This window comes from Dromaius novaehollandiae, chromosome W (genome assembly GCF_036370855.1).
Source record: "Dromaius novaehollandiae isolate bDroNov1 chromosome W, bDroNov1.hap1, whole genome shotgun sequence".
NCBI classification, from domain to species: Eukaryota; Metazoa; Chordata; class Aves; order Casuariiformes; family Dromaiidae; genus Dromaius; species Dromaius novaehollandiae.
The window spans coordinates 58438221-58510309 of NC_088130.1; the positions used below are offsets into that span (position 1 = coordinate 58438221).

Below are 72089 nucleotides of genomic sequence, written 5' to 3' on the forward strand. Positions count from 1 at the left end.
GACGGCGCAGTGGAATCTGCCCACAGCAACATTCACCCAGATGCAAGGGAGGAGTGTTCATTTTTCACATTTTATAGCCTGGCAACTTGGCAGTGACTGCATCCAAGTTTTATTTGCCTTCATTCTGCAATCGCTGTCCACATCTCAGTGGGCAAGTGCCACAGAAAAACAATTAGCACCTCTGAGTATAGTCTCAGCAGGAGGAACCATCGCACCTCACCCTACAGAGCCCCTCGGACTGGAAATTTGCTTGACCCCCACTGCCTCTTCTATTGTGTGGATAAAGCGAACATTTCACTTCCAGCACTATCGGACTTGGCCTTTTGACAAGCATTTGTCTGCAATCCAAAAGGCAAGATCCTGTTGGTTTTAACAGTTTTTCAGCCTTGTTTGTTTTGGCATCACGAAGAAGTCCAACCAGCGGTGGTGATCTGATACCATCTCTGAAACACCTCTTGCTATCAGAGAATGCTTCAGCCAGGGAATAGCGGTCGTGCGAAGGGAGGCACTTCCTCTCCCCACCCCCATCCCAGCATTTTCATGCCAAAACTAACGAGAAAAGACAAACACTGAAACGTATCAACACTTGTCCATGCATATATTGTTCAGTAAACTATTCTCTTTGCATATAAAGAACCACCTTGCTAAACGACGATAGCAGAAATGAAACTGTGCTTGCATCAGCTGAAAATGATGATGCTTTCTTAATTCACACTGCAAAGTGTAAAACATGCATGTGAATTGAACGCTCACAAAATCTGCCTGATGGCGAGCCACAGCACAGTTCTCATCCGGAGCAGTACTGTATAAAAAGAACATCTTGCTAAGAAAGACTGTTCACAGATTGTGTTCACCGTTATTCTAGCAACAAGATGCAAGTTTTTGCTGTGATTTTACTCATGTGAGGTTTAAAAACCACACAAATGTTGAACAAGAAGTGCATTTGATATGCAGAGGTGACCCAGGAACACAAGGAGCCTATTTTCAGCCTTATTAGAGTCAGGAGGAACGTTCAGGTGCCCTGGGACAGGCCCAAGATGACAACAGTGGGATAGAGGAGATGGAACATCTCCCATAATCTGCCAAGCTTTTGTTGCCTACAAAAGTAAATGCAACAGCAAGAATCGTCTGCAGTCTTTGTCCTCATGCTGAATTGTCATGACGCTGCCAAAAAGACATGTTGTAATTCACTGACTTAGCAATTTTTTCATGCACACTAAAATGACCAGTGGCAATTTTACAAGTGTTTCCAGCAGACCTTTATGCTACATCGATATCGCTAAGTGAAACAGGGGCAGGGAGCGAGTCTGCATGGTGGACAGCTGGGTGAGACGCGCTCCCTGGCCAGCCAAGGCCAGCTCCACATGTGTATCCCACATAACAGCATGGGTAAAACTGCACCTTATTTGGCTCCCTCCCCACAACGCAGCCCTCTTGCACTCTCCTGGGGGGCTCGACACCCTCAAGCACCCTGGCTGCCCTCGCGCCATGTGTGCAACACACCCCTGTGCTTTCATGCAGTGAGAATACCACATCGATGGGCCATAACACAGTCCTCACATCAGCTCAGGCACTTTGAACTGCAACGAGGGGCAGACAAAATAATGGCCAATTTTAAGGCTGTAATGACCCTGCATGGGACCCAAAGCGATACAGCGTTAAGTGACTTGTGGATGAAGTGACTCTCAGGGCCAGAGACCAGCCCTGGCCCTGTTTTATTTAGCAGGGCAAAAGTAGTCCAAGTCATCCGTCTATAGGACCAGGAAAAATTGGAGTTGTAAAGGATGTTCAAATCCTCTGCCTTATGGTTTTTCCTATCTGCCCTGTTCTTTCATACTGCTTTGTTAACAAACTTTTATATAGCACTTGCCAAACCACCCTGCTTGCCTCGTCTGTAGTGTTTGCTACTACTCTCACTAGCATTTGTTACAATAAGCAGTGTCCTTCTTCCTCTGCAGTTTGTCTCTCTGCAGTTTGTCTCTCTTCTTTTCATGCCCTTTCACTTTTTTCTTTCAATAATGAAATGTACATATTCAGCAGCTACAATCTGATGCAATATGATGAATTTTTTCACTCTTTTTTTTAGACTGAGATTGCAAGCTGAAAATGCAACTAAGCCCAACAAAGTTTCTGGTCAAAAGTACAGGAATTGCATATTCTGCTTTCTTCAAGCACAAAAACCAAGCGATTTGTTTAGCTCCAGCTGGGAACAAGTCACTGTTCTCTTAACAGATTTGCAAACATTATGATCTGATTTCAGACCTCTGTAACACACCGTGCCTGAATGCCAGTCTCTTGGAGCCTTGACGTTTTTCCTTAAATCCTGGAGGACAATAAGCTAAAAACCCGGAGTCCTAGCCAGAGGATCTTTTTCTCATGTGCTCTCTCAGTGTGAGAAAAGGTGAACAAAACTTGCTTTATGTGTGAAAGAGAAAAAGGAAAGGATGTCAGTTAATTAGAGGCAGACCCACTCCCAAGCATGTTGCGTGAGCTCAAGGGATTGCTAGTTGCAAAATTCCTCAAATGATAAAAAGTCTCCTGTATGTAACTAAGTGTTACAGTGCAGCCTACAACAGCCATTGTCAAAACACAGAACAGGCCTTGAATTCAGCCGAGGTTGTGGATGAATAACTGTCAGAGGGAATCAGAGAAAAGCCTTATAAATGGCTTGAAAGGCCAACGCGAGATGTAAACTCCAGAGCTGAGGAGTATGTGGAGAAAGAGATGTTTCATTATGCAGTCATGACCTTGAACTGCGCCTGAGGATTTCTTGCTTCCGAACTAAAACTAACTTCCTGCTTGTGGGTGAGGAGTGTTAGAGAAAAAGGACAAACACATAATTAAACAACAGCATTTCCTTCCTCTTCCCCATTTCTGGTATTTCTGGACTTGAACTGCTATTTATTTTGGTTCTTGTTGCTGAGCCAACAGGTAGCAAAGTTGGGATCCAAAAAATATAAAAGTACGTTCCTCCCGTCTCTGCTTGCTTTTGCATCATTCAAAAGCTTCACCATCTTTCATAAAAACTGCAGCAGATCGCAGAATGGCACAGCAACAGTTTTTTGTTCTGGGAAGTTGAATATAGCTTGACATTTGTTTTGTTTAGGCTGCAGAAAGCACTATTAATGTGCAGATTTCTTAGCCTCCTCTTCATTTATCCAACAATAAACAGCAGAAGTCTTTGAAAAAAAGAAGTTCACTTGTTTAAAATTGTCTTGCTTCTTCTGCTTAAGGCTCAGACTCAGAACAGAAAGCATCAAAGGGCAGATTCTGACTTACTCAAACACCCATGTCACTCAAGCAGCGATAGGGTGACTATGCAATGAAAAGCAGAACAAGGCTTTGCACGAAGAGATCCTGGAGCAACTTACATGAAGAAAACCTTAGAAGAGACATTCCGGAGATTTTTAATTGTTCTAATAGAAAGTTGAGATTTGCCTGCTGCTTCCACGGATTGAGGCAACAAGGTTCACTGTCAGCTTCCCGGGAAGGGGAGTGACCTCAGCATCTGCTCCTGCGTTGCAACACCAGTGGCTCTCTGCAGCAATAGCTGGCCCACAAGTATCCTCCAAAAAGAGGGCTATTTGCAACAAAAGGGGAGCAAATAAGCCATAATGCTTATTTTCTTCTGCAGACTCCATAGGGCTGGTGGGGAATCAATATGTGTTCCCCGTAGCTGCACTTCTGAGATTCCCACACTTCCCTTGGATTTCATCTGTTTCCCTCCCACCCGCCCTCCTTGGAGGTGAGGACACATTATGAACTCCCTGGAAAACATGGAGGAGAGCTGTTGTGCAGCTTGCTGGTCACAATCCGGCTTCTGCATTGGAGGCAATCTAGGAAAACCTCTGGGGTATGATCAGGTCTGATTTTTGAGCCCAAGCTTGTCATGCTTAGTTGAAATAAATTCACTGAGTGTGTATCGACCACAAAAGTCAGGCTATTAGTCTGAAAGAGACAAGCTACGTTTTACCTCATTATCTCTGAGAATAAAACGCTGTATAGATTTTGGCAAATATAGCCCAATATCTTAGTATCTCTTTAAATCTTGCTTAATATATAAATGACACTTGAAAGCACTTTTTATTGCAGTTGGCATTTTACCTAAGGTCATAACAAGTTGCTTCCCTAGTAAAATGTCTTTTTTTCCTAACCATGAGGATATAATTCAGACGTTCAGATTAAAAAAAAAAAAGTTTAAGTGTTAAAGCAACCCTCTGGGAATAAGAAGTAGGATTTCCCATCGAAGAGAAAGCAGGCACTTCAGAGTGCTGAACTGGCAGGACACCAAGGCCTGTAGTACTTCCTACAGTCAACTTTCCAACACAACCTTTGAAAGAAAAAGTCACTTTTTCACCCATTGAGGTAATCTATGATAACAGCAAACTCTAAACAAAAGGAAAATAAACCAAAGGAAGTCTCTGCTAAGACATGAAGTGGCACATTATTTAGTGGGAAAGAACAAAAATAAAGAGGCAGCACTGGCTGTGTACATGCAGATATAGGCTCTCCGAGGTGCAGAGCCTTATGCCCACATTCACACTGCGTGACTCATTTGACTCCAGAACTGATTCCCAAAGGCCTTCCGTGACATGGCATGCAGGGATTAGGGGTTATTTGTTTTGATTAATGGGACCAGAATCTGGCCTTATTAAAAACAATTTAGAACCTTGAATTTATCTGTAGATAGAAAATCATCTTACAATTTAGCTGGTTGCAATCTGGCTGCTGGTTTAGGTCTCCTCCATGGGGTTCTCTCCCTGCAATCCAGATGAAACATTGACTCCTATATGTTTTTGTAATTGCTTTCTATACCTTCTGGCTGTTCCTCTTTTCAGGTTCTAGTTTGCCTTTTACATTTCTTGTATGAACTTGTAGGAAAACAAAGTCAGTAATTAGCAGGCTGCAGAGTGGCACCTACTTTCTGCATGCAGCAAGCTCTTCCTGCATGTATGCATAGCGTTAAAACCTTTCTTTCAAATACGCTATTTTGAAGCTGTAATTTCTACGAGGAATTGGTCCAACCACTTGAGCTGCGGCATATACATCCAGGGAACTCTTTCTTGCTGTTTGTGTGGATCTATAAAAGCCATGTGGCCCATATAACAAAGGTAGTTGGGAATTGAAGCCACTTGGGTTTTAGGCAGCTGGCCTACACCAGCACTGCTGAAAATCCCAGTAGGTGTTTATCTACAACCCGCAGCTCCTAAACACCTTTGTAAATCTGGCACTATTTGTGCCAAAGAGAATATTTTGCTGGCACACTGCTAATACACTGCCTTTTTTCATAAAGGTAATGTACATTCATAATGGTAATGTATCTTGTTTTTTTACCCTCTTGGTAGGTATGGGAGTTCAGACAGCACAAAACTCTTCTCACTGTCTAGCCCAGGAGGTAAGGGGGATGGCTGCAAAGATTTTACCCACAAACACAAGGGCAGGCACTGACAGCTAGACTGGACGACCATGGCAGCACACAACCACTTCACCCCTGTTCTCACTGTGTCTGTGAAGTCTAGGAACCCCATTCCAGGGAAAATCCAAATTTCACGCAAGCTAATTGTCTAAGAGAAATGAGATGTGCCTCAGGCACACAGACTCAATGCCAAAGCACTTTGGCCTTTCTGAGCCCTTTGGAGACAGTTGCTGGGGCAGTGCGTCTGGTCTCTGCCACTGACCAGCGCCAGGCCAACCACCCGTCTGTCCAGTTCGTGCTCAGACAGATTGCCACAGGAAAGAAACTGGATGAACTGTAACCATCCTGGCCTCACATGATGTACAGGAGAGGAGATCTCCTAGTGTGCTGCCCCTTATCCTCTTTGCAAAGGCCAAATATGTGTTCCCCATGCCTTCCCCATCCCTTTCTAACCCAACAGTTCTATAATAAAATTATGAACTGCAGATTGTTTCAAACCATCAATGAACCTGTCCTTGCCACTATTGTCCCAATAGAAAATGCTTAAATAGCTATAAAACACAAGCTGAAAACACAGCGTGTCCTATTAACATTTTTGATGCAAAGCCCACTTGGAGTCAGAAGAATGCTGTACAATTCTCCAGATGAGGGAGAAACCACAATTATTTGACTTAGAATGTTTCCTTTTTCCTGTAGCTCCTGTGTACATTTCTTAGCTCATATCCCTAAAAAGTTTTTGTTTTTATTTTCAAAATCTACATTCCCCTTTACCTACCTACCCTCCTCATCACGTAATGGTTTTCTTTCCTAACTTCCCCTCTAGAGGAGTGTGCCAAGAATGTACTCCCTGCAGAATTTGTGTAGGATTTTATTTTCATTTTAGGTTTTTTCAGTCTTCCAGGGTTGTACATTCCAGTTGTATACATTCTTTATACCCCTTCATTATTTATACTGAGTCCTGGTTATTACTGAACATTTCTCTTATTCCCTGCCATAGGCTCCTGTACCTCTGCTCTGCTGTGGAAAAAATGAGCAAGCTCTTCAGAGTAGCTGCTCTTGATGGTCCCGATTGCTCCTGTCCTCTCCCAAAAGCACACTGTAACTGTATCTTTTGGTCCTTTGCTGTTGGGACTTCGCCATGCTATAGTAGTTTTTTTGGTGGTGTGGGAGGATGTCTGGTGTAGGTGCTCTGCGGGGCTGTCTGGGACTAAACATCTGCTGCCTGATCACCTCTGAAGGCAGCGCCTTGATTCAGCGACCCACAAAGTTCCCTCTGGCCCGAGGACGCGACAACCTGACCTGCAGTTCTAGAAAACTTTATTACTTCTGACTGAAATATTACCCATGCCTAGACTTTCTCCGTGACTTACAGTAAGGCTTGGTAAGGGGGTTCAAAAGCCATTAAAACAGAAACTTTAAATTACCTACCGCAAGCACAGAGAATATCACAGCCTTAATGTCTTCATAATTTACTGCCCACTTAAAAAAGTGGAAGCTAACAGCAAATTTTATGGCTGAAAAGTTCTTCTCTGAGAGAGCCAAGTCATGGACTATTATTTGCATTGGTCAATGAAATGCTGTATATATCCCTGCATGTACATTACAGAGTTCACCAGACTGATGACTTTTGCCTGCCAAAAGGAGTTAAGTGTCTCTGCAGCGTAATTCCTGCCTTCCTGCCTGTCCTCAGGGTTTTGGGGGTGGGAGGGCGTGGGGAAAGGAGTCCTGGGGGAGCGCACCACCGCTCTTTCACTCCTGGCCCCAGGAAGCTTTGTAGGGCCTCAGCTCGCATGCAGTTTTGTGCAGGCAGACGTTAACTCGACGAAGGCAGGGGCCGGGCGAGCCGGATGCTGCTTCGGTGTGCGGGACCTCGGCGCAGAGGGCACCGGCTGCCGCTGCCTCGGGGTTTTCTCGCCTGGGCGGCAGGTTTCCAGCGCGCGGAGCCAAACCGCGCTGCAGCGGAGACTCTGCGGAGGACGCCGTAGGAAGGGGAGGTCCTCCCCGAGACTCCCGGGCAAAATGTACAGTCTGTCCTCTGGCATCCAGAGAGGAAAGATGGAAGCACCCCATATCCAGCTCTGACGTTCATGGTTTTGTTTGAAATCCTCGCCCGATCCTGGTCAATATTTCCCCCACCACCACCTTGTTTGTAGGCTTTAAAAAAAGCCCTCGTGAAATAGTAAGTTAATTATCATGGTTATTCAACATGCCTGAGAAGGGAACCACAGTCTCATCTCTCCCGTTCCTCTGGCTGCAAATCTGTTCTCTCAGCTGCTTTGAATTTTCAGATGGTGTTAGCCAATTATGAAGATATAAAATGATGCAAGGGTTGTAAACTCTTTTTACAGAGAAACGAATTGAAATGCGTGTTTCTTTAAAGTTAAGAAACAAACAAACATTCAGGCACTTGTTTTAGACAGAATAAATAAATGAGGTACAGTACATCAAACCTTACGAGATTTAAAGTATGTCTTTATAAGGTGTAAGCAGGACATTGTAAACCAACTTCCCTTGCTAAAATTCCCAAGCAGGAATTTTATGTGGCTTGTTATTAAATGTTTAGTCTGAATAAGACTAAGGAAGAACTGACTCCTCACATGTTCTAAATGAAGCCTGTAAAATAGTTGAATCATTTTATTTCTTGTGCATCCTGAACTGGTCAAAGTGTACTAAAAAAGGAAAGAAAAAGCAGAACAGAAGCTTTTAGGACAATGTTATAAACAGTCCTTCCATTCATGGCAGAAGCTTTCAATATCTTGCACACATGAGGAAAATGTCTTAGTCTCCTTGCAATCACATCTGTCAGATTTTATAGCAGTTATCCCAGTTACTGTCTCTGTGCAAGCTCCTGCGGAGAAATTCCAGTTGTGTTTCTACGTATTAAAGGAGCCAGTTACTATTTAAAATTCCCAGAGCCTTGAACTTTAAGTTAAAGGTCCTTGCTTTCCCCATCATTACTCTTGGCTCAAATGCAATGCTTTTGTGCTCCACCAGAGCCTGGTCTAGCAGATTTAAAATAAAATAATGCAAACTGTATTTGCTTAATACGCTGTTTTTCTGATTTTTTCAATAGTTGGGTGGCCATTTGTCAGTAGGAGGCAGAGGGAATAGTTTGGTTTGTTGGGAGCCCATTGTTTATAAAATGTTCTAAATTAGAAACACATCCAGGGATCTGAATGGATGTGGTTACGAATTAAAATGCATGTAGAAATATTACACCAAAGAGAGTGCTTCTCATGTGTACCAATGCTGGTTTTGTCCTCTACCAAGCAAGTTTGGACAGGGTTTCAAATTTGGCAATTATGCTTATCAGTGCATCAGAACATGAAATAAGAAAGCCAGCGGTACCAACACTGTGCTCAGCCAGTAAATTATAGGACTAATTAGTAGAGTCCTGAGATCACCTGAGAACATGCCAGGAGAACAAGTGCAACTCACAGGCCTTCCTCCCACTCGTAATTCGGTCAGTAGGTCACAGCCTGACGCATGCAACGGGGGATAACGTGAGCTTTCCTGCTATACCTGCCAGAGAAGAAAGAGCTGTCAGGAAACAAACTCCATGCGTGTACCCTCGCCTCATCCAGACCTGTCTTGTTAGATCAGGGGTTGTGCAGCTGCTTTTCCAGCCACCCGAAAAAATCTTGCCCATCTAGAGGCGCAGCTCCCACCCCAGCCGTCGGATAAGCTGTGCCTGCGCTGGGCTGCTCTTCTTGGGGCTCCCGCCGTTACCCCTGCGTGTGCAACTCCAGGGGTGCAGAGCAGGTATAAACGACTAAAGCAAACCAGTGTTTTAAATCAGCTGTGTGTCCACTCAGATAGCACCCTCCTTTAAATGTGCCTTCTGCTTTCTCTAAAGAAAATACCATGAGGCTTGTTTTGAAAAAATATTCTGATACCTAGTTCGGCGAAATGAAATGACAAATGCTCATAAATATGCATACATTTTCTTCTTTTTCTTTCCTCAGAATAAATAAATCAAAGCTCCAGGTCTACCTACAGCTTTAATTTCTTTAGTACAGTTGGTAAAGAAAAGCACACATAAGCCCCCCCTCCTTAGTTATTTGTACACTCTTTAGATGACCTCCCACATGTAATTTATAATATTCATGAAAATTACCCTGACATTTTCCTATTCATTTATTAAACCCCGGGAGACCATTATAGTTTCTAGCCATTCAAACAAAAAGTCACACCATTTCTCACACATTCCACATGGAGCCAAAAGATGCTGGCAACTCATCAACTGCAGAGCAAGCCTGTTAGCCTATTTCCTCCAAAATGTGTTTTCCTTACATTAAGATGGTGTAAAGATTTCTAATTCTTGCAGAGAAACAGAAACATTCTGTAAAAACCTAGTAAGTCGGTAATATTTCAGCATTGTGATCTGAGTCAAAAAAATTCAAAAGGCTGGGCACCTTTCCACGGAAATGAATGCACGGTGCGCAATCTGCAGGGATAGCACACGAGGACCTAAAGAAAGGAAACTAATTGCAACAGCACCTGCTGCCTAAAGTCCCCTTGGAGTTATACAGTCGGAAGGAATAACTAAATCCTCTCTCAAGTAACCATTTTTAGAGTAGATGGTTGAAAAATGAAGACAGAAGCTGAATTACTGTACACACAAAGGCATTGGTCTGGCATTAGCAACAGAACTGTAAAAAGGCAATAGGCAAATACTTATATTTCAGTGAAACACAGGCAAATAGAAATGAAAATAAAATTGCTGTTATGAACTGGCAGGTGAGAGGGAGAGCTACAAAACAGAGGCAAAGCCAGAAAACAAGGACTGCACAGCTAGCATGGTGATAGGATATAAATCCAGAAATATGTTTTGACTCTACCATCCTAGCGATCTGGGGACTGGTCACCTTAGGGTCCCGTTGCAGAGCTAGCTGCATAGGAAGCCCACGGAAGGAAGATTTACCAATAGCTCTTGCCTGCCTGTGCCAACGCTTTCCTCCTCCTTTTGGGTTTGACTAGGAGGAATCTTGCCACTTAAGGAAAGACATGCAAAGGCCACTTGCATAGAAGGACAGAAGCGGGCAGGAAGCAGAACCTAAAGCACTTTTTCTACTGAAGGACTGAGAAGTTTTCAGGTCAGTTGGAACACCAACACGAGCTGGACCCTAAGGCAGGTGTATTTGAATGCTAAAATTTGTCTGTGAATTGCTGGCGGTGGTAAAACGATGCTCTTAGCAGGAAATACAGAGGCTGTGAGATAGAAAATGTATTGCATTTATTGAAACCTCAGTGTTTAGCACACAAAAAGCCCCTCAAAATCACTAAAGTGCATCAGACCTTTTTCATAAACCAGCACAAGAATGGAGTACTGTGTTCCCAACATTATGGATGGAAAAACCTCCCAGTACAAAGTCCCAGACCTTATCACAATTGCTTCCTGGTAGGAAGCACGGATAAACAAACAGAGTCCAAGGCCAATCAAAGGCCTGCTTGGAAACCTTGTCTCTTGTTGCTGTAGGTATCAAAATAGGAAGTAAACAGCTTAGAAACAGTGCTGAGAATTGCATGGAGGAAGTACAGTTTCCTCTCTGTACACTTGCTAAACTCGCTTATCTTTCATGCTCTCACCATCCCCCCTTTACTCACTGCAGCCAGCAAACGCTTCAAAGACCTTGCAGAAATGACCTAGAAAAATAACATTTATACAGAAATCTATCACCAGCTTGTGGCTCTGAGGAACTTTGCAGTGCTCTGCCTGGGAATAAGGGCTTGGAGAGCTCTGCTCTAGTGCGAATAACCATAAATCACATCCCGCAGACCCTCTCCATCTGAGGCTCAAGATTTCCACCAAAGATACACTTTAAGTGTATCGAGGTGGTCTGAGATCTTTGCTGACAGAGCAACCTGTGTCTGATTTTCACCCTATTTATATTCATATGATTGAAAAGGATAAAGGTCTTTGAAGTACCTTATAGGCATCACTTTATGGGAAAACGCTGCATTTGTTTAGTTTTCTTTGGATTTTCATTGGAATGAGTAAAAACAAACCCAGAGCTTTCCATAGGCCATAACACTCATCAAATGCATATTGAAGACACTTTCCTGGACATACAGATGAAGCCTGCCTGAACTCTTAACCAGCGATATGGTTTTGATGAAAGACTTGGAAACAATAAAACTACTTACGAGAAAGAACTCAGGACTATGCAAGTTCACCGAGGCTTCGGCCCTAAGAAAGGTGGCTGTAAGTATAGTATTATTAAGAAGAAGATCAAGGAAAGAGTTAATCCATTACTTAGTAGGAAAGAAAAGCTATGAACAGATAATGCTAGGAAATCTGAAGTTTTTAACTGTTTTTTTCCCAAGCAGGTGGTGAATACAATATACATCCGTTACGGAAGTACAGGAATTAGGTTAGAATGAGGAGCAAATGTATAGGTTTTTCACATGAGCTGGCTTCATGAAATATGCGTAAGGAAGAGAAGTGGTTCAAACAGCTTCAGAGCTCTAGCAGCTCTCCCTGAGAGTGCCTGTTAGACAGAAGAGGTCCCCCAAAACTGGAAAAAGCACAAACACAGTAGTTTAACAGTGAGGAAAGAAGAAAAAGAGGAGAGAACCCAGTCAACTCCATTCCAGTTACAGAAAAATACAAGAACAAATAAACAACTGTTTCCAAGATAAGTAGGCAATAAATTACAGCCAACATGGAACTGCTGAGACCAAATCATATAAAATCCCTCCAGTTTTCTTTATGACAATAACAGGCATTGTGGGTGGAAAGAAGCCACAGATGTCATTTATATTGATTCACACAAGAGTGTCAAAACCCTCACTAGGCATTCTCAGAAGTTAACTAAAGAAACATTTTCTGCATGAATCAGCAATGAAGTGGGTACAAAACTGGTAGAAATGAGATGCTTAAGGTGGGTCTCAGGTTTTCACTACAAGGAAGCATCAAGCAGGATTCCCAGCCAATCTGTGCTATGTCGGGACTGATCTGACAATTTGATGAGCTAGTGGGATATAAAACATTGTTATTAAATTGTCACTGGCATTAGGCTGGGAGGAGCAGTGGGACACGCTCACGAGAGCTGTTGGGAATTCCCATAGGTAAAAGCAACCAAATGCACAAAGAAAGGGAAAAGGGGTTGCTTAGCCAAGGAAAAGGAAGGGCACATGAAACATGATAACTCCCTTCAAATATGTGAAGTGTAATTGCAAAGCAGAAGGGCAGAGCCTGTTCTCCAGGCCTCTCTGCCCTCTGGAACATGGCTTAAAAGGCCTAAATTTCAGCCGGGGAGATGCCAGTGAGAATTTGTTATGTCTTTATGAAGAAAAGTTAATTGAACACGTGTGTATAATTGACACCGCTTGGGGGTAGACAACTGGCTAGAACAGCAGCCATCTCCCTCCTAGCTCTGGATTTCCTCCAGTTCTAATTGCAATGGAATATTTCTGGGAGTTATAAAAAAGAAAGAAAAACCTGAGATGAATGTGTAGAAGATGTATAGACATTCTACCTGGACTATTTTCATCTGAAGGTGGAGACTAGTTAAATGAGAGGTGAATATTTTTTTATTTCATTTCAAATTTTAATTCAAGATCAGTTTTTCACAATGAATCATCCAAATATTTATGACTGACTGTTCAAATACAAAATTAGCTTTTTTGGAAAAAAGGGAAATTTGGGGACTGCAAGCTGACCTAGAGTTTACATCTGAGTAGTTTTATGAAGTTTCACAAAGGCTTTTTCACATTCCACCACTTGTCCCTTTTGCTTTCACTATCAAGTGAGAGCAATGTTTAAAATCAAATTTAAGCCACTCAGAAAAATTGAGCTGAAGAAACAAAAATTTTATTCTTATTTGTTGTTTAATTTTCTTCAAAGGCTCATGACTTCAGCCATTCATTTGGTAAATATACCTTTATAATTCCTTTATTTTATTCACTGGACAAAACCCTCTACTAGAAAAAAATGCTATGTCAAAACTCTCCTGGCTGCTATTACAAGAGACCTAGAGAGTTAGGACATAGGAGTATTTGGCAGTTGAGGTGCGAATCCTGAATGAGTATATGCAGGGATGTACTGATGGTATTTTAAAAGCGTTCCCACACATCTATTCCCTCTAACCCCTTCTGTGCTGCCATCCAGGCCCTTTGCTCCTACACAGTCCCCTGCTCCAGGTGTGACCATGTGTGATGGAGGAGAAAGAAGAATACCGCAAGGCAAGGAGGCCTCATAAGCAAGAGATTTAATAACAAGCATGGGGAGAAGAGTGTTACCTCTCTCTGTTTTCCTTAACAAGCTCCAAATGGTCTTGGTTTCAGCCCCCTGAAGGACAGGAATATGTTGAAATATTCAAAAAGAAAAGGGTTGCAAGATGGAAAAATAGTTTCCTGCCAAGCTTTAATTTCAAGTCCATTGAGTCAAGCCATTCTGACCTCACTGTTTAAATTTCAGATTTCCTTGGCTAGCCTATGGGCTGTTGAACTGGAATTACTTACCCTGTCCAGGGCTCTGCAAAGCTTCCTCCAGGAAGTCGCAATATCGGTATCACGTTGAGAACCTGACTTTCGACTGGGTCAATGGCCAACGCTTGGTGTCAGGGGGAAGTTTGAGTACATACATAAGCAGTTCTTTAAAACTGTTCTTCTGTCTCAGCCTAAGCCCATGGTGGATACTATCCTCTCCCCTCTAGGGTGCTGTAGTCACTCCGTTGGAGCTGGTCCTATATGGCTTTATTTGCAATTCTTCTGTATGCAAAGACAGTTCTTAAACAAATGTAATTTTTTCCATGAAAGTCACAAATCTTGTGTTGGGAATACATGCATCATTTCAGTATTCCAACTGAATAACAGTTTTCTCCGTACTTTTTATGCCTTTGTGATAATAAAGTAACTTTTACTATGGAATGGAAGTTGCCCTAGGGCAAAGTAAAACAAGTTATATTTGTATTATGTAAAGTGTTTTGTGATGTGAGAAAATATATATAGACTTTTTTTAAAAGAAGAGAAAAAGCTGTTTTAGTTCATGTTTGGAAGTTTGGATTAAGTGCCAAGCTTTGATTGAAGAGAGAGCTTAATTTGAACACCTGAACCAACAACGGATATTTCAAAATCCATCCATACATATTGCATTGCTTTTATTTGAAAGTTCAGAAAATAATGGTGGTAAGAATTTAAGTAGCATGTTAAATCTTCAGCCAGTCTTTCCACTCAATATATTTGTTAAAATAATGTGCTGAGGCAGCAGGAATTTATTATTGGGCTTTTTCACACAAGACACACCTTGAATTTTTCCATTCTAAATCTTTTAACAGATGCACAAAATGGTGAAGTGCTTCATAGAAAAAGCTACATATGTAATTGAAAATCAAATAGTAACATAATAAAGATATGAAATATCAGCTATTGAACTAGATCTTAATTAGTTTCAGATCTCAGTGTAACATTTTTAGGTGTTTTTTGAAGTCAACAGTCCTATAAAATAAAACCTGCAACAGACATTAGACTAAAAAGAGATGTCATATAATCAGAGTAAGTTTCTGGTACGAATTTTGAAAAAATAGCTGTTTTAAGTATTGCTTTTACAAATTCAAAACACTGGTATACTGTGTGTTTTATGGGTATCCTTTTACGCATATGTACCACTGTAGCTGACCCTGCATTTATTAATAGACTGACTGAAGTGGTGTCAGAGACATAAAAATCTGCCTTACTTTGTCACAAGAAGTAATGGGACACAAAAATGTATAGTTTGTCTGGACAGATGAAGTCAGGTGACAATATAGAGCGCTTGCAAACCTATTGCTTGACCAGGATATATGATTTCAGAGACGTGCATACAAGACTATAGAAGCAATGTGCAGAGGGCAGGTACCCGCGTTGCAAATACAGCCATGTAGCGAGTGCTGCACCATCCAGCGCTGGCCTCTGTTCTTGGCATAGTTCACAGGTTCGGATATCGCCTCTGGCATAACACAGCTGACATGGGAGCTGCCGGAAGGGAGTCAGCCGGACTTCCTCTTTTCTCTTTTCCTTGTAGCCTGGGACCCCGGCTTCTTCCTCAAGGGCCCCTTGCCTGCACCCTTGCTAAGTCCCTGCACCCTCTTTACAGTGACAAACCTTTGCTGATGACCATCCGCATCAGCTTTGGCTTGAAGAAGATACCATTATATTACTCAAAGTTCTCTGTGTACTTATTTATAACCCTGTCCTTCCCAAGAAGCATCTTGTCATTCATTCTCAGACAAAGTGCGTGTTGTTTGTCACTAGCTCAATGCCTACCTGGATCAGCTTTGAGGGTCACATCTGAAAAAGGGAGACCTCTGTGCAACTTGAAAAATTCTAGTAGTAAGTCCTGGCTTTTAAAATGTGCCTAACGTCTTTCAGTTTCATCTCAATACCGGGGATGTAAAAGAGTATGAAAGCTCCTCCTGAGGATATTGAAGCAGAAGTAACTGCACACTACGATCCAACAGCTGTTGAATCAGTAAAGCTAAAATGACTCACAATCTTATAACAAGGTTTGCAGTTTTCACACTGGAGTATGTGTATGGCACCTAGTTAGCTGGGCTGCGTATTCTAAGTCCTAGTATCTCGTCAAACTTCTGAAACAGTGTCTCAGGCAGTGAAATAATTGTTGGCTAAAAACTGATTACTAAAAAATTAAGCTTCTAAATTGTTTTGCTTCACAATAAAAGGGTTATTTTTGTGGAAAGACTAGCAAGAATCTTTCGATAAGGAAATAAGCCAAACAGGCAGCAAAAAAATAATTAGAATTTCACTATTTTGTTATTGTAATGTTCTTCTGGAAGCAAATCACGTCTTATTTCCCAGCAGGCTTCATGTTGCTGAGCAGAATCCGCTGCCTGTGGGCATACTGGAAACATTCCTGCCAGTTCAGGGCACCACTTGCCATTTCATTCAGCTCCCTATTTGAACAAGAGAAACCAAGTGTGAGAAATGCAGAACAATGTTTGCACTCAAGCAAGATTAATCCCGTTCATTTCTGTGTTTTAGCCTTGTCAAAGAATTTCTGCCTGAGCAATTAAAGTTTTGATAAGGACTTCCAGCTAGGAGTTGTTTAGAAGACAAATTGAAGAACTCTGGGAGTATTTTGTAACAAGACTAATTAGGCAGCAAATTCAAATGGACTGTCATCAAAGGACTATCATCAAACATGGGAGGAAAAGGTACTTTAGAATGCAGATACATCTGAAATGATTCAGGAAACCTGGAAATGTGATAAACGTTTGATCTGACTGAGAATCTTAGAAAACTAATGGAAGGACAAACGCAAGAGAACTTTGTTGAATCATTGGAGGATACTGGAGGAGAAAATTTGTGGCAGGAAGACATCTGTGTCTACAGCAGATACTGAAATTACATAAATGAAAAATGGCACATTTTTAGTGCAGCTAATTTCAATATCAATATGCATCATCTGTGGGGAAGAAAAAGGAGGTCTGCAAATGTATTTTATTATCGTTAAAATGTGTGCAGTCCCCCAAAGCAGAGCAGATGGATAGGCTGCAAGTCCAATAGGTAGTCTCCAAAGAATGCGGCAACTGGGAAGAGCAAACACTGGTCTGAACAAAGGACATCAAGAAGATCATGCAGCTATTGGATTAAGCGACTCTGGCAGATTAAATACCCAAGACATGAGCATTTTCGAGCAGAGCGAACATAGTCAACGAAGTTGACATTTAAAGCCTGTTTGTGCTAACGCCTGTCACATATCGGCTTTTAGCCATGTGCAAGACCATACTCGCTTGGGAATCGGGTACAGCTGCGCATATATCTTTGCCTGTGAACTGCTCACCCTGTCTCAGACACTACACAAATTTGATTGTTTCTTAAAATACTCCAGTGTAAGCTACGAGCCCACATCCTAGTTTCAAAAAAGTGATTTGCTACTTAGGAATGTAAATCACTTTGCATCATGATCTTTGAGAAACATAGGTCAGTCCAAAGGGCAAAAGAATAATCCTTATTGTCCCAAACTGCTCCGAGGGCCACAGGGCGGGTGACCTTCACCCACACGAGCAGAATGTGTCTAGCCCCAGGAGTGGGAGAGCAAATGAGCAAAGGTCAGTTTGGACTGAATGCATTTCATTTACATGCATGCTGCTGGCGAGGCCCGACACCGAGACAACGGACAGAACGTATCACTGCCTTTTGAAAGACAGCATTTGTCGCTAGGGGCTTTTTTGTTCCTTTATTTCATATCCATAGGCACCATCTATGCAAAGGCCTGGGTTGTTGGACACTCCTGGAGGAGTGAAATGGTAGAGGTGGTATCAAAGATTCTAACCCACTAATGCAAACAAATTATTTCAGCACTAATACAACTCAATTTACTTACCTACAGATGAACTGTTTTTAAATAAAACCATTTTTCAGAGGTAGATCTATCTAGGGACATGCAAGAAATACCACATGACAGGAGTAGAGTTAATTATGGTAGCTAGCAGTCTGATCCGCATCAAGGAAGGACAGTGTTGGTTTCAGTCCACAGCCATATATCAGTCCATATGGATCTATTTCAAGCCAATTATTTTGCAAGTGCTGCCCGGGGAGGGCTCTGGAAAGTTGGATTTGTTCTCATCACCTTGCAAGCAGAATTAGGGAACATGGAGAGCATTAGGCAACCAAGCAGATGTGGGTCCAAGAAATAGATGTTAGCGATGTGAAGACGAATAAGGAACACTTGCTGACCCAGGCAGTTTGTAGGCACTTGGCTGCCCACTTTTCTCAGTCTTTCATTTTATTTTGCAAGCTAAATCTTCTAATTCCCTTCTTCCTGAAAATTCAGTTCTGGCCTGCTTGCTTGCATGCAGATGCAAAGGCATTGCTAAGGAGGGCCAGATACACAAACAAATCATGCAGGATTTCCTAAGAAAGTTTTTCACCCAGGCATAGATTCATATCATATTATTGTGAGCTTTTTGAAGTAAAATCTACACTTGAGCATTGTATCTCTAGGGGCAAGAGAATATTTCAGAGTTGTTAAGCATCACATAATTTCCAAATTGTCAACCCAAATTTTAAAAGTTTGTAACCAGTAAAAGTTGTATTAAATTTAACAATTGTCACTGGACTAGTTCAAGGAAAACATAAGTAAACAATGGAATTACCAGCAATTATTCTGAGACAAAATCCACATTCCCACTTAGCTCCTTCACACGTCTGGGGACTGCCAAATGACCTACTTATTTACTTTTACTAGATAGCATTTACTGATTCCAACCAAATCAGTAAAAGGCAAAGAACGCAATTGTGCAGCCTAACAAGGGGAAGCAAATGAATAATATGAGTTGAAAACATTATCTACATTTATAGCATGCATATTTTGGCAATGAGTATTGATCAGCAATATCAGAGTGCCTTTAACAACAAGAGTCAATAGTAATCAGCTGCCTGGAGCAGGAAATTTTGAAATCAAATCTTTATCAGTCAGCTGAAGAACACTAATCATGAAGTCAATTATCATTACTATAATATGCTTAAAGCCAGAAGTAAATGTGTTTATGAAATCATGCCAAAGGACTACATGATATTTCAAGTAAGGTTCAATTTAATTAAAGGAAACTAAGATGTAACTTCATATTCAGATCTCTTAGACTAAAGAAAAGTCCCAAATGCATAATTAGACATGATGGTAATTGCTTAAAATCTCAACACAACACCCTGCCAAACAACTAGCAATGCCTCTCAGTGCTCCTTCAGGGAAATTCTGTCCTAGGACTAATGCTAAGATTAAAAACATAATGTCATATAACAATTACTGCTCAAGGCTATGCAGTACTCCTATTTACAGGTGTAACTGAACATTGGTACATTGTAAATGCTGGATTAAAATAACTCCATCCAAACAGATCATTATAATAACATTACGGAATGAGGCCAAGACAGTGCTGCACACACGGCATTTATTGGTTACACAGGCTGGTTTTGTTGAACAAAGACTGGAATTTTAATTTTTTCAGTATTGAGTAAAACATATTTTTGCCAGCAAGAGCACATATTTATTCGTCTTGAAACTCAGGGGATTCCTTGTGGAATCTGCAGCAAAAAGCATTGCTTTTTCTGGTTTCTCCAGCACAGAGCCAGCTGGGTGGACTCCATCTGTATGCCAGCTCTCTGAGGGGTCTGTTTGGGGCTGTTCAGAAGAGTAGAAAGCTGTTGGAGAAGAAGAGGTCCTGGTCACTCTGATCTTCAGAAAAGCTGATTCTTTCCCAAAGTATTTTATATTTGAGATATTTTAACTAAGGGTTGCAGCCCAAAGAGTCTTCAAAGGACTTTTTGGAGAAGCACATCCTGCAGCCACAGAGTTCAGTCCCTGCTCCACAGTCTGCCTGAGAAGAAACTTTGGTTTCAGGGAAGGCCAGGTGCTCGAGCCAGGCTCAAGCTCTTGCAAAGTCCACTTTCTTTTATTCCAACTCTTGCAATCCCAAAGACTAACAAACTGGAGCATGGGAGATATCCTGCCTTAGTAGTTCTTGCCCAGATGCAATTGTCTTCTTGTATCTCATAAATTCTTCCGTCTTCCCTTCAAATGTCAGAAGATTGCATTCTTACTTTGTTAAACAAGTCTCATGTTCATTTTTAAGTATCATAACTGTAAATAGAATACCCTACATAGACTGAAAATTCGGTTTGAAAAGTCTTTCTGCCCAGAACATTTTGAACATGTAATGCAAATGAGTATGGTTTCTAACTAACAGCATCTTCCACAATTGCTTCTCTCAGAAGTAATGCAAACAGATATTTTGCTATGTTTGTTTGTATTAGCAGCTAAAGAGTAACACTTACCCAGCAAAAAATATCACACAGTTAAAAGCTGTAAAATAGTTAGTTCTGCATTCTTTCAGAGTTTTTAGCTTTCTTATGAAGAATAATTGTAATTTTCAGTCTTTAGAGAAACTATATAACTCTTTTTCACTTTTTAGAGGTTTCTTTTTCAGAACGAGAAAAAATTGTCAGTGTATGCATATCTGATTAAAAGTCTGAGTAATTTGTTAGGAAATCTCCTATATGTATCTGCTTCTTTCAAGTCCTTAGCAAATGCATAAGCTCTAAGCATGGCACCAAACTTGCTGATTTGTGTGAAAATAAGGAAATACTCTCCAATGCTAAGTTTCAGGATTTGTTTACTGTCAGGAGTAACAGTAAATTCATGACTTCAGCCTTCCTGAGAGAGTCATAAATACTTTCTGTCAATGCACAGTTCTACCATTTGCAACATGACGTTACACTCATGGTAGTATTAAGAAGTTCAAATTGTCATATCCTCTCAGGAAGCTTTAAAGCAGCTCTTGGATTGCATTAAGATATCAGTTTTGGCATCAAACAAAAGATCAATGGTTGGTCATTCCCCCGTGGGCGACTATTTGCTAAACCGGTTTTCTGAGTAACATGCAGAAACAATAGAAGATGCAACTTGCAGAACATAATTGCAGCAGTTCAGCAAAGCTAACGGAAATAAATGTCAGTGTTCTTTGTTTGATGAAAATGTTTTCTGGTTAAACCAAGCAAGGCCATACATGCATGCACAGAAACAGATCCGTGGGGAGAAGACGTAGCCGTGACACTGAAGCCCAGCAATGAGATTGTAATGGTTGTTGCTGGTGCTCTGTGTGCCTGCACAGCTACGACTGGCTGTCAAAAAGCAGCATGCAGTCCTCGGAGAGGCTCACTCCTCATTTGAAACTGAAGAAACACATGCTGAGAATACATATACACGTGATTCTAGCCACAGTATTTTTGAGATGGCTTCTATGTAGCATATCAGATTCTTTCCTAAGCACAGAATGTAGCCCCCTCTTCCTCATATATAACCCCAAAATGTTACAAGGCTGATAAGTTAATCCCTGTCAGCTGTAACTCACTGTGCAAAATATGCCATAAAACTTACTGAGTCATAGGTAGCACTCCTCCCTTCAAATTAAATAAAAGTTAGGCCTGAACTTGAATTTAAGTGCTCAATTTCAGATTTTTTTTAATCATTCCCAGAGTCATTGTATTCTAAAGAAGGAATTGCAAAGAAATCGGTAAAGCATGTTGTGAAAGATCAGAAACATGCGATCAAGTGTGAGAACTGCGATGGAATAATTTTAATGAAAATCAGGTTTTTCTATCATTGTTACTCAGAGGAACAACTAAAAGGACATAAAATTAATCCTCTCTGCCAAAATTAAACAATGAATCTTCCTAGGGGAATCCTCAGTGGAAGAATATACAAGCAGAAAAGTACAGTGTGGCTTTGGGGTGGCTTCTCTAACTTCTCCATATGTGAAGCTGTCACATAAAGTTTTATGAGCCTCTTTTGAGATGCTATAAGGAAGTTTTTGTTAAGCGTATTGGAGATAATCTGAAGTCTTAAAAGGGCTTTCTTAATACAGTGAACATCAGTGACTTCCATGCTAGCATAAGCGTGTTGTAGAAACACAGCAGATACTCTTTCTCTGTTTATATATTAAAAAGCTGTTTTTTCTCATGTAGAGTGACCATGGCCCTCTTCAAACTGTGTATGTTTTTTTCAGCAGCTAATACAGGTAAATAGCTTCTCCTTGGAAAAGGCAGGCTTTCATGTTGTACAGGAAAAGTGTAGAGGCTCCTGCAACTTATAAAGCTTTTCTGCATACTTAGTGAGGTTCCCCCACTCTTAATGGACCAAATAGGAATTCCTGCTGCTCTTGCAGCTCCTTCCTCCCAAGTTTTTTTGTTGTCTCCTGTTAAATTCAGTCCTTGACAAGGTTTGAAATGGATGAAAATCTCTCTTCTCAGGTAGCAGTCTTCTGGAGGGTTAGGAGTTCATGAGTTCACCACTATTGCAGCAAAAACTGAAGTCCCCTTTTTCCCCAATGTTAAAAACATGCAGAAGAAAAAAAAAACCACCAAAAGGCAAAATACAAAGCTTGGTGACACCTTTTAGGTTAAAAAAAAAACAACAAAGACAGCATAGACATGTTCATTATTGAGACTGTGGCCTCTCAGTCTGCCAAACCGGTGTCTATAAAAAGATCTTCTACACCCATGTAAGAAGTTCTTCCCTGGTTCACCTTCCCCTTCCAGGCCATGGCTAGATAGGGAAAAAACAGCCATGCATAAGGAAAAGACCCTTTAAATAGCCATTACCCCCTGCAAATGGGGTCAATAAAGCAACAGCTTACATAACATCAACCAGTAAAAACGTTTGATAAGAAGTCAAGCCATAACCACACAACAGGCTCCATTCCCTATTTGAATTTCTAGCCCAACCACATCTCTCCCACAGGGACAACAACCTGCAGAAGTGCTGTCCTGGCGGGGTCAACCCTGAGTCACCCTCAAGCCTGTGTGCTCCCAAGCACCGAATGCCACTTGTGCTTGGAGCTCACTAGATGCGGCGTAGTACCACCTGAAAGGAGCCCAGTTCAGAGACTACAAGACTGCTCCACAATGCCAACCAACGCACAGTGAGTGGGGACAACAAGGAAATTTGCTTGAAAAGCATTCTTCTGCACTAAAATGCTAATGGAGAGGCACCCCTTGTGCCTAGAAATCGGTGCCAAACTTTCCCAACAACCCCATCCGCTGTCCTTCCAGTGCAGACATTTCTGGACACCGCTATCCCCCTCTAAACTCTGTCCTAGCCCACCCAAGTATCCGTAATATAGCAGGGTGGGACTGACTGACTTCATTAATTCTTTTCCATTCCTCCTGGCTTTGCTTCTCTCATCCCACCAAGAAAATAAAGCCCAAGGTCTGTCCTTTTTTTTCAAGCAGTTATGCAGAGAAATCTTTTCAAACCATTTTTCTCTATGCACCAGGGAGAGGTGGGATCAGCACTGGAAATGCAGTTAATTTGCTGCATCTTGTGGTACCCCCCACTGATTGCGAAGTATTTTCCATGTGAAGGAGAGTGGAAAGCAAGGCATCTCTTTAGTTCTGAGGCCAGCAACTTCCAAGGAGCAGCAGATGTTCACAGTACAACTCTTTTTGAGTACTTCATTTCAAAAAATACTCATGGCAATGCTTTACATTAGTTTTTACACTCTTTTCTTTCACTGTAGTCATTTCATTCAGTACCAGTACTGCCTTCAGGGTGACAATATATAAAAGATGGGTACCAGCAGCTGTTTTTCCTGCAAAATACTCTCTTAGAGGCTCAGACCCTGCCTAATGGGTGAGAGACCTAGGTGGTATTTAGCTGCTCATTTATGAGCCTTTAGAAACGACAAGGCTTCACAGTCAACCAGCTGAGACTGAAGTGCTTCTGAGCACACATGGAAGCTTATTTCTGAGCATACCAGGAGGTGCAATACAAAATAAATCCTGGCTCACACATCACAGAAAAGCAGACAGTCTGAGCTGGAAGGTGCTGCTCCACATGGTATTAACTATCACCACTGGTAAGAAAGAGGACAGTCAAAATATACCCTTATTTCTGACAATAGCTCTCCAAGAACTTGACTTCTTTTTGGCAGTTCTCAGTTAATTCAGCATAGGGTGAACCCCACACAGTAATCAAACCTATAAAAGGTGGGCTTTAACAAAATGACTGCAAACAGAAAGTGACACCAAAGCAGAGTTTGTGCTCGCACCTAGTCCAGAATTGCCTACAGTCCAGAATTAAACGTAGGAAGGTAGGTAGTAACTTCATTTTAAAAACAAGACTGAGAATCAAAAATATTGAAAAGAGACTTAGTGAAGAGAAGCGTGGACTGCCCCAGGTCACACAAGAAGAGCGCGGCAGGGGTCTGTGGCATGGCTACTGGAAAGGAGGGACAGAGCAGCAAACCTGGAGCCTGTCCACAAGTGACTGGACAACATTTTGGGGTAGGAAGCCCCCTTCACCCGGGTGCTCCCTGAAGGAGGCCGTCTCAGCTATGCTGGCCAGGAACGGGCAGGCTCCTTCTCATTGCCGGGAGTGTTTGAAACATAGTGGGATGGGGCAGGATCATCACATTACACAATTAGACTTTTTATATGTCCACTGTGCCCAAACCACACCGTCCTTTAAAAGACGATGACCTTCCAGGAGGAAAGCGACCAAAGGCATGGTCCTTAAAGGAAGCCAATTTACTTCACAAGCATTTTCAAGCCTTAAAAGAAGACCACACTACAACCTTTGGGCAGAGGTTTGACTACTGCAAAACAGCAAAACAGCTGAAATGCATTTCATTGTAAGTAAACAAAACCACAAAGCTAAGCATTCAAAATAAATTTTAAGAACATAAAATAAACCTTTGCCAATAATCTGGTGCCTATTTAGATGACAGTCTTGGGCTGCTGTTATTTTAAAGAGAAAGTTTTCAATTTCATATACATATACTTCATATACAGTGATATAATACAAACATCACAATAAGCTCTGCTTTAATTTGGAACTCTGAGCTTAGTCCCAAAGAGAAAAAAAAGTCACATTTGTGCTTGAATAGAGAAGCAGAGGAGAAAAGTAGAGGAGGAGTTCCTGGCCCAGAAAATTTGCTCCTTTTAGCATGAGATGCATAGACTGCATAGATAATTCTTCTTTTCTTCCAAAAAAACTTGGTGACTTGAATGGAAACGTCCTTCTTATCTCCAGGGACAATTTCGACACCGTTTCCTTGTGCACAATCTTTGATATTTCTGTGTGATTCCTAGAAACCTCCCAGCTGCCTGCAGCATCTGTCTCATCTGGATATTTACTCACCTCCAAGAGGAACACATCTGCCTTAACTATCCAGTTTAAAAACATTTAAACCCTGTTCCTGCGCTCATGCCCCAGAGCGTCCTTTCTCTGCTGTGCTGCCCTTACGGGCACAGGCACTGTGCAGTGTGTCTGGAGCTGCACCGTTGCTCCTGGACAGGAACACGCGTGGTGTGAAAGTGCTCCATGGTAAAAAGGGGGGATCATTTTAATTCCCTGAAAGAGGAAAATGAGAAATCTGCTGTGACTCATACTGCTTCTTTGGCAACAAATCCAGCTGATATAAACTGCTCTGGAGCAAATGACCAAAGCCTTGACAAGAGCTGCCTCTGCAGTGGTGGAGCTATAATATCCCTTTGGTTTCCCATGCCTTTCTCAACCTGTTCAGCCCCAGCATTAGGCAGAGAAACGTGCTTACTCAGTCCTCTCCCCTCCCAAAGCGATCAGGGAGGGCTGCGATTACCTCCACGCAAACCTTTTGGGTACAAAATGTTTACGGTTCAAAAGGTGCTGTGGAAAGGTACATAGCAAAGCACATCCCACCACACTTTTCCAGGGAATTTAAAACATTTGCTTATAAATATATCTGACTTTTGTTACTTGATCTGCATTTATAGTAGAAACACAAAAAAGCAGTGCACCTTCCACTGTCCCTTTCCACAGGTCCTCATCCACTGCTGTCTGGTCAGGCAAATATCTCCCCCGTGGGTTCACATAATGCCTTAGTGTCTGACTTCTCAGAGGTGGACAGAAGTCTATCCACTTCCCTCTGCTACCCCTCAGCAAGCTTTCCTCCCTCATTGTACAGAAGATGGTGCAAATACATACTCTCAGCCCCCTTGCCCTACTTTGGCCCTTTGATGTGGTTTGAGCAGGTGGGGGAAAGGTGAGCATCTCAGTGAAGGTGATTAAATACCACTCAGCTGGGGGAAAGCTTAGTTTTGTTGTTTTTTTTTTTTTTAAGCAGAAACAGCATTGGTGACAACTAAAAGAAGGATTGAGAGGCAAAGCAACAAATAACAAAGATTAATGGATTATCTATAAAAAAAAGATAACGATTCCTGGAGCTGTAGGAATAACACAGCAAAGCAAAACTTTAAGTTAAATGTCTGTGGGTTCTCGCTCAGACTGGTCAGTCTTGGAAAGCAATAAACAAAGATTTTGGTCAATGCCCAAGAAAAACTTTACAAAGTTTTGTTGACACATTTTCAAAGCAGGGGAATCCCTGCTGAGATTGATAGGACAAAGACAGAATTTACCTTTGCTCTGACCCTCTGATTCAGTTTGCCAGTGTAAAAAAAAAAAAAAAAAAAAGGCATAATGAGAAGCAAGGCTATTTAGCTGATAGAGTCCACATGTGTGCTTATTGCTTTTCTTCTCCGAGAGACGTCATAGTGATTATGATGCTGTTCAGGAGAACCTTTGGCTTGTATTGGTTTGGAAACAGAAATTCTTTGCATATCATAGGCATTAACTAGCCTGGCTAAGAATTACTCAACATTAACCCTGACCTACAAGGATTGGAAACAATTATCCCCTGATACCAAGAGCTTTTTCATTCAATAACCAAAAAAATAGTTATTTTTCACCCTGGACCACATTAAAAAACCCACTCACAAACATGCTTTCCCAACCAGCCTAAATGCAAAAACGAACATTTACCCTAAAAGCAATTTGTTTAAACTGACGCAACATCACTTCTCATAATATATTTGGACTTATTTCAACAATTGTTGGAGAAAAACAATGTGTCTTGGAGTTCAGAGCGCCCCGGGGCTGCCACAGCAAGTTTGCACCATCCCCTTGCTGTGCTCGGAGAGCGTTGCCCCTTGGTATGAGGTACAACTGCGACGGTGGAGGGTCGAGCACGCAGAGCTGGGCTTGGCTGCAGCCCTCGCTGCCCCCCCGCGACGCAGATGTACACTTTCCCCCCCTTGTAGTAAATGCTTGAGCCACAGCCAGCATCAGGGAGTTCCCCTCTTCAGTGGGAATCGTTCACAGTGTCTCTCTGGTCCAATTAAGAAAGCGAGGGATCCAGGATTTAAGTATCTCTATGTAAGAGATTAGCACTACAAGAGCTTGGTTTGCAGAAAGAGGAGTTTTGGATAGCAATTTGAAGCAAGGTGCAATATGAGGAAAGAGCCTCTACTCACTTCTTTCCAAAAAGTGCTTATTCATATCCTCATGTAAAGCTGCTGGAGGCACATCTCTTGAGCATTTAAAAATGAGCATTTTTTTCCCCACCAACTGAAAGTGATAAAAGTTTCCTATAATTTAAACGTGTAATAAGAGCATGATACATGGTATTTCTGGTAAGAAACGGGTGTTTCGTTTTCCTGCTCAAACCACAGGATCTCATTCAGAGCTAAGGACGTCAGCGAGGTTCGTTGAACGGCAAGTGTCACTCCCAGGGGCTGTCGGACGGGAGGCCGTGGGGTCGCACCCGGGAGGGGGCACGGGAGACGCGAGCGCTTGGACCGCTGGGGCTGCAACCATGGCAGGGCTGCAGATGGGCTCAGTGTATTGAACCAAGGATCTGCGTTCATTTCTAAGAAGGACCAAGAAAGGTTTTTAAGCTAGGCTGGGGGATTTTTTAGCCTGTAAAGGAGGGTTCCTTAGCTTGAATCGAGGAACAGACCAGGAGGAAGGAAGCTGGGCTGCAGGAAGCTGCAGAGACTTTGAGACAGATGTTTCTGAGCCAGAAGGGAAATATACAGAAACTTTTCCTGGAAACTGCAGGGAAAAGCAAGAGAGTGATGGCCAGTGATGGCACAGTCACCAAGCATGTTCACTGAGTGCTCTTCAAGATGTGCTGCCTGCGTTGCAGCGCATGGAGCAGTGACCTTTCTCCTGCAGGCTGCGACGGATGAGTTTGGATTTAGTCACAAAAGATTTGGGGGGACGAGGGAGGAAGGATATTTTCATTCTGTTTATGATTGCCAAGAAAATCTTTCAATAAATGAGAAATCATTATTTGTTTGATATCAGACCAGATTGCATCCAGATTCTTCCTCAGCTGGAGCTCAGTTGTATTTCATTTCGCTTGTCTAACGATCCTGGCCCTATCTCTGAGGGGTGGGTTTGCATTTTGGATAAGTGCATGATAAGTAGCAGGATGGGACCCCTCTACATTTCCCTGAGCAGTGCATGTAGCTTGTACCACAGGGCTGTTTTGGAGCGGGTGGAGTTGTGGGAGAGAGGGAAAATACTACATTTTTCATGATACTTAGCACACTGACTCAAAGACCATTGGGGTCTCATTTTGCCTTCACTTTTCGATTCAGCCTATAATTATTATCTTGCCCCTTTTTCTAAAAGTCATGGGTGGGCGATCTCATTTTGCACAGAGCAGTCAGCTCTGGGATTTTGCTCAGGCTCATACTACTGCTCAGATTTCTTAAGTTAGAACTGAACAAACTATATCCTAGAAAGCAAAGCCAAGCTTTATTTTTTTGAGGACTTCCCTGAGTGGGTCTATCCTGTCACTGTCCCACCTTCTCTCCACTTCAGAGAGAGAAAAAAACACTCAGACCAGGGAGGTAGCAGAAGTAAACGCACTTGGCTTCTGGCTCCCTGTTCTGCAGGGAGCCTGCGCTGGCCTGCGTGGTGCCCGGGCAGAAGCCAGAGATGCTGGCCTGATCCCTTTCTTGTGCGGCTTGTTTTGCCTCCTCCAAGGCAGTGTCTTTGCCAGCTATCAGGCCTGTTCTCTGGGCTGGAAAACAGGAATTTTGTTTTAGTCTGGATTTTCTGGATTCTTCATCTTTTCTGTATCTGACTTCACCTTGCCAGCCAGTTTAATTGCAGGTTTTCTACAGTTGCGGACATATCAGGTCCCCTTAAATTCTTCCACCACCTAAAACAGTGAGTCTACTAACTGTGGGCAAATGTGGGACCCTCTGCCTTTCCAGCTGATAAGCTCAGAGGCCATTTCCCTGGTATCACTGCTGCTTGGAGAGACCAAGAGGCAAGAGCTGCCCTGAAAGGTCAGCCCCAGGAGAAGGGAACCAGGCTGGAGCAAAGCACGGCACGGAGGCACATCGCCTGTGAGGCACAGCTCATAGACAAGGTGCAGAGGTAAAAATAGTTCCTGAACAGAAAGCAGTTAATCAATCAATCATCAATAACACTCCCTACACAGTATGATGAGGATGACCGCACATGCCTCAGTGGACCAGTGCAGGACTTCTGCAGCATGGCTGGAAGGGTCACCTGTTGAGTCAGCAAGTTGTTACTATGGCTCTACTATTGATATAGTAACAGCTAAATAGAGATGTAAAAAGAACGGTGGGACACTGTTCACTTCCCTCAGACAGATGGGCAAAACCAAATTCTTGTCCTCATAGCACCACAGGGAGGAAGTTTGTTTTCCACAACAGCAATATTTCTTTTAACATTTTTACAGCTCTTCTGGAAAACACCTGTGGTCCAGAAAGCACTGAAGTTATTCAGCAGGAACTGGAATCATGGGCCTTTCAGTAAGCTTTCAGGACATTTGGGGCCTTTCTTTTCAAAGAAAAAATTTCTAAAGTTTCTAAATTCTAAAATTTATCCTCTTACCATTAATCCAAAATCATAGCCTTTATCAAAAACAATAGCTGGGCAAGCCGAGCTGAAAGAGTTTTCATCATGCTCTGCTGGAGCTGAAAGGCGAAGGGAGATAGCCCAGCCGGCGGTGCCATCTAGCTGCTGCACTGCTTCCAGGTGCCCCTCTCCGTTGTGGTGGTGCCGTCGTGTTGTTCAGCCCTTCCTAAAACAATTCTAATTATTATTCCTTCCTCTGGAAAACAGGATTGTTTTTACTCAAGGCACGAGATAAAAGGCTGGTGCTTCCACATCAGTTGTGTTTTATTATACTTTTGAACCATTGTTCTTTTATTCATCCTGTTTGCCTACTACTCTTTAAAATCAGAAGCTGCTCTGATTGACTTTTTCTGCTCTTTCCACCAGCACTAGAAATACTACCTCCATGCCTGCACACCTTCAGCCAGTTTTCCCCTGCCTTTGGCCTTCCCAGTAATAAATATAATTATTTATTTCATAAAAAAAGACACAGTGCTCCTGTGTGGTAGCTTCCAGCACCTTTAGAAAAGCAGATGGCCAGGCCCCTTCCTCAAACAAGCCAGGTAGTCCTGGATTCCACATAGAGCATAACTGCACCGTTAGGCCTTTGTCCCCTCTCTGATGTCCCAAGAACTTGACAATAAGGAATGCTTTATCTATACAACTTTTGATATTTCTCTACCACTATTCAAAAAGAATATGTGAAATACTTTAGGCATTAAGCAGGTCTTTCAGTGCAGGTGAGGACTGTTATTTGCAAGGGTTTCAGCAATTCTAAAGAGGATTTCATTTTGAAAGCGTTCATCTCTTAGCAGACTCCATAAGCCACAGAAGATCTCCTGTACGCTCGCATCATCCAAGGATCCAGGCTCAGCACTAAAGCCATCCAACACCTGTGCAAACACAGCTAGTGTTACACAGGCAAAGTGCCCTGCCATAACGTCCACTGTGCTGGGCTTCATGCAAAGGACACACATCTTTCCAAGGGGATCCAATGCAGCAGTGCTCAGTGATGTCAGTGTACCTGCTTGGTGAACAAACTAGCGTGAAGTGATCTCAGGTATGTCTCAGCAGCAGCAGGGGATGTCCTAAGTTCTGCCATGGCTCATTTGTCCCGAGGTATTCTGAGCTGCCAACGGTCTGGTCATGGGGAGAGGTACTGTGCTCTAATTCATTCACCGCAAATGTGAAATATCTGTGACTCAGTTGGAACTCATTAGCCACTCATAGTTCCTTTGGCTTTTCCAGGAATCAGAACCTGCCTGCAGAATATAGCTAATGACCCTGTGTACCTGCCATGGTGTGTGAAATGCAGCCAAACAGCCAGGGACTGCACTTGGCACCAAGGAAAGGACACGCTGTGAGAAGGTGAATAGGCTATCCTTGAAAAATACCCAGCATCACCGTCCGCCTGCTCTACCTTTGCCTGGGGGGAGTCAGTGCCGATGGACTCTTCCCTCCAGAACTCAACGAGGGGGAGGTGGTGGTGCTGTGGTACAAGGAGGAAATGTATGGATGAGTTAATGGCAATGACAGACCAACTTGAGCTTTTTAGAAACCGGGACAATACAATACAGAGTAAGATGTTGCTAACAAATTTGTCAGTAAACTGAGACCCACTTTTCTCTGAAAAGGATGAATGCACATAAATGCAGACAAGCAGAACTCAGAAAAGAGCTCTGTAAGCTGTGCTGTTTGTGACAGAGTATTGAATGCCACAGACTGGCTCTTACAAATAATGAGATCAAAAAGGACTAGGAAGCCCATCTGTATTATACCTTACTACATTTCTTGGCTATTGATCCCAATAATTTGCTTTTGCCAGAACAGGATCACCCCAAAAGGCATTCCACCCTACCTCGAGTGCACGTCATTGCTTTGTTTGTAAAGCGTTCATTTTGGGTGACAAAGCAAGGTGTTGGGCTGTGACTGGAGGTAGGGCTTGCAGCTTGACCTTTCACATTACAGTGAAAGTTTGATCCCTTGCACCGTAAGACCCTATTTTCAACTGCTTATAACATTGCCAAACTATAACCATTTGGAATGAAATTTTCCATGCCAGGTATCTGCCTCAGGCTGAAACTTCTGGAAAATGTCCACAAACTCAGCCGTTTCCAATAATGAGGGAAAGAAAAAATTCATTGTTTTGTCCAAGTTAAAAAGCAATTGTGACCTGTTCTTTGAAAAGCTCTGGCACCCCTCTTCCTTGGAGCAGGAACTTGTCAGGGGGTTGCCTTTCATCAGAGATATGCCTTTTGCCCTTCTGAAAATCTGCCCAAATTTGGCTAAGTTATAAGTCTTTGGAAAACTGAATTTGCACATGCTCAATAGATATGTAAAAGATTCCTTTCATTCTAGAAATTGAAATCCTGAAGATTTCATCTTCCCTGAGCAGGCTTCAACCTAAGGTCACTTTCCTTGCAATTTCAGCTGTAGACTTCCACAGCCTACGACAGGGCCAAGCACCTGAAATGAGAGCCAGGAGTCTGTCCCTTTTGCACTGTCAGTGATATTCATTGGGGTGAGACAACGTGGAGGAGAAAATTCCTGGATTCAAATACAGAAGGGATGAGAGCCAGACGTGTGGGCAGTGATGGGGGAGGAGAAGACTCAGGAATCCTCCTGACAAAACAAGGAGAAGGAACAGGGCCTTGGGGGTGGCACACAGATGTTGAACACGAAGCCAAGGGGAAGAACGTTTGGAAGCTGGTATGGACAGGAGCCACCAGCCCAACAGATTGCCAGAGTATGGGTGAGAAACAGAGTCGCCAAAGAAGCAGAAAGGGAGAGCAGCATTAGAATTGCCCAGGTAAGGAAATAGCTGGGGGAATAGGGAAGGCTGTGACTATTGAGTGTTACGGAAGGACGCTAGGAAAACAGTAGAGGGATGGAGAGAAGGGCAGTGGGATGAGGAGGCAGAAGAGCACAATGGTTGTGGAAGCTGGGTGAAATGAAGCAGAAGGGGAAAGGAAGAGGCCGGAGAGCCCTTTCTCACTTCAGAATATGGTTTTCTGGAACATGTCTTGGAGTCTAGGGTCAGCATCTTCATCTGCCACAGCTAATATATGTGAAACATGTGGCCTCACCCCAGACACCAAAATTAATGTGTGTCCCTTATGTTCATCTTCATCATCTTACAGCAGACAAGGCTCCCGGACATCCCCGCAGAATGATGCTATAAAAATGACTTCATTATCAGTTATAGCTGAGAGCTTGGCTATAGAAATAAGGTATCATGAAAAAATGTGCATTAGAAAATCAGTAATTCCTGGTTTAGGAAAGAGGTTGAGTGGTGGGACATAGTAAAAATGGCACTTTTATAGCAAAGGACAGAATTAAAATTTCAGAAATAACTTTAATTCTGGTATTTCCTTAGCTGCTTACTGTTAAGATATCAAAATCAGTTATTACACTTGCAACATTGTCTTTTTTATTAATATCTATTTTTCTTGGTACTGTTGGCATTGTCCTTAGGAACTGACTTGTGCTTAGGTACTAACTGATGGTTCAAAACACAGAACAGCAATAAGCATGGATAGCAGTAGAAGTTGGGATCTAGTGCTGGGTCTGGTTATTTGGACATGAAAGATTGGAGGCCGAAGTTGCCCAGCAAAGGAAGCAAGGCTAGACCGTATCTTCTAGAAGGCTAAGTTGGACCAGAGAAAAGAGCTGATTACTGTGGAAGAGGGGGTGACCCTGGGAAACTACCATTCTCTCTATAGCATTTTCTTCACACCTTATTTTCAGGGATGCCTAGAGAAGTACATGAAAGAAGCACATCTACTACCATATTATTAGATTTACATTCATTGTTTGCATTTCCACTAGAAAATTTCTAAGCTCCTGCAAATTAAAAACCATTTGAAAATATTGACTAATGTTTTTGGAAGAGAACTTTTGACCGAGGGGCATACGCATGCTGACACATTACAGACTTGAAAATGTATTTGCCTGAACTTATTTTTACTGTATTTCCTAAACATGTATTGTGATGGCCTTACCACAGACACATAGTTTCTATGCATGAGATTTGGGCTGGGGGGGCTAAAGAAAACTGGATGCCTCAGGCTTGTAAAGTATAGGATAATGGCAAGATCAAAGCCTTGTTCATACATGAATGCTGATAGCATAGTTCATGTTTGATATTAAAGAAACAGCTGTATAACAAAGGGAAAGCCTGGCATTTCAGTGTTGCAGCAGTCATACGAAAGGGACTTTCTCATTGCTTGACCATCCATGGGATGTCTGTGTGTCCTACCTCAGTGAAAGGGCACAAGACTGCTATCTTGAGAAGTGACCTCATTCAAGCTCTGATACCTCTCTGCAGCCCCCTGGGCAGCAATAATTCTTTCAGCCATTTGCTACCTGTGAAAAAAGCCTGCCCTGTTTTTCTCCAGATACCTTGCAGTGGCTGCCTAGACCACTAGCCTGATTTATGGTCCAGATCCAGAGCCGGTCAGTCAGAAGAGAGTTGCTTTGTGTCCTGACAGACTTTCCCGGAGGGAGCAAGCTTCTCTGAGAAGCCATTGGGCATTATTTGAGGAGTCTGGCTTGGAGTCTCAAATCTCTTGCCGAGAGGTATAGGCTGACTCAGAAGTTCCTGTGCAGCCATTCTGTACGCTTTGGTCACTCAAGTTTTCTTTGAAAACCTCCAGACATCATTAGCATACGTTAACGCCTGCTTAGCATATGCTAATAGTTCCCAGATGGGAAATGTTGCTCTGCATTGAGTAGGTCCAAACCAAGCTTAGGAGATTCTGAGCACTACTGAGCAGCTTGACACGTATCCCTTATCTGCCCAGACACCAGACAGCCTTTTGACATGTCAGCAAATGGTGTAAGTCAGAGGTAGAAATGGCATTTGGGCAAAACACTGATTCAGAGACACACAGAAGCATGCAGTCCTGCTTTCAACCATACTGGCACAAGGTCAGAGCCAGCCGGGGAGACTGTTGCATTTTTACCAGGCTGAGAAAACACCTTTTCCTTACATTTATTTCTCGGTTATTTTTGACTGCTTGGAAGGTGCTCAAATATTAGTGTGATGGGAACTATACAAGTACCTAGGCTGAATAGGGGACACACATTTTCTTGTGGCAGACATGTCTTATATATGCAAGAGTGCCAGTAATTACAGGCAACTTTTACCTTAAACCATCACCACCAAAGCAGTCTTTGTAAACTATTATTTCCCAAGAGGTCTCTGGACCTGGGAGGTTTTCATGGTTACTTATTTGCATGCCACTGGTAGGGGACATTAACCATGCTGAATTTATTCTATCCATCAACTTTTGGGCAACCATCTGGGCTTCTCTTTACCCAGAGGACTAACTACAGAGGGGCAACAGTTTTTTCTCACTGTCCTCATTCTTCCAGAGTCAGTAAAATATTTCAAAGAATCGAAAGCTCAGAAGTGCAGGAAACTGCTCACACCACAGTCTGGAGTGTGGGTTCAGCTTGAGTGAATATTCAGATGCTTCTCCAAAGCTTATCTGGCCTAGCCAAAACCTCCTGAATTTACAAAATTGGGCTGGGCGTTTTATGAGAACAGGATCTCTTACAAGATTTTCAGTATTTCCTCTGCTGACTAGAAATTACTGAGATCAGCTTGGAAACCAAAATAATTTATTTTGATTAAAAATGGATCATAATTTTTCCAGATCTTAAAAAGATTCAAAGTGAGTTGGCTTCTAGAAATGGATTAAAGGTTGAGAAGGATGACTTTTTTATTTTCCCCTCCTTAATCCAGTTTGCTCTTCTCCAATGGCATACAAAGAAACTCTACCCTTGGCAGCCACCTTTCTCCTTTCAAACCCAGCTCTCTCCTTGCTCCCACAATGCTGCAGCACCTTCTCCTAAACTAAATTAACAATTTGTAAAGTCTAAGCCAGAAATTGTTCTCTAAAAGGTCAAGCAGAACAAATGACTTCCACATCAGCTCAAAGCTCCTCCATCAGAAATGAGACGAAAGCACCGATGTGCCTGGTCCTCATTCCAGTCCTGCATCCCCTGGTTTCAAAGGCCACCCTTTGTTTTTGCCCTTAGGTGAGGACGGGCAGTCAGCTATCTTGAAGCTTTCCATCCTAAGGGTTTTCCTACAGGGCTGATTGTCTGTCTTCTCTTTTGAGCATATACTTCACATCCTTAGCATTTGCATCTGTGAGGGTGGCCTATTTGCTGTGTTCACAGTTGTGCTGGGTTTATCTCTGCAGTCTTCTCTCTCAGTTTGGTGTCAGGGGAGCTCAAATGCCACCGCAGCGAAGCCTGGGTAAAGCTTTGCTGAGGGATGTGGCTGGTATTGGTTTGCTGAAGAGTAAGTGCAGCAGGTATATCACACCACTCATTACATCTTCACCTGGCACACACACCACAGTCTCCTGGGGTATATTTCAACTGCAAAAGTTTCTTGCAGTTCTGAGAAACGTTCTCCAGAAGAGGCTATTTTCCTGGCATTGCCTGTGAGAAGGAGCAGAGACATATAAAAACATAAATCCCAAGAGTGGTGGAGGTCAACCTTGCTGTGACCCACAGGATGGGGCCAGTAAGTCTGCAGTGGCTGCCCATACCTGCTCTGTCTTCCTATTTTCAACTGGATTTCGTTATTTGTTCCTCCCCTGGTGAGTGGCTGACTTTGATGACTGAGTTGTCCCTTTAATGACCCAGGAATTGGTCAGTTCCCAGCGGTCATCTGCCCTGGGCACACACTGTAACGTTCTCCTGCTGGTGCCAATGGGGTTGGAAAAGGCGATCAGAATCGGGCTGATTCTGCTCCCTTGTTGCCGTTTGGGTGTGCTGTAAGGAAAGACAGGGTTGCATGTATGTACATCCCCTTCTAGGAGGTGGTAGCAGCAGTGTTTGAGCTTTTTTTGCACTCCAAGGGAAGTCAGAGTCAACTGCAAAGAATAAAACACAGCACTGTGACTACTCCAGAGAAAAGTGAGATCTGGCCAGACCGGGACTGCATCCACACGTCACAGCGAGAGAGGCTGCAGCACCGCCCTAACGAGAAGAAGCAGCCACTGACCCAAAGAATAAGTTAATGTGTGAAAGCTGCTTGAATACCCTGCTTTGAACTACAGCTTTTTATTTTAAAAATTCTGCTTGATTTTAAAACTTGCAGAGATTAAAGAATTTGGGAGGGAAATTCTCCCAGCAGCAACCATATCAGAGAGCAAGTTCACTGGCTATTTTAACGCATGCAGTACAAGATAACTGTACAGCAGCGTTGTTAAGTGATCTGCAATCCGTCTGCCACTGGTTTAATCTATTCTGGTTATGGAAATGCTTCTGCTGGCTAGAGATGAGGGTACTCTGCAGATGTATTTCACTCCAGTCTACTTTCTACTCAGTGTAGTGAAGTGGCAAACTCTAACACCAACAGATTGAAACCCAAAGGATGGTACACCACCAAGCCTTTGGGAAATCACTTTGATGTGTGTGTTGGGGGGCAGGGAATAGTTTGGTGATGATAATTGAAGGTGACAAATTGCCATGGGATTAATTCCACTTCCACTTATGCAAACCAAGTCTTTCTTAAGGACAGCAGAGCTAACTAATGATATAAATATACATATTCCTATACACATGTATTTATATGTGAAAAATAAAATGGGGACTCTTCTGGCAAGAAATGACTCAGAGCAACAGGGGAAGCTGCCTTCAGCCAATGGAAGTGTGACCCACTCATCCGAAGCTGAGGCCAAAGGGATTAACTTCGTTATTGGATGTCTAACCTAGAATAAGGGCATTATACTGACCTATTTTAGACTCCTATCAGCAATGTGGAGCTGTGCTGCCTGCAGCCTCAGAAAGATGGTGGTGGAGTCTATAAAAAAGCCTAGAGAAAGATATTCAGTGAAAAAAAAAATTTCACTGTAAAATGACCAGACAAAGGGAAAGCAATCCATAGAGCCCATTAAAGGTTTGGGGAAACTTCAGTGCAATCTGTAGCTGCAAGTGTTGACATGGAGAGTAGGCATTTGAGGGAGGGCTGTTCAGTCTAGTTGAGACAAAATGAAACCCGGTTACTGAAAACAGATACTAAACCAACCTCAGTTGGAAATGGGGATAAAGGTTTAACAAGGAACACAGTTATCCACCAAAGTGGTTGTGTTGATGAGGTGGATTCTGTGTCACAGGAAATTTAAATCAAAATGATTTTTCTTTAAAAACACCCCCTAAATCAAGAACAGGTACTAAAAACAATTGTTATACAGGGAATTTTTAAAAGATTAAACAAAATGAAAATCTCAACACTTTCTGATTTTAGAAAAGAAATCAGTGAAAGAAAGCCAGCAACAGGGGTCGGTTTGAGTTCAGGTTGCCTAGCTAGTCCATAATGCTTGATGCTGAAACAATGTCTTTAAAATTCAGGGGGATTACGCTGCTGAGTAGGTGTTAAGAAGGCATGTAGGTGAATACCAAGGATTTATTCAAATTCCATCCCGCTGTCTACTTGAGCCTGGTATGGCTCAAGCTGTTAGACAGAGGGACACAACATTCCCTATACATGACAGTGTCATTTATAAGAAACTGTCAGAGCATAGCAAATAACTGCTGGCCACAACAGAGCCTCAAGTCAAATGTATCCAGGCATGAAGTCTGAAGCCTCAGAGAAGTGCATTCTTTCCCTTCTTAAAGTTTAGATATGAATGCTTTAAATATGCAAGTTAGCAGGAAGTCCAGTGTCTCTATTCTGCAATCATTGCCTTCAAAGGTAAAGAACTGCCTCCCCCCAAAAGAAATGTGAGCAAGGAAAAGGCAAAGCTTCAGCAAGGAGAGGCAGCTCACAGGACAGAACTATAAGACAAGAAGAAAACAAGCAGAAATTTCACTCTGAGGCTTAAAGGCAAGAGCGGCTGTAGGAAACCTTATAGGAAGGTATTTTCTGCAGTTTCCCGCTCTGTCAGTCCCAGGAGATCTGTTTCAGCAGACACGCAAAGCCCATAGGTGCAGCTGGGAGCAGTGGGGTGAAGGTAGCAGGCTGCCCCGGGGACCTGCCAGCGTTGGGCAGGGAGCTGCAGCTCTTCCTGGTCCCTTTGCCCCTGGGGGCTGCTGCACCAAGTCGCCTTCATGGAGGAGATCCCACAGTCACACACAATTTCATTTCTCTTGGCTTATGTTGGATTCTGCTCATTATCCATAATGAATAGTGAGGGCATCAAGGAAAAGAGCCCTTAAATAGCCCAAATAGCCCTCTGTTTTCCTTCCTAAGAGTCTGGAGGCTGACTTGCCTTTTTTTTTTTTTTTTTTGCAGAATATGTTTCTAAATAGTACAGTCTATTTTGTATCCTGGTCCTGTTAGTTACTCATTTGTAAGAAATTTCTGTCTAATTGGGTGAGGCTCGAAGCAACCTGATGCCTTTGAAACTTTATCTTCCTTTTGAAATGGTTGCAGGCCTGGAATGTGCTCCCTAGGATGACTGAGCAGATCTATAAAGCCTTGGTCCTGCTCACCCCACCAGTGTGCTTTCAGTGATAGTGGGTAGATGTATACGGAGTGATACGTGCATGCACAGTGGCTATTCCCATTAAAACCACAGTCCAAGTGAGTTTTCACACTGGAGAAACAAGCACATTTCAGGAAAAATGACCTATTTGTAAAAGTCATACATGAGGGAAAGAAATTCTATCACAGAGGTGCTGAGTGATAAATTAATTCAGATCATTGGTTTTTTTTCCTCATAAATGAGGGAGCCATCATGGTGGTAAGGCCCTAGTAAAATCTGTCATTTTCATTTCCACGTTAAATAAATCCTTTTTCCTGAAATTATAGCATCCGGATGAACAGAAAGCACTTCATCAGATCATGTAGTTACAAGATTGCAAGCAGCAGAATATAGAGGGCAACTAGTGAAAAGTGGATGTTACAAGGGATACTACTATAGGACAGCTAAAATTTCCCCTTGATCAAACTACAGTGAAAAAAAATCTAAAGTATTCAGAAAATACCTGCAAGACTCAAACAGAGGGAAAGGGAAGAATAAATTAATCCAAAGAAATTGGTTAATAGTAGAAATTAGGACACAGTGGTGTAATTCAGTAACAGAGCTGCAGGAACTTCTAGCTGCGTGCGCGTCTTCTCCTCCCAGAAAGTTTTGCTGGTGGGACAGCATTATCATAACGAGCTGTCTTCAAACCTGTAGACTACTTTTATGCATGTTGGTAGCTAGTGCAGATCATTTCGCGCAGGACTGCTTTTCCGCTAGAAAGCTATCTCACCGTCCTCCAGGGCTCTCCATCACTGTGCCAAGCTGAAGGTACATTTAAGTGACAGTGATTACAGGGTGCTAAAAAAATTCCCAGTCGATCTTTGAATTAGGCAACCAGAGTCCCAGTGGGAGTCTAGACAGAGCGCATGGTGTAGTTTAACAAGGCTCTCAGCCTGTTTGCAGCCTGTGCTGAGCCCTGTGTTGCTACAGTTGGATTGCCACTAATATCCGAAGCAGCTGATGTAAAGCTAGCCTGGATCTCACTACGGTGCAGTTTCTGCTAAGCTCAGTGTCGATATATGTTGAGTTTCCATAGCCATTTGCCTGCTTACCTACAAAATCACCACAATTGTTCTGGAAAGAAATCTTCCTTGCAGCACAGCCGGACCCATGTCACCCTCCCCACCAGCTGCCTGCCGTGTGTCCTGTCTGCACACAACCTGAGTCACCTCCCTGCTTCTTCCCTTCCAAACACCTTGGCAACAAAACTGATGGACCAGCTTAAGGATCCAGGTGAAGTTTTCGGGAAATGACATTTTTTGTGCCCTCAAAGGGTACACGAACCTCACAATTTTTTTGCTAATGTTCAGCTGGGACCTTTTCACTGGGAGCTGATTGTTAATGCGGATTTCACACCACTGAGAGAATGTGCAAAGTCTACAAAGAAAGACTTTGTCTGCTTTGTTTAACAAATGACATTATTTCCCTTCTGCCTAGCAACCCATAACAGGGCCAGAGGATTTGTAACGGGGCTTCGAATGACCTAGCAGGATAGATCGTTTCAAGCTAACAAATAGACCTCATGCTTTCACTGCACTTTATAGCTTAGACAAGAACTCATAAAAGGACAGAAAAAAGAATGGTGTTCTTAATCTAATAACTGTAAAAGAACTCCATAAACTCAGGTACTTAGCGTTTCATCAGAACTGTAAGGAAATATAGCTTTCCACAGCATTTCAAAACACATTTTTTGGAAAACCTCATTGCTTTGTATATATTTTTTTCCGCAGACAATAAGATTGCCACCTTACTGTGCCCTTGATTCCTATAGTGAGAACTAGTCTAACAGTATAATAGTGTTACTGTAAACATTAACAGATGCACAGATCTGGGCTCTTTTCTCATGCATCCTTATAATCATCATAATTCCCTCTGCTATGCTGAAACTGAACCAATACCTGCATTTTATGCCATGGTTGAACTGGAGGTCTTGTACATGCAGTGGAGTTGGTAAGGGGAGGGGGAGGACATCGCTAGGAGACATTGCTACAATATGCAGATTCGTTTAACATCCAAAATGATTTGGCTAACTGATCATGCACTCATGAGGCCAGAAAGCAGGTGTCCAGGAGCAGCCAGAGCGGGCTGCCCTGTAAGGGACAGCGAGCTGGGAGCCAAAGGCAAGGGCAAGGCCGGCGGGGCAGTGACCGCACCGACCGCACCAGTCCCAAAGGGCCCGAGCCAGGTGAGCAGGGCAGGTCAGGGATGGCAGCCAGGCTCAGCCCCAGCAACCAGAAGAGAGCTGGGCTTGAGCCCAGGCAGCGAAAGCCCCAGGAGATCGGGGACGAGGCTGCCAAGCCCCTTGGTGTGCGCAGGGCACTGACCACAACTACTATTTGATGCCTCTCCAGCTTCTTCCTGGATGGAAAGGCTAAAGATGGACTGACTATGTTAGCCCTCTCTTTAGGTGACTAGACTTAAAGACGTCAGATGCGGCTCCTGGCAGCGAAGTTTAAAGCACTGACATGGAGGTGGTGCTTGATGCCCCCCGAGACCTCATTGCCAGCAGATACTGTGGCACATGTGAAGATGCAGCTGGGCTCAAGGGGACACCAGACAAGCACATGGAGGAGAAATCCATTGGGGGTTACTAAATACGCAGAAAAGACGTCCAGCTGAAGAAATTCCTGAGCTGAAGACAGAGGTTACGAAACTGCTCTGGGGAAGCATCATGTTTGCTTTTCCTGGCTTTGCTCTTCCCTGTCTATCACTTACAGCCACTGCTGGAGACAGGATACTGAGCTGGATGAAACCTTGGTCTGACCCAGGACAGCCGCTTTGATGAAATTCCTCGTCATAGAGCACACTAATGGATCAGATTCATCCTTCTTAAATTAGGAGCAGTTCAGGCTCCCTACACAGTCATTAGAGAGAGATGCAACTGAGAGAAAGGCTCTGCCTAACTGAGACCAGGAGCACATCCTGGAGACAGCTGTCTTCCTCCATTCATCATGAGCACTCCCTCAGAGTCCTATGGCTATATAGGATGAATCTGGGTCCTAATATCCTTTTCAATCTTAGCATTAAAAATAGCATTAAGTTTAGCACTAAAAACTTATTTTGAAAATCTTTATCTCTTTGAGGATACACATGGTAGTTTAAAAACTATTTTCTCAAATAATTGCAAATTAGGCTCCTAATTTGACTCCTGGCATAAATGGTATAGTACTGTAGAAAATTCATCTGAGAAGAGGTCTAATAATAATGTTGGTAAGAATGATTCTTAGAGATATACATAACTTATTGGTTGTAGAGACAAACGTTCTTTCATGCATAACTATAGAAGCAGCTCAGAAACTTTTTGCAGAGGTATATCTATATGCTGTATAGATACTACATTATCTCCCACATGTTACAGATATGTTCTAAAGCCTGGCATTGTGGTTCTTCACGAACACAGTAAAAGTCCTGTAACAGGCCAGTCTACAACCTAGTATGTTTACAGATTCGCAGTGTGTGTTTTGTCAGAAATATGTACCTATATTTAGAAAAACAGTGCCCATGAGTCAACACTCAGTCGAGCTTGCTGCAGTTTTCACTGGTTCAGCACAAAAGTATTGCAATGGATCATTCAGTTTATGTATGTAAAAAGGAGATGGACCACTGGTGGGTAAACCACCACTTTTGGCTTCTCCACCAGACACAAAAAAGAGATAAAGATACCAATCCCCCCACCCAAATTAACGCTCTTCAATTCAGTTTCTCAGGGCAAGGAGCTCTGCTCACAGCCTCAGCTTCACTGTTGTTTACAATTAAAATCTCAATTAAAAAACTGAAGTAAAACCAAATTTACATGACCTGGAGGTAGATTCAGAACCAAAATGGAGCCTGTCTGAGGTGTGAGCCTTTCACGATAAGCTTGAATCAATATGATAAGGCTTGCTTTCTAGTGGGGTTACGTGTGGAAATAGAGGATTTTAGATAGTGAATTATTAAAGCGTCGTTGGCGTGATTTGGGATGACAGTATCCCTTAAGCAACACAGTTAATGATTTAAGTGGCTCAGCTTAGTGCTGCAACAACAGATAGCAATACTGCATTAAACAAGAATGGGCCTGTGAAATATTACAGGGTCCCTTTTACTAGGACTGCTTCTTGTATCCCTCTGCCCGAAAGACCAGGTACCTCAGCCGCCCCTCACAGCAAGCTCCATCAGGGACAGGCAAAGCCCAGCCCCAAACGATCAATTAAAAATCCTGCTTCATATGATCCAACGCACATCCCAGCTGGTACACTCTGCACCTGAGAGTCCATAAGACCTCAGAAGGCATCTGTAAACTAGAAAAAAACAAGCAGCACAAACACGTACTCACAGTCACACACAGGCATGGAAACAAAGTGGGGGAAAATACAAGTATTGAGTGAACATTCAAAGCTTGGCCCAACTTTCCTTTAGCTCTACATGAAAACTATCATTGCCGTACTGCACAAGATGGCCTCAAATATTTTTTTTCCAAAATGTGGGACAATCCTGTGGGTCTTTTATGCACCAAAAGAAAATTTAAAACAGAAAATCACAGCATTCAAGATGTCTCTTTAAAAATGGGATAATCTAGGTCAGTATTTCTCAACTGTTTAAAATTAAAGAAAGCTACTTACTCAGGAAGGAATCCTGAACTCCCCCTTATCCTTATCCTCAGGCAGTGGTCATTTTGGAGGAAGGAAGATGGCAAAACCAGTTGCAACAGATAGTTGCAAAAGATAGATAGATAGATAGATACAACATAAGAAAACCATAACAACAAAGCAAAACAAAAGGCTAGTACCTGTTTGAAGGAACTCACTATTCAGAACCTTAGATTAAAGTCTAAGTAATGCAGCAGCAACCCAGGTGTTTCACAGGTAAGCCTTTTACATTTGATTTTTTGTTACATTTGTAAAACAGCTATATAGAGGGGTCTGGGTGCTGCACATACACATGAAGTAGTGGTGAACTTCATTTCTGCCCCCCACATCACACGGATTCTGTGATTATTTTAACAGCACCGTTTGTTTTTCCGTATTTCCATTGTTTAATTGGAACAAAAACAACCTGCAGCCTCATTCGCAAAAAATCATAAATCTCCCTGTTCGGTAGTCTGTTCAGTCCGAATTGTGTTAGACCTCCCGGGCAGTATGAGAACTGGGGCAGGCCAGGAAATGTTTGTCCAGATAAGAGATTTGCAGCGAGAGAGAGAAAAAAAAAATAAAAAAGCGCACACGATTCACGTGGGATTTTGGTTGCTCGGCGGCTCGGAGGGACACCGAGCTCCGCGTGCCTCGCACCAGGCAGCGGGCACGGCAGCCCCGCTCCGCCCCAGCCCTCTCCCGGCGGCTTTCTCCCGTTTAAGACACCGGACGGACACACGGTGCAAGCAGCTGCGCAGATTTGGTCTCGTGTGCCTGCCCGGACACGAGACTGATGGTCCCGTGGCGGAGCCGCTATCCTGCAGGCGGATTAACTGCGCCTGTAGCAAGCGTCAAATACAGACCGAGGAACGGGCAGCGCGAGGGGACGTGAGCACCTTTTGCATTGCCCGGAAAGCCTGTGATGGAAGAGTTAAAGAAATCCGCAGCGTGTTGCGTGGCTTACAAACAAAAGCCAAAGTAAACAAAAAGCAATAATTTATCTCTGAGAAGTCATTGATTTCCCCTATTCTCACACCGAGCGCTGCAGCGTCAGGAATTTGTTGCGGCAGCCAGCACCAGGAAATCCTGGCTGCCGGGGTCTAAAGCTCACAGGGACCATTGACTTCAGGCAGAATAGCAAATAGACGGGGGCACGGCTGGGAATAGAGATACGCAGGAACCTCATATGGGCAGAAGGAACCCTATAAAAAGGACAGTACAAGAAAGAGGGCATCAAGCTGTTCCTTTGCTGCTTTCATACAGGGAACGCGAGTCACAAGTTAGAGGGAAACAGGCAGAGGGATCAGGAAAGAGCTGTAAAATAATGTGTCAAGGTGCTTAAAGCTTGGATTCTGGGGCTTTGATTTCATGCAGTTACATTTGTATGCAGCAGAGAAAAGAGGACCTGTGACCCTTTCTAAGCAGGCAGAATATTAAAAGAAAACTTAATATTAAAGGAAATGTAACTAAATTAAAGGAATCCTTGATCAAAGTTTCAAAATAAAGTTGCACTGTGTAAGAGCAGAGGATTCAGGTGACACAGGCTCCTTTCCTACTTGCACATGGTGAGCGAGTGCTTTAATTAAATGCAACTAATACAGGAAGTTTTTTTAATTCAGCCAGGGGACATGTTTTGCTCCTGAAATGAAAGATGCTGACGGAGTACCAAAATTGCATAAATTCCTGGTTTCATGGTCCCTATTAAAGTTATTAATGGCGAATTAAACAAACTTGTTTTCCCAGTAGCATGACTATGGCGGGAAATGAAAGGTTTATTTTGATTTAAATTGCACAGAAACACTTATAAACTACGATAAGGGCTTAGCCCATGCAAATGGGGTATTTTTAAAAGCATAGTTCCTGTAGCCATGTTGCCTAGGCTGAATGAAATGAAGTCTTTAAAGACATGTGAGGATATCTGGTTCAAAGGTCCACCTGGAGATTTGTGGGTGTCACATATATAAGGCTGCCTGATGTCTTTTGAGGGCAAAGGTTAAAGTCAATGTTGGCTGGATTATCCAGATTAAAAGGGAGGATGTGGAGATGAAATAAGGACACCAAAGGGTAGTACAGAATCGCTAGGGAGTCCTGGCCTCTTTATTTGTGCAACTAAATAGCACAAATGCAAAAGTAAAGTTTCCGGTTTTGCTATTTAGACTCAGCAAGATTTCAGCAAATATCTAATCAGATATAAAAGGATTTAAGAGTCTATCCAAGTATTTGGACCAAGTAGCTAACAAATATAGTCCAGAAGAGATAATTGAGGGACAATAAGGCTGGAAGCAAAAAGTCACAACAGGAAATTTATGTTTAATACGCAGGTGCTATATCTGATCGACTAGGGACATAGATTGAGTTATTATAGACAAAGCCCTTAATTCAATGTACAGCTGCAAAATAGAGCTACTCTCGAGCTGATACCAAAGATATTAGATTTTTACATTTAAAGAGGTAGGTTTTAATTTGATTAATTTCAACTATGTTTTTAAGGGTAGTCACGCCATGAATCCCACATTATGGCTTTCCCACATCTGTCTCGCTGTAATTGGTTCCCTCATCTATGCTGTTGAAATGAAATGGCTTGTCATCCAGGACAGGTCCAGGTCACCCTCTTGAAGGCCGTCATGGGGCTCCCGGATCGCTTCAGATCAGCCTGTGACTTTCAGGCGGCAGCTTGCAGTGCTGCCCGTGCCCAGGCAGGCCCCACTTCGCATGGCCAGCACAAGGACCGATAAAAAGCCAGGCTCTTAATCAGAGAGCTTTAGCGGACTAACACCCTCTAGGCTGTCCACAGGGAAGGGGGCAAAATGCCCACTGGCCACTAGGTTACGTGCATATAGGTTTTGCATATGTCTCAGGAGCGAAGCAGTCATTTTACTTCATCACTAGACTTCCTCAGCTTTGCCTCACGAAGGAAGTTGGCTGGATGGGGAAATAACAGCCACGATCCCCCTCCGCCTTCAGGACGTCCCTCTCTGCTAGCTGTGTGCAATGGGGCCCCCAAACTCTACCCTTCACCCACTTCTCCCCTTTCACTTCAGGTTGGCGTCTTCCTTCCAGCCCTCTCCCAAGCAAGTCTTGACGAGGTTGAAGTGACCTCCTTACTCTTCAGCTGAATTGCAGGAACCTCTAATGCACGTATCACCTAGGGCTCTGTTTCCTATGCTGCCTTCTATTTTGAAAGTCTCCAACTCAAAGCAGTGAGTGTTATCAGACACTATCAGGAATACGCACCTAAGTACATGCCGGAGGCCCTACAGCCTGTGACCTGCTGTTGCAGAGTCCCTGGCTCGCTGTCACTGGCTCTGACTCCTTTTCTCTATGTCCATCTTCAGGCTGGCTTTTTTCTGTTTTGCTCTGTTTACAGAGCAGCCAGTGCATCTGCGCTTTCCCCATCTCTAGAGCAGGAAATTACCCAGCACCTGACTGCAGAAAGGGCAAAAGTTAGTGTTTGTCAAGTGCTTTGAGAGCTTACAGAGGATCTACAGAAATGCCGCAGCTCTTCTGCGTTGTTCTGGATAAAACCAGAGCCTGGTAGCTGAGCCCAGCAGAACAACTCATTTCATTTGTGTGTTAAAAAGCATTCAGCCTGAAAATCCAGGCAGCAGCATGCTGCTCCTACCGCTAACATCACCCTGCAAATGAATGTGTTCATTGGCGTGCTCGCCTGTTTATTTAGGTGTGTGACAGGCTTCCGTTGTTATTTGGATCAGACCTGCCTCGTTATGCTGCTTCCAAGGGCTGCTTGCGTGCTGTTTTGTAGACATCTCCTAGACATGCAGGGCACCAAGGGGATTAATAACATTCTTCCAAATGTTTTCCCAGAGGTAGGTGCGAGAAAGAAATATTCGTATTGACCTCACAGACTTGGGATACGGATAAGATGCGTTCAGGATGTGGAGGGAGCTAAGGCCCGAGGCGACTGAGGGAGAATATTATACTCCACAGGATTTCAAGCTGGTTTTCTTTTCTGGGTACTCAGAGTTAGTGCCTCTAAGGCAGGACCTCAGGAGAGAACTGCTCTGTGCAGTTTGCAGCTTACAAAGAAGAATGCTTGAACATTGCAGAAAAGCAACCTACATGCTCTGTGTCCCTTCAGAATATCACCTCACTGTCACCTCTGATCTTCAGACTGTCAAGATCTGCTCATCCTCCATCCATGCTTTTCGTCTGCAACACCCTAGGTAGTACCAATGACATGATGGTCTTACTTCAAGAGCTCAGTGTTCAAGAGCTTGGATCTCCTGTAGTAGAAACCGCCACAGACTGATCTTAACTTCTCAGAACCAGCATTGCAAAAACGTCATAACCTAGGTGATCATTAATTAGACCTTGAGCTGGCACTCATAATACTGACATGTCTCTAATAAGAGAATTAAACTAACCCTGGAGTATAGAGCTGTCTTCAGAGCAAGTCTTCAGCCAGGCTCCCATCATCAGGATATTCCTGCTGTATTTCAGGACAAACCTTTTAAAAGGCCAGTTAAATTTACTGGAGATGAGTCCTGAACATGCAGACAAGGGTACTCATCATTACCTTTTTTTTGAAAAAGAAAAGGTCCAAGAGGAGTAGCATGGAGCTGGGATGGATGATCAAGGAGAGAGTTAAAGAGGCAGGAGGGGAGCGTGAAACACCACCGAGGCCACGCAGCCCAGGAAGGCACAACAGGGGGACGCCCGGCTGGTGGGAAAAGCACCAGGAGAGGCTGAGCAGGCTGTCTGGTGCCCTTTGAGAAGGGTGTGGATGGTCTACCCTAGACCTGCTGGCCCTGGTGGAGCCCATCAGTACCAAGCAGGGAATCGCAGTCAGAAAAGCAATCTGAGTGTTTGAAGAAGTCATCCAAGTGTGAATGCAAGCAGGATACAGGAAGTAAGAGAAAAACAAGAATTTGTCTTTAGCAGGTGCGCTTAAAATCAGCAGAATGGGTTATAGCTTGACTACCGCACTAAGAACATCTTTCCTGCTCTTGTTGGATGGATACAAAACACCATTTCACCCCATGGAGAAGGAAGAAGCTAGTATGTAATAAACACAGCATCCCCCTGACTCAGGAGAAAATTAGATGGTGGGGGGTTAAGGTTTTAAATAGTTCACTTACCAGTCTTCTACTTGGACCAGCACAGATTAAAGGTGGTTGCTCACTTTCCTTACTGTCTATGTACAATTCCAGGTCTGCCATTATCAACTCTAGAAGAGAAAGAAATATTACTTACATTATATGGTCAGGTAAGGTTCATGCTATTTTTGGATGGAGACAGGGTGCAAAACCCATGAGTGACTTCATTAAAAAAATAAAGATTTACAAAAGATTTTACCAACATATGGGTAAGTGCAGAGTTACACTCCCAGTGCCAGCTGGGCATGGGAAGCAGGGAGGTTTTATGGAAAGGGTTTTTGTTTTTTTTCTAACAAGAAGTAATTCCACAAGTGGAAATCATGTTTATGACCCTTTTCATAAGCCTTTAAAGCCACTTGTTAGTGTTGGACACTAAACAGGATTTTGGCAAGGAGGTGACAGAGGAATAAGCTTAACACTCAGTAAAAAACACTGCAAGAACAGGATAAAACATATATACCTTGTGACAATTATTAGCCAGAATAGGTTATTTCAAGCAACAATCCCAAGCAGCAACCATCCGCACTGACAGCTATTAATAATTCATCCACAGTTAGATGGAGACAAGGACATCAGACCTTTAACTTCAATTCAGTTTCCTTTCCAAAATCAACATTCACCAAACCCTTGTTGAAATGAGCAGGCACAGAGCCAGGATTACACATTCATACAGCTAAGTTCAGCTCGTATTAAAGTTAATGGAAGATCTGCCATTAACCGAAATTGGAGTTTTTCACACATAGCTGATATTTGGTGAGATTTGGGAGAGGTATTTCAAATCAGGCAACTCTGAATTTAGGCGATTTGTTGTACTGTTAACATATTATGCTCATGCTTTTGCAATCTACTTGCAATAGCTGACTAACCACTGTTTTGCTTCCCCCTTTCATTTCCCCCTTTTAGACACCTATTGGCTGTGCTTGCCTGAATCCATGCAAAAATAAAACGTAACCAGTGCAAAACAAAAGTAACTGAGAAAATTTCCTTTAGAAGTGGCAAGTCAGTAATTATCACTAGCATCACACTTAGCAGCACACACCTCTTCAAGATACATGGAGGGTGGAACAGGAATGAACTAGGATGAAACGTAAGAAATCCTGAATTTACTCTTGACATGTATGGGTTCCTCTAGTGTATTGGCACCATATATTCAACTGTGACAGCACCATACTTGGAATTTGTTCCTGGACCTCAGCTTTCCCAGAAAAGGCATAGGATGGACTGGTTTCTTTAGCTATTTGCTTACATCAAGCAGTGGGGCTCTAGGAGAAGGTAGCTCTTCACTGCAGGGCAAGTGCTTGGTCATTCCCCAAACCCACCTGTGACATCTGCCTCGTGGAGCCACGGCTGACACCTCCAGCAGGTCTCACCCTTGCTGGCTGGTCTCACCCTTCCTAGAACGTAGAGCTGTTCTAGGAATTGTTTCGTGGAACGTAAAGCAAGAATATGTCTGTCCTTCCAAAACTGCTGGCAAGAAATATCGCAGCCCTTCCAGCACATTGCCGCAGCACACAGGGAGTGGGGATGCTGCATACTCTTGTAGCTCGTGGCCCAATGCATTTTCCATTGCTTTCATGGGATTATAATGGATTGAAACTTTAATAAAGCTTCTAATTAAGCTTCCCACCTCTTTGTTTTTTCCCCAATGACTCACACACTGATTGATGTAGTTTACAACCAAGAACTATTAAAAAAATACTGCATTAAGGACCATTATAGACATCTCAGCTGCCAGGAAATGAAGTGTGAAATGGTAATAAAATTAGGAAGTGCAGCACACATTGTAAGCTCTGATGTTCAGGGTTGTGATTCAGCCTCTCTCATGATAAAGTTATTGCCCTGCTGGGGCCTGGGACATTTATGCATCAGTGAACCAGGTTCATCTGCCTGTGCACATTTCTAGTTCAGAAGTTTGCGGCATGGTTTTTTGGAGTACCTGGTTATCCAGCTCCCAAAGTCTCTGAAGTGGCAGCGAGAGCTTTCAGCCTGTCACTCCGTCACTGCCTGCCCTCTTCATTCTTCTGCTATGCAATGTCTTTTTCCCTGCCCACCCCCCCCCCCACGGGAATCTGCATTTGGGACCTGCAAAGTACAGCTTCAGACAGTCTTTGAACTATAACTTCAGATAGTTTTTCTGCTGTCTTAGAAGCACATCAGTTCACGCTCAGAAAGAGACCTTCACAAGGACTAAAAAAATCTAAGATTTCAATGAAAAAAAGAAGTTCTGTAAAAATTTGTAGCTCTACAAGTCTAATGGCAACATGACCTGCCATAGACTTACGCTGCACCTTACACTAATAACCACTTTGCCAGGGAATAGAGTTAATAATGTTCTTCTATCACTATAGCACGCGATTTGAAAATTCCAACGGGCAGTGTTTCTTCCTGCCACTACATAATCATTTTGTTGTTCGCTCAAGGCTGGAGAGGTGGTGGAATGCTTTTTTTCAAAGCCTAATCTTAAAACCATTGAGATTTGTACAAAGTATTGGATCGGTCCTGCATCCTAATTCCAGAACTGGGCTAAGCGTATTCTAAGAGAACATATTGGAATGTCATAAGAAGCAATAATGAGTAAAATTTGTTTTCATAGTGAAACATTTAATATGCATGACATACACTATACAATTACTCACATTCTTAAAATGAAATGGATAAATGTTTCCATCAGGCATCATCTTCTAACAATTCTTTCAAGTTCACGCCAAAGAAAAAAAAAAGAAGCTAGTAAAAATTACGTACAGAACATACCAATATTGTCTCCAAAGCTATCAGACGTGTTTTCATGAAAATTGAAGTCAGGTTAAAAGACAGGCATCCAAAATATATTTTTAAGGGTGGGGATAAGTAAATAAGTGAATCACATAAGACCACTGTTTCACAGAAGACACTCTGTTTCCATTCAAGAAGGCTGTGGAAGAGAACTGCCAATCAGTATTTATCTATATTTAGTATTCCAATCAATATTTAGCTTAGGCTAAATTCAGATCTGATCAAAAGTCCCATAAGATGTGACCCCAAATGGCAGAACGCTTGCAGAAGAGTTTAAAAGCGTGAATGGTGTCTCCTGTTAGCATAGCTGTCAACACCAAATATGTCCACCTTTAGAACATGTGTTTACCTCCCAGGAACCAAAACTGAAAAAGGTGACCATTTGCTTTCTGGTCATATTTATGACTAGTCCCATCCTTCTGACATACATAACACTTGACCTCCTGAGTTATCTTTCCTTCCTGCCCTGAAGCCATCCCAAACACTCTTGACTGCAAAGGCCTCCCCATCTTTCCATGCTCCTTTACCTGTCGCTTCAGCCACTACCTGTGTACCCTTTTCCATGTAGTCTTAAAAAAACTCACTCCAATCTTGCTACATTAAGACCTTTGCTAACTTTTCACTGAAAAGACCTGTTGCTATTGCCTTCCCCTTGTAGCTGTCTGGTTAGACAGAGAAGCAGACAGCTAGTTTATCATTTCTTGTTTGTCTACAAAATGCCTGGCATGTGTTAGATGCTGGCACTGACTACTAATAAAGTTCTGTTTTCAGTCTGGGATCATACCTATGTTTTACTGGTGAAAATATTCACTATATTCACTAATATTCACTATTACTCTATCTATTTCTGAGCAACAGCAATGATTTCAGATGGCATCTTGGCAATCTTTCAAATGCTTGGACCAGGAACCTTCAAAACATAGACATGCCATTGCCAAAGTGATAAGTACAAGTAAGGGAGCAGCAGTCAGCAGCCAAGGGAAAAACAGGCCATCTTCTGAGAAGCAAACTGCCTTGGAGATATACACAGATATGCAAAACCAGGCAGTGATGTGCAATCTCTCTTAATAAGATCTAGCAGTGCCATGGGCTGGACTGGAGACTGCAAGGCTTGGTGCAGATTTGTCTAAGTTCATGCATCCAGAGTGTTTATAGGTTTTTTGCTCTAGTCAATTTTTATAGTTTTTCCAGACTTTTGCTTGAGGCTGGTAATGTTTTTGCTTACTTCAAGATCTGTTTTATTTTGCCCCAGTTGTTACATTATTTTGTGCATTTTGCCAAGGATACTCTCTTCTCTTTTTCTGTCTCCTTCTATTCCACTTGGGTAGTCTTAATTTACTCAATGACAGCCACTCTACCCATTGCCTGGAAATCTGTCACGGGTTGTTACCTATTGATTACGGCAGTGATGGGTTGCTTGCCTACACTTCCAAGTGAACACAAGTAAATAGCATGGAATTAAATCATCTTTGCTCTATCCACTGGCCTTCTCCACGTGGAAGAGATGCACATAGAAATCGCTGCAGTTTCAATTGCTTTGACCTACAGCTCTTCTCTTGAGGGATATGGATAACGGCAGGTAGCTAGGTCACCACAGAGATCAAGCGCAAGGTATCTGGCCTGGCATAGTGAAACATCTGGTTCTATAACATAACAAACAAATACTGAAGTTATCACTGTGTAACATACATGGCTCCTTTTATGATACCTCAAACACTTGTTAGGAGCAATTAGTAGGTTAATATGTCACTGGGATCAATATCTAGGAGATGTTGCCAATGACACTAAATCATTGTAAAAGTGAATTATCTCATGCTGTGAACAGTTGGGTCAGACAATCTCTCAGACTGGCCTTTCTAGCTTTATTAGTACAGTTCTCAACACAGCTAAGGACATGCCCAAAATGTTAGAGAAATGAAGTGTCTGTAATTTCCTTCAGCTTTTTTCGCTGTAAAAATGCCATATAACTTTTATGCAATGTTTTCCATTGCTGAGATGACTCACTATAGCCATGTAAGCAACTGTCTGTGAAACACTGACCCACTCTGTTTTCACCGCATGTTGTTCAACCATGTTATCTACAAAGGGTCGTGACAATAATGTCTCCCTGATCTATGTTGTTCATTAAGACTACTGGTTTGCACTGCTGTGATTCATCCTTAATTGCTCAAGGAAAGGGCAGCAAAATGTCTAGAATCAAACAGTAATTGACAGTCTCTGCTCAAAACCAGATCTCCACTTCTTCATTAAAGGGTTCAGAGATAATTTCACAAAGGACATGCAAAATGCTTGTAAAGCAGAAATGATCTAGTATAGGTTGCCAACTGGTAAGAGGGAAAAAAAATTGGAATAAGCCATTTCTCTTCTGCTAGTAGTTAACCTCACCAAATTTTTGATCACTTTGACTATAACCTCTACCAGGAGGGCATTATCTTCTTCCTCTGCTAGACTAAAATTCTTTAGCCAGGGAGTGCCTCTTATTTTGTGTAAGGAATGTGCCTCATACAACCGTGCCCTCAGGCCACCATCTAGCTTGAGGCCTCCAGACATAAAGAAATACAAATATTATTACTAATACAATAATGAATTGTCCCTACAAACATCATTGATGCCATATGTCCCACTGCCTGTCCTTTTTTTGCCACCTCCTTCTGAGAGATGACTGGGTATGTGGAAGAAGATGTTTGATTCAGAATGACCCTGTGGAGAGTGGCTTGCTGTTCTAATCAGTTCTGGGAATTGTAGTGTGTTTTTCATCTTGGAAGAACAGGATACAATAACAAATAATATTAATCAAATATTTTGTTGTATTCTCATCTTTGTTGAGCCTGAAACATTTTCCACACTAAATGAAACTGAATAATCAATAATGAAAGCTTTTTTTGTAAAGGAACACAAGCTAAAAAATGTCCTATAAAGTTGCAAAGTAAATTGCAGTGTATTTTTTAAATGACCCATAAAATGTTTATAAGTATTGTTTATTTTCAGTACCATGGACCACTAAATATACAAGAGATGGCAAGGCAGTATCTGGCTCATTTTTATAGATATTTTTCTCATAAAACTTGATTGTATATTCCTCCAAGCAAGCCACATGCCAATTCTTCTCTGTTTGTCATAGTAACCGCAGCTGAATGCCATCTCAGCTGAACTGAAGTGTCCTACGAAGACTGGAATGTATCACTCTACTCAAAAAAATAAGGGATTGTAATGCCAGTGGGTTCACTGTTTTTCAAAGGAAAAGCATCATGTTCTAAAGTATTCGATACATGCAGGAAGCATACTTTTGGAAGCCTCTCACGGTGTTTTTTGTTTCCCTTCTTGCACTGCAGACAGCCACATGTTGTTATTCCCCCCCTTTTTTTTAAATCCTAAGTGTAGTTTCCCTGCTCTAGATACATTCCAGCGCAATGGGAAAAATATTTTGTTCCTTGTTATGTATAGTAATTTCCTCCGAAATGCCTTCCATTGCTGGTAAAGAAAAAGGCAATAAACCAGTCTTCTTGCTGGTGACTGCCCCACCAGCCCCAAGGCCCACATCCCCACCAGCATGCAGAGCTACCTGGGTGCTGGTGGGTTCACAGGCTGTTCATACAGAAGAAAAACTGGTGTTACCAGTGTGAATCGTAGACTCCAGAATGACACCAGTAAGCGTACAGGAGCCATCATCTCCCAGCCCAGCCACAGTGAAACCAGCAGGTTAACTCTGAATTTGGAGTTTTACAGCAGCAGGAATGCCCTGGTGATGCAGCTCATCGAGGCTTATCTCCTCTGCCAGGCCTGATTCAAACACACGTCTCTGTGCATGACAGTATATAAGTAAGCACATAAATTAGAAATTCTTGCTAGTATGACTCTGACTTCCAGAGAGGCCAGGCCCCAACACTACCCAAGTAATCAGGCACTCTGCTCCTCATTTTTAAAAACATTCAAATGCCTAATTCAGCCTCTAATGTGCCTCCTCCTTTGAGACGCGAAGCATCTCCTGGAGGTTATTAAGCAACCTTTAGATGGATCCAGCTGGGTTAGTTTATTTATTATTTGGTTTCCCAAACAACGAGAGCACAACCATTCTCCAGTGTTTTACAACACACTATAGTGAACATTTAAGATTTAAACCAGTATACAAAATTCAGGGCAATGGACCCTCATCTCCTAAATCTCCTAGATCATCTCCTAAATCTCAGATTAGCTCTCTTTTATCTATGTGCTAGTCATTTGGCAAAGGTTATAAGGAAAAGAGTTTCACCTTACACAAAGCATTTCTACTTTATTGTATTTTGTTGTTAGAGTTTTAACAGTTCATTGAAATCTGTGGAGTTCCCAGATTCTCTCCTCCTATTTGCTCTTTACAATGAGGCATAGCTGTAGTGAAACGATTTAACAGCATGCTTAATTTCAGTCTACTCTGCATCTGGGTTTTCTTCTGGAGTGCAAGGGCTTGGCCTGGGTGAGTAATTAAACTCTTGCTTGAGTGCTGGGACCAACCGCTAACGTAAAGTGGCGAGCAAAGGGAGGCGGAAATGAGATTACAAAGCAAAAGGTAATATAAACCTATATGAGCTGTATAGAGAGTGGCAGATTTATTCAGGTACCTAAGGACCTGTAGCTGGTTTGTTAACAACAAATCTGGGTGACAAGTGCTCTGTCATGGGATTGCTACTAAATCACCCCTCAGGGGACATAGTGGCTTTTGCCAGCCGGGATATATGCTCGAAGCTGACCTAAGATACAAAGGCATTCAGAGTCTGGCTCTGACGGCCCTTACACAAGCTCAAATTGGCTGCTGGACTTCACGGAGCTATCCTGATAACCCGCCAGTGCCAGCGAGCGCCGAACGGAGCTGTAGGGTTTGAAGAATTAACAAAGGCCAAAGTTATCTTGCTGGGGAGATAATTAGTCACATCAGAGCAAAAGGTTATACCGCTGTGTAACCGGATAAAGGATTCACTGGAGGTTGGTTTTCATTGCAAATCTAAATGCTTTAACTCACAAATCAGAGGATAATGATATAACCTTCACTGGGGGGTGAGCACTGTATTAGCCTAAAATTGCCAGCAGCTATGATTATATCCACAGAGACGACAGTTGTGCTGGTGTAATTCCCCAATTCCGTTAAAATTCAGACTCTCTGACTGAACTTAGACTGAGGGAGATGCCAAGACACATGAACCATATATAAGGCTCCAGTCTTAACTTATAGCTAAAAAACACCCCATCGCCTGCAGTAGCCAGAATTCAGGACTCAGCTCTCCATTTGTTTGGCCACCTTCACATCAGTAATAAACACATCGTACGTGCTATCTACTGCTGTCTATCTGTTTGACAGGCACTCTTGCAAAAACTATAACACAAGCACTCCAGCAACGCATAACAATATACTTCTTGGAAAGTACGTTTTAATCAGATGTGTCTAGGTCCAGAGGCAGAGGGCTTCCTGGGCCAGTGGACATCTTCTGAGCCGGTCAGTGTGCCTGGAGGATCCCCAGCCTGCCTATTGCATTAGGAAACAGATGAACTCAATCATCACTTGGAAACAACAGCAATAGAGAAGAGGCAAGAGAGACAAGTGCCAAATGAGAAATGACAGGAGCTTCCACCACAGCCATAAACACTGGGGAAAAGCAGATGCCTCACTCCACTAAAACTGAATTTTTTTGATGCGACTCAAGCCAGGCTCTCTCTCCTCTTTCAAGTGCCAGAAAACCCTTCAGCTGCCTACAGACAGGGCACGTGGCAGGAACTGCCTGATGCACAAAAAGAGAGGGCAGGGGAAAGGTTTGTGAAGCCCCTGATTCCCAGGAAACCTTCTTGTGCTCCCAGATTCTCCACCCAAATCCCATCCCTTCTTCTCTGGATCTTCTGCACTCCTCCCTTTCTACTCCTCCTGCTTACTGGCAGGAGGCACCAAAGAGGGAGAAACAGGAGATGGTGGGAAAATTGTGAAATGCCTCCCCTTTCCTACGAGAAAGGGTTGTAGAAAAAGAGGTTTCTTAAACTTCTGTAGCTTCTTTTGCTTAATTAGAAGAGATATGGGGGAACCCTTTTCCCCTCACCACCATTCAAAAAGGAAAGAGAAGCAAAGGGGAGGGAGGGAAAGGAAAGGAGTCATGTTCAATGCAATGCACAGAGTGCACACACAGTCTCTATCTTGAAATTTATTTGCAAGATCTAAGGATATTGGGGGATTTCAAGGTTGTCCAAAACAGACCTCTGACATCAAGGCCACCAGTTGTGGTACGGCTCTGTGTGCTGAGGGGTCACAGTCACAGGGCAGCTCTCGCTGCTCAGGGCACAATGCCGCTGCTGCAGCATCTGGAGTTCAGCCTCATCCTTCCCCCACTTACATTTACCTGTGCAGTGGTACAGGCTGTGCTCCTGCTGAATTTTCAAGTATAGACATGCACAAGTCGGCTCACTGCGGTAGAAGTGTTCCCCACTTCCATCACAGATGACTTCACCGATTTTGATAAGCCCACAGGACAATGCAGGGCATTGCTTGGACACTGCTGACATCCTGGAAACAGCTGTGGTGGAACAGATGTGATAGACATTGCAGTTTAACAGGGAAATAGAAAGTTACAGAGGATGCTATAATAAAATAAAATCATGCAGAAATCTTTACATATCAGCCCCTTCCTTGGATTACAAACCCTTTGCTCCATACTGCCTGGCTAGTTTGTATGCTCTCACTCACATCATGACATCCAGTTTCTGCTTTGCTCTATCCTGCTAGTCTGATGCAGAGGGGATGCAGAGACCTTATTTAGTCCTCTGCAAGTATACTGCTTTGCTGCTTTGTTTCTGAAATCTTGCATGGCCTTGTGTCAGCACACCTGCAAGGGTGTGTGTGAGAACTTGTGACTTTGTTTGCATTGCTTTCACCCTGTCTCTGCAGCTGGCACACTAGTAGTCTACAGCTGGCTTGAATTGCTGTGCACACCTTAGTAATCTTATCTAGCTGATCTGTCCTCCTTCAGGCTGTCTTGGTAGCCTATGCAGGAGTGAGTAGCTGAGGGTGCATTGCAACATATCCTAATTTTTTGGTCTCCTGGTCATTAAGACTGAAGATCTGACTGGAAAATATTGTAGTTGCTTTTTGGCCATGAATTTGTGTCTCACTTCAATGCAGAGTTGGGCTGTGACCAGGGCACGCTCCTGCATGTGGGAGTACAGAAGTGTACCTAGGCTCTCTGGGTCAGACACAGCCTGAGAGCCTGGTTTCCCAGGGAGGTGAACCTAGGAAAGGTCCTGAAACCTGGGCTCAGGAATGAAAGGAAGAAATCTGGAAATTAAACCTCCCTGGGTTTCTTGCATGAGAAAGCAGTGCAATTCCACTGCATTAGCTCTAGTCCGAGCTCAACAGCGATGCCAGAGACTAAGAAACTATCTCAGCAACGGAGGTATAAATTTGAAGTAAGTTCAGTGACTATGTTCTTCTGACAACTCAAATTACTTTGTATTTCAGTTAGAGTAACTGTGATTGAAAGCTGATTCTACTTTCTTAATAGTGTTAGCCTGTTTATGGGAACAACGTACATTTTGTTGCGGGCTCAGATATGTAGCTATGAGGGCAAGTACAGTGCTGAGAAACCAAAAAATTATAGCATCTTTGAAATATGTATTAAATAGATAGAATGCAGGCACGTACTGTAGGCAGTCTGGTAGAGAAATCAGAGAGTGAAAACATCTTTCAGGATTTCTGTTCTATCCCCCTACCAGGGAAGAGTTACTCTGTCATGTATGGCTAATACTAGTATTTTCTAAGCAATGAGACATGTACCACATTGGTTGTTATCTCCACTTTAAAGACAGAACAAGACTACCATTATTTCAGAAAGCATAGCATTTTATCAAATAAAAATTAATGAAAAAGATATTTGAAAATATTTAACCTCTGATTTAGTCTCGGATTTCAAAATAAAAATCAGGCATGAGGCTTATCAAATGGAAAAAAAACTAACATAGTCTGGGCACAGTTAAAGTTCAGGGCAACCTTGGTTAAAGAAAGCTAACAGCCACTTGAACAGTGTTTCAGACAACCTTGTACCCTTGGAGACACATTTCCAAAGAGCCTGGTTTACTGTGCCCAAAGCAGCGCTGAAGGCCAGAGAAAATAAAATAATAACCTGAGTGAGACGCCATCAGTCACTGACTTCTGGAGATTCATGTAGCCCAGAGAGATTACATTAAAAACTGCAGCAACTGAGAAAACAAATTCTTGTTTCAACGATGTTTGACTGGAATGGCTAATCGGACACCCGCTCTGGCCTTCACCGCTGGAACCGCGGCACATTTTGGTTTCTTTATTTATGTAAAACAATAGCCTGTAATAGGACCTCTTTTCAAAGTAGGTAACATAACACCTGGTGCCAGAAGATGAGCAAACAACTCTGATCACTGAGGAGCTGTTACTGCAGCAATACAGTATTTGAGTAATTTAGCTGGTGAGGAATCAAGGGAGAGTGGTGGGATTTAATTCTGAATTCAGTGCTGCAGTCCTGTATGCTGAGTTTGCAGATTTATTTGAAGGAATATCATCATCATCATCATCAACAGGAAGTCAGGCAATTGGAGACTCATTCTTAGTGATGGGAAAAGCAGCTCTGAAACTATTAATTTTTACTTTGGAAAAAATTAAGAGAAATCATTGCATTTCTCTGCAGAGCAATAAGTACAAGGATAAATCCTTTCTCTGGGACACAAATTCTAGACACTAATAAACAGCTGCCTAGGATTACTCCTGACATTTGCAATAAAAGGGAATTTAAGTAGCACATTTTAGCATGCTAGAAACAAAAGCTATCCTTACGTGAATCAGTTATTTTACCAAACATAACAGCAAATGGGGATTGGAATCGCCAAGAGATCCTTGAGGAACTAGACACTCAGTCCCCAGCGAGCTCCACTGGGGTTTGAGCACAAAAGTCTTTTAAGATCCTTCAGTAAGGGAGCTGAAGATTAGCGTTTTAGCCTCTGTGTAATATCTCACTGACCTAAGACCATCCTTAAAAAAAGAGTAGATGGTGTTATGTGGCTAGAATTACATCAAAGTAATCTTTTGACTGAAAGAACTGTTGTTTTCTTTCTCATCCCCACTTGAGTCCACAAGTGAGTTCCCACACATCTAAGGTGTGCTGGAGGTCAGTAACCAACTGTGTGGAAGAGGGAATAAAAGAAAGCACACTATTATTTCTTTGCCTTTAGGGATTTCCCATGCATAAATACGTAAAAGTTTGTGCAATGTCCAGATACACACTTTTGCTGGGACAACAAAGTTCAGAGAGATAGGAACAGTCAAAATACTTAGTCTTTCAGGTTAGGGTGCTCCTTCTAAGGGCTTTTATCCCTCTAGCTACCCAAAATATACTATGACAAAGTTGGATTTTACCCCCCCCCCTTCCTATTTCTCGAACAGATTAAACTTCCAGATGTGGTTTCAGAATCAGATTAAGCCAAGCTATGCCCACACCACTGCCAAAAGAGCCAGTCCCACTCTCCAGCTCGCATCCAGGGACACGCACTTGCCCCTCTCCTCACAGTGTTTCAGTCTCTAATGCTCCTGTGGCTACATGGACAGCCAGGTATAGACTGGAACCGTCTGAATACTCCACAGAAGAAAGATTAGTTTTCAGCTGTATGGATTTATATCAGCTGAAACCAGTCATGTCACTGCTGCTTCAGTCCGAACTATCACATCAGGCTGATGCAAGTTGAGCCTGAGAGCCTCCTACCCCATCATCCTCCTCTTTTTTGAACATCCATGTAGCCTGGGGGCCCATTATAGATCCTGCATGGCAGATGTGATGCTTCAGGAATGGCACTCCTAAGTCATACAGACAGGACCAGAGAACACAGAAGAAGTCATGAAGGCGGGAAAGGGAATATGTATCACACCACATGTGGTGAACTAAGAGAAGGGAAGAATGAGAGATTAAGATACAAATGCAATAACGATCCAATAGAGACGAAATAGGTAAGGGGAGGAATGGGATGATATGGGGAAGTCATCTGTAAGAAGGAAGGAGGCAGAGAGCTCAGATGAAACATCATCCACACAGATAGTTTGCTGAATGCAGTAGAACGATGCAAAAATGAAGAAAAGCAGTCAGTAAAGCTCCTTAGAACCAATGTAAGGAACAGCCAGAGAAAGTCATTTGTAGTAGATATATTTGATATTTTATATTTATACTAAATATTAGTAAGCTTGAGTAATGGACATTACACCTATTAAGTTATCTATATAGAGAGATAATGATGTTCTCTCCGTACTCCATCAAAAGTACACCCTGGCCCATTCAAGAGCATAGCTTAGTGCTTAGATTTTCAGTTTGTATCGTGAAGGGTAGATACCACGATTTCTGGATAACTAGCCAGTAAAGATTACGGTCCAATCAAATCCATGGCTTTGAAATCAAAAGGCTTATTTTGCTATTCAGTATTCTGGTTCAGTGTTTGATTCTTTGCATTTAAAGACTGATGGTTAACATCAACTCATTAAGAAACAGAGATATAAATGAAATAGTGATGGAAGGAATTATTTTGCCTTCAGGTGTTTCAATTTCCAAAAAGAAGAGAAAAATCATTTGAACTGTTAACAAAAGAGGAAGATATTACTGTTTAGTTCAAATGATTTCTCTTTCTCTCCCTAACTTCAAGTTCACCATTTGGGAAAAGCAACTCCGCTGCTAAAAGAGCAGTTCTGCCTCAGCAATGGGTACTTCTACGATAAACACAAAAACACAGAAAAGATGAAGTTGCCATCTTTGCTCCAAGAGGCCATGGCAATTTCCTACCCATTATACCCAAAGGGCATTCTTCCTTTCCTTTTCCTCAGCAGAAAATCTTTGTCTTTCCGATTGGTTTCCTGGTTATGTTAGATTTTTGTGCATCTCATATCTCTACGTGCTCCTTCTGCTCAGGCTGCAACCACTGATCCTTTTTTCATATTTTTCTTCCACTGCACTAAGCTGTGCTGCTTCTCCAACTTGCACCCTCTGCCTTAGGTCTCCTCACAAAGCTTTCTGAGAAACATCCCCCAGATAAATCCTCTCACTCTGTGTGTTCAAACTATTCCTCAGCAGACTGTATGCGAGGCCCATGCTACTCCCGCTTCATGGGCAAATGGCAACCTCGACTCTCAGCGACAGCAGCAGCATGCCAGGAGACAGCAGAGCTGCTGGCCACGGAGGCCTTTACATAGGTCAGGCTGTGGTGCTCCCTTGTTTTGTTCTGTTTTTTTCTATTCTTCTATGATTTGAGGCATTTTCTGGGCAGAATGACAACTCTGCATTATTTCACTGAGTGGTGACAGCCCTCATTGTTAACAGGGATATGGGCACATAAGCCAAGATTTGCACTCAGGGTCCACTACAGTAAGGCAGAGAGCTAACTGCTCTCGTTTTGCTTCCATGTTGGTGCCTTCGGTATACTCCTTTTTCCCTTATGCGCTTTTATGGGCAAGGCCAGAACTGGCCTGCGGTTTCGCTCCAGCCTTTCTGCCCCCTCCCATGCTGCAGCCCCAGGAAGGCTCCTGTCTGCACTTATTCTGAGCAAGCTTGGAGGGGTTCCCCATGGCCCCAGAAAACAAAGGTGGCTGGTGTCTCCACATGCCATGGCAGCTCCATGTCCAGCCTGAGTCAGCCCCAGGAGGCAGAGGTGGCCTGTTTGAGGACATTGTCCAGCTGTGGCTCCTGAGCATGGCTCCAGTGAGGAGGACTGGTTTAACTGTACATTTATTTAAGTCTTTCAGCAGGACAAACTGTCCACAGAGTGCTTTTAAGTGAGGACTGGATTTCAGGCAGGTATCTGTCCATGAAGCCAGCAGAGCTTTCTTACTCTTGACAGAATAAACTGCTTTTGCCTTTTACAGCACACTCATTCTCTTAGATATCCCTCTTTAGGATAAATCTGGGCTCTAACTGCCTTTGTTCTCCCTTCCTACCACCGGTAGGTACAAGTGTTAGCTAACAAGACCTATCACACTTGCACTGAGGCTGCATCACAAGTTTCTGCCTCTCTGGAGCTGATGCCAGCTCAGCACCCACCTGTAGAAGTTGTCTTCTGCATCTTAAGGTTAGCAAGCCATCGTTAATTATCTCCTGTAGACCTGGATAAGGAGGCAAGTCATGGAACTGTTCACACAACAGCTACAAGTGCTCATGGGCACATGTTAGAAAGGGCTCTGGGCATGTTGCAAAGGGTGGGTTTGGATAGCTGCTTTTCTCAGAGAATTGCCTGCACTGGGACATGCGGCTGAACCTGCGATGCTGAAGAAGTGCCCTTGTGACCCACAGGGAGCACCAGGCTATAGCAGCCTCATAACGGTGGCAATCAAACTGCGCTAACAGCAGTGTAAATGCAGTCTGTGTGATTACAGGCAGCACTACAAAATTTGTAAGAAGTTAGAGACAGAACGGTGTGCTTTAATCCTTGCCTTTTATTGTGGCATTTGAGAACCTAAGTCATTTATTCAGGTATCTTATGCAACTGAAGAAAGGAAGGGATTGCTCTACCCTCAATATTAAAAATGGACACACAAAAGATCCCCATGGGTCAGATCATCTCACAGCTGATAAACTTATTGAGAAAATACTTAAGAAAAATCACACAAATTAGGCAGTGCTTAAATTCCATCACATCTGCAAATCAGCTCTGCACAGGAAGCTGAATGAAAAGAGCAAAAGACATACTAGTTCAAATAAGAGATTTAACCTAAAACTGGCTATAAGCAAAGCCCCAGAAATGCAAATATACATCTGAGCATTATTCCATCTACGTGTTTAGGATAGATTTTGATGCTTGCTTGATAATGTTATTTTTAAGAATGAATTAAGACATTGCTCTCTAGCTAAGTAGGCTTATATGTAATCAGTCATATGTTGCTTAACTTGCAGATCTTCCAAAAATAAGGAAAATATTATTAAAAGCTGAAAGAAAATAGGTTAGAATTATATTTCAATAAGCTAAGAAAAGATACACACAGCCAAATTAATCTCTGTTGCCATCACACTGACCACAATAGAATTGCATCTGGAAAGTTTTGCATCAGTACTGCCAGCCATGTATCTACATCTTAAAAAAAACAAAACTAACTAACACATTGAGCCAAGTTTCTATGCTGTCTACAGCCCTACAAATTCACACTTTGACTGCCACTCAAAGGGAAGCGCTGTGCTTCAGTCATGTTGCTGAGGAGCCCCAACCCACCAGTTCTTACACACACAGACCTCCCTTCTCAGCTTTAGCAAAGAGCAAGCAAAGATATGAAGAGAGATCTTTAACAGCCCTGAGCCTGTTACAAAATTGCCTTCCTGGGGCAGATCAAAAGTCCATTTAGCCCAGTATTCTGCATCCAGCAATGGAAAAGTGGAGGCTGTTTAGGGCACGGCCTGCTGAGTCTTTCCACTTTCTGCTGTTTCTTCCCAGACATCCAGAAATGGGATATTAGTGGGTACATCCCTCCCTGGTTCTTTTAACATCCCTTTATGGACACAACTCTTTCCATCTCCTTGAACCTGATGGTGCTGCCTCCACCACCTCTGGTGGCAGCAGGCTCCAGAAGTGCTGTCCTTTGTCTGTTTTCAGCCCCTCTCAAGCTAGTTTCACCTAGTGCCACCTAGTTACTGTCTTGTGGGACTTACTGAACAGCAGCCTGCATTTTATTTATCCACCATCTTCTAGGTTTTCTAAGTCTTACTCATAAACCTTCTCAGCCAGCTCCCCTCCAAACACCAGAGTCCCAGTCTTCACAGGGGCTCGCACAGGCACAGTAACACCATGGAGCACCTCTAGATGTCACAGAGCATCTGCCTTTGAACTTAAGTAGCAAACTACCTGTTTTGTGGCAGAAAAGAAATAGATATGAAATGCAAGTCATCACCATTAATATATATGCAGGATGAAATGTAGATAGAGAGTTGACGGGCATAAGGTTTGAAATCTAAATATTTAAGATGACCTTACTTTGCAGTATTTTTTCTGACAGCATACAAAAAAAATCCCTTCTCCTAATTACGGACATGCACTAAACACAGATTTTGAGAAGTTTTGTGCTCTTAGGTACAGATCAGATGGATTTTACCCAAAACAGCAGATTTGACATCTCCCATGGGAGATAATCTGTGATCAGAAGTGAGTCAGTGGGAATGCCTGCTCTGTTTCAGATCCTTTGGGATTAGACTGCCTGCCTGAACCCGAGTTATGCTGTCAAAGATGATACTACCATACCTCAAATGCTAGTCTTGCCCTAGGGAACATTGAAACTGTAATAAAAACCTCCCAGTCCTTGTCTTGTCCCACTAGGCCTTTGCAGTCAGAGGTAACCAGGCCTTCGGAATAGCCAGGCTCCACCGGGGAACACACTCCCAATAAAACGGGATGTATAAAGGTCTTCTAATTGAAATTACTGGTTAAAAATTTTCGGTATGATTCAACTATATGGTATACAGGTTGCAGAGTAATTAACTCCAAGGCATTTCTAAAACATATCGTAAATGTCTTGACATGGTCCACAGCAAGGAATGAGAGTCTAGTTCAGCTTAATGACAAGCCTTAACAATATTCTCCAGCTTTTCAAGTATAAAATATTATTTTGTAAAGCAAATGAGAAACCAGCTGGTATTTTTTCCCTTCCAGATTCCCTGTAAAGCCAAGCATCTAAACCAATTGCACTCACATTTCAGAAAACATCAGCCTCCCAGGCTGGAAACTCATCTGCCAAATTTTGGTCTGAAAGGAATTTGGGGGTCAGGGGTAGGATACCAAATGTAAATTCCACAGGGGCTTTAAATGGAAGCACTGACAGCACAACATCATATATGCAAACTTATCTTCCTGGATGGGCCATAAAACAGGATCTCTTTCTCAACTGCTGGTTTGCTTCTGATTCAAAAAAATCGGGAAGTGCTGAGATGTAGCATTTCCTAACATTGCTTGTATTACTTACACTCAGTGTAAATGCTTCCTCAAGATTTGGGGCCCCATTCCTACAAGCTGATGCCTGTGAGCCTGCACAAACTCCCATTATCTTCAATGGGGCTCTGCGGGGGTGTAAGAGGTTGCCTGAACAGATCAGTTTGCAAAATCAAAGCCTAAGAGACTATGCTTAAGCACATTCTCATCTCTGTCTCCTCTCCTCCCTGCAGCTGGGCCTTACTTATCTCTCCCCCTAAGACATCTCTCCTCTTCAACTCACTCAATCAAGGCTCTCTTATCCCAACTTTCTCTGCACTGAACTTCATGTTTCACAGTCTGCATCTTTTTATTCAGCAGGCAAGATGCTTTACTCACCAAATTTTTCTTTTTCCTAATTACCAGCCACCTCTTTACCCCTATTATAAGCTCAGTCTGTTCCCAAGCAGGATCAGCCTCAGCTCATCACAGCTTTCACTCATGAAGGAAACCAGGCCTGAATTACAGCTGACATTTTCATGAACTAGAACAGAACCATGATATCAGAGTCCCAGAACAGGATCTGACACTTGAGGGACATGTTTATGGTCAAGTTCTGTACTAGAATAAACTTCCTTCTATGGAATTGCTTTTAAGCTTAAAAACAAAAACAAGCAAAAAAAACTCATACTAAATGCTGTAAAATACATTTCTGAAGAAAAACTAGTCGTAGTGTCACCAGCAAGTCTATTAGTCTGTCACATGTCTGTTAAGCCTGGCATATCAGTCTTCACTGACTATTTTGCTTCAAGGCCAGACTTGCAAAACATAAGCAATTGCATGACCCTGAAAATCCTTGATTCTCCATGGTATCTGAGCCTGGTTTTCACTTCCTTGTGATGGTAAGGTTCAGGCTGGTTTATTGTTTTGATTCGCAAAAGCGTTGTTGGAAACTGTAACCCTTAGTAGAAATTTAGATTTGTTAAATCTTTCATAAAGGGCATGTCCAGCCCCAGCCATTGGATGTACTTTCCAGCAAGTCTATATTTTGCAGAACCCCAAAAAATGAATGAGGTTAGATGTTGACCTCTGGCAATCACTTAGTCTAACCCTCCTTCTCAAAGGTCAGTCAATTAGAGCAGGTCACCCAAAGTTGCATCCAGCTGTGAACATCTGAGGATGGGGACTCCACAACATCTCTGGGCAACCTGCTCCTGTGTTCACCAGCCTTACAGCAAAAAACTTTTATGTCTAAATGGAATTTTCTGCATTTCAGTTTGTGCCCTTTTTTGTCTCCAGTCCTGTCATGGGGCACCACTGAGAAGAGCCTGGCTCCATCTTCTTTACAGCTCCCTCCCACCCCCAAGGTATTTATAAATAATGATAATATACCCCCAAGCCTTCTCCAGGCTGAACAGTCCCAGCTCTCTCAGCCTCTCTTGGTGTCAGAGATGCTCCAGTCCTTTAATCATTTTTGTAGCCCTTTGCTGGACTTGCTCCAGCCAGTCCATGTCTCTTGTACTGGGCAGCCCAGAACTGGACCCAGCACTCTAGATGTGCCCTCACCAGTGCCAAGTAGAGGGGAAGGATCACCTCCACCATTTGCCATCATTAAAGCATCTGTCAATCAGAATAAAGCTACATAACTGATCCTCCCTTGTGGTACAAGTCCCTATCCTCTTCTTAAGACCCTGAGAACCCAGGTCTGTGATTAGTCCTTCTGGACACAGCTATTTGATGGTGTATTACTGGATTGGAGGCTCACACAAAATATTTGCCATTTATCAGTCTAATCCCAGATCTTGCTTTAATCTAAAGAAACTATGTTGGCATAACAAATTACAGAACTGTGCACAAATCCAGCACTCCAAGGTGGAAGGCAGGCATGTTCACACAGTTTTCCCCAGGTCTGCTCACTCTTAATTTGCATTCTTGGGCCTGCAGCTCTTTTTTACCCACAGACATCTGCTTTTCCCTTAGGATAAGGCTTAACTCTTTTTTGATGGGATATTTTTGAGTTTGGCAATTTTAGATTTGTTTTGTACTTCTGTTTTGAAAAGCAGAATGAAAGACCCAATACTGTTTGATATGTCACACTGTATGCAAGGTATTCTTGTCTCTCCAAATTGTATAGAAGCTGGAAAGCAAAAGACACTGTAAATCACTGGGTTTAAGTGTGGGGAGAACCTGGTTTAGTTTTTCGTATTTCACTGTGACAAGATAGTTGCTTTTTTCAGCTTAAAATCTGTTGGTCAGTAAAGGTATTTGCCCCAGGTATCTTCAGCAGCTACTACTGCTAGAATTCCTAATTACTTGGACTACCTGTTTGCTGAAATTCAGTATGTGCATCTTTAGCATAATCCCAATTAACAGATTGTCAGAGTTGGCTCCTAGATTCTTCTCAGTTAAAAAAAGGAATTATATTATAGAATACCTTCAGAGTAGATTGTTAAAAAACAAAAACACACATCTCTTCCTGCTTCTGTTATAGAAAACATTCACCTGGCTTCCCCACAGTACTTTATAGCTAATTTGTTTCCTGATGCTTTATAAAAACTTACATGGCAAGATAGACATTCAGCTTCTGTACCAATATAATTTTGCTCTTTGGACTGTGGCAGTCTTGGGCTTTTTGAAAAAATTCAAGCAACAGAATACTGCTTTTGTAGCTGTCATCCATCCTACGAAACCCAAGAATAACTAACTTCAGTAAACCAGTTATCACTACCAGAACAGATTTACTTTGAAGGCCTACAAACAGGGTCTTCCAACTACAGTTCTCCAGAAAGACTCTGGGACTAAGTCTACACAGCTCTGGAAGAGCAGCCATAAAAAAGGGCATCCCCCTCCCCTCTGACCATCTGCTCCTCCCAGGCAGCCAATCCACACGAACCTGCCACCAAAAAAAATTATATATACATAGCAGTGTTGCTTAGTTGCACTGAACCTTAATTCTCCATCTATATAATAGCATCTTCCTGCACCACAGGAAAAGGTTCATGTATTATAAGTTGAGACATGTAATAAGAGGTACAATAAATTCAGTAGATGGAAGCAGTTTTAAATTCACGAGATTCAAAGTTCAAAAGGGGGGTGGATTTGACATATTCAGTCCTCAGCTTTTGAAAAATGCTAATGGGATTACACTTGCAGATCCCCAGGAACAGGAACTAGATACATCATCTGCCTTACATAATCAGGTCTATTTCTCTCCATCTTTCTACCTAATAAACCTATAAATGTACTAAATGTTTCAATATTAGAATTTAATACAATTGAAGATTGACAGGTTCTAAATTTTCCATCATTTAATTAGTCCAAGTACAACATACAAATGCACACTTTTCTTTTGTTCAGAGCAGAGGCTTTTTTCTGCCTTCCCCTCCCAAAACAATAACATAAGTTTTATGGAAAAATCTGTTTATTTTTTGTAATTCTGGGTTGAGACCAAGTTTCCAGGTGGAAGCAAATTTCTATGTCCAAGTTATAACCTCTGAAAAACAGCTTATAATGAGAATGCTGACACAATCTGAAGTGGAGTGACATGAACAGCGCCAATATAATGTAGTCAAAACATGTGGGAAATTAATTATTTTGTTCCAGAAGGATATGAAATTCCCAATTCAGAATAAAGTATATATCTGGTATTTACTGGATTCTACCAAACATAACTATTTAGCAAAACATACAAGAGCTTCAGGGAATGTAGAATTCAATCACAATTCAAAACCTCTTCATCTCAGATACACTTGAGACAGATTCACAAGCCGCAGGGGCCAACTCCTTTTTCTTCTTCCAGAAAACCAAAGACCATCCATCCTGAGTGAATAATGGTAATAGGTAAAATAGGAGTTCAACAAAAGTAAGTGCTTGAAAGTCCATGTAAAATACAAAATGCTATAAATCATTTTAAATGATGAACTGTGTAGCATGGGAACCATCACAATCTACCAAAATGGAAGAGGGGGAATTTACACGTCCTTTGCAAGTCAGCAGAGGTGGTTTCAGCACTGATGTGAAGCAGAACCTTAGATCAGGTATCATCATGTTACTCTTTATTAGTTGTTAAGCACTGATGTTAGTCAGTTCAGAGAGCCCGTCCTAATGGATTTACCATTGCAAGCCCTCTGCTATGTGTTCCAGCCAACTCTTAAGTCCTCTCAAAGTCCTAACATCAAGATGGAAACAGAGATTTGCCAACACAAACCCAATGACCACACCAAAAAGGCAATGAAGAAACTGTGCGAGGAAGTAAGAAATACATAAAGAGTTAACTGCACTTTTACAAGTCACTTACTGTGGGAAGTAGAGAAGAGGTCTTTAAGAGCAATTTGAATGGGAAGAGATGACTTGGGGAACAGGATGAGGGGCGTTCTGTGCCCCACAGAGGACAAGAACCCAGCACAGAGAGGAGAGCTGCAGAAGACACTCAGAGAGCTCTGACATGTTTGGCAAGACAGAAACCAGAAGGAATAGCCATGAGAAGCAAAAGGATCAAGAGGGGTTGGAAATCAAGGCTCATACAAAACAAGTTAATATTTTTCCCCTTGGGCAATGAAAACCTGATGGCTTGAATTTGTTAAAGAGTTGCCCTTCTACTTCCCCCCCGCCCCCCTTCCTGTCCTGGCTACACAGTCTCACTCTTTCCTTGCTGCTGACTCTGGCATTTGTCTGATCAGAGACAAAAATTTTCTTCTTTCCAGAAAAAAAACTACTCACTCGTTTCTGATGGGTTAGTTTTCTGCCAAACAGACCTATCAAAAAGCAATGAAGAGAGGAGTGGGACTGCACCTTCTCCGCATCAGTGAGCCACTAAATTGGTTTAGCCAACTCTCCCCTTAGCACAGCCCTAATGTGAACATAAAGGTTATTTGGTTTTGCTTTTGGGCTAAAGTGATGCAAAAGCATTTTGCCAGCAGGGAGCTACTAACAAGGTGGCTATAGCCCCCTTCAACTCTGATGAATCCACACCTGAATACATACATAACTGGATTTCAAAAGTCCTATTATTAAATCTTACTTAGTTCTGAGCTATTTTAGCAGGTAACAATGCCTGTTTTATGAAGGCTAAGATGTGAGGAGCTATTAGGATGAATCACTATGGTATGCTGCTAGCAAAATGGGTTTCAGCAAGAATTTCACAAACATAAAAGTCTGTATATCTTGGTAGTAGTTACCAAGGCTCATATTAAACCCAGTAATCTTAAAAAAACCTTCACCTATTGTTTTAGCATAATAGACACCCACAAAAACAGCTATCAATTACTTACTTCTAGCCTAAACATACAATGAAACTCCCACTACTCACAGTCAGAACTCAATTTCACATCAGCACATTTTAAGCAGTAACAGCCAAGCAGTCTTTCAGTTGACAATATTTAAAATAATGCTGACATCTAGTGGCTGGGCCCAGTCACAGACATCATCACAGTCCTTAAAGCTATTGTAGTGTGCATCTATCATCATTTATTAACCTTCAGTGGCTAGAGGCTACAACTGGAAGTGACATGTTTGAATAGTGCATGATGGGGAGCAACAACAAAAACGGATCCTAGCTCTACAGAGATAAGTTAAATAGGATGGGCAAAAAGAGGA

General features: G+C 42.6%; 1 long non-coding RNA gene across 2 annotated transcripts; it reads right to left on the reverse strand.

The window, feature by feature from the left end:
- Positions 1–16150: 16150 nt before the first annotated feature.
- LOC135324142 (uncharacterized) lies at positions 16151–49375 on the reverse strand. Of its 2 annotated transcripts, none has more exons than XR_010385487.1 (3): positions 49291–49375; positions 48813–48901; positions 16151–16311 (listed from the first exon to the last, which is right to left on the reverse strand). It is a non-coding gene; the product is annotated as an uncharacterized LOC135324142 (long non-coding RNA). The 2 variants fall into 2 exon arrangements; XR_010385486.1 differs by lacking the exon at positions 49291–49375 and adding an exon at positions 49030–49068.
- Positions 49376–72089: the final 22714 nt, after the last annotated feature.